The sequence below is a fragment of the Eptesicus fuscus genome, chromosome 1 (genome assembly GCF_027574615.1).
Source record: "Eptesicus fuscus isolate TK198812 chromosome 1, DD_ASM_mEF_20220401, whole genome shotgun sequence".
NCBI lineage: Eukaryota > Metazoa > Chordata > Mammalia > Chiroptera > Vespertilionidae > Eptesicus > Eptesicus fuscus.
Genome location: NC_072473.1, coordinates 112063351 through 112135439, shown reverse-complemented (window position 1 = coordinate 112135439; position 72089 = coordinate 112063351). Strand labels below are relative to the sequence as shown.

Here is a 72089-nt window from a genome sequence, read left to right as displayed (position 1 = left end):
TATACAATCATTTCTGAAACATACACTTTCTTTGTCATTTTTGTTTATTTTTATCACCAGTACTAACAATTCATTCTATTTTCCACACTAAAAATTAATAATCACAAATAAATAAAATACATTTAAATTTTAAATATCAGTTTATAAGACTGTGGTGGCAGTGCCTGGCACATATTATGTGCTCAATAAATATAGTCTAACAAATGCATGCTATTCAACAAGTAGCAAACAACAAAGGTGTGGTGAGTTGAAGCTGCTGGACATTTAGCTGGGATTACTCACTAGCCAAGAAATTGGCTCCCACAGGTCTGCATGGTAGCATGTGTGATTCTAATTTGCATCTCACTAAAATGTCAAATGACTCTAGCTAATGGGTCTTGTAGGGCCTAGGAACTGGCAGAGGGAAGTAAAATCAGAAACCCTGTCTCATCCAGCCATGATCCCGGGAACAACAATCATCAGACCCCAGCAGCCATAGCCACACCAACCTGCCACAATCAGCTTCAGGGGGTTGCTGGGCTCTGACCACAGGGTGGGAAGTATCTGAATATGAGTGTGGCAGATGTAAACCATTTTGCTTTCAGGTGTCATGTTGGCAATGGAGAAGATGGCCACTATCCCGGTTGGGATTTGGTAATCCACGGGCTCAGCATATCCCTCTTTGAACAGCATGAATATCAAATCCTGAAGCCAGCCATGACAAAGTGTATTAACATTACATCCAGGAAGAGGAGAGGTCTCAGACTGGATCCAGAAGATGGGCTTGGGCAGCTGGCCTGGAAGGAAATATCAAACTGGAATTCAGGTAGAATAAGCATAGTGCTTTCCATGGAACAGACTGGTTGGAGCCCAAGAGGAGGGGGTCGGGAGTGTTTGGATAAAGAAGGTGAAGGAAACAGCTAAAAAAAATATGTGCATAATTTGGTAAAGGCCAAAGAAGGGGGAGGTAGGAAGGGTAGAGGTGGGCAAAGAGGGTCAGGAAGGGGCACTCCTGCAATAATGTCAACATTTTAAAAATTTATAATAAAAATTAAATTAGCTTTCCTGTATGATCTTTATTTGCCATTCCTCCTTCCCCCATTTTGGGTTTCCCCTAAGTTGAGAGCTTGCCTTCTAAATCTGTTTGAGTTTGCATCCTCACTCTACATTACTTACAGAGAGTAAGCAGTTATTTACTAACTGTGGAATGCCCACATATATGTATGCAGGTAAATCAACGAAAGAATTAAACTCTGCATTGGAAAGGCAAATTTGAATCCCAGGAGTTGGAGTTTATTCTTGATTAGTTATTTCTGTCTTCTTACCTGGTGCCTCCAACTCTAAAACTTTACTGGGCTCTGACCAGCCTGTCTCCTTCCAGTAGGAGCACCTGTAAAGGCCTGTATTGGACTTAGTAAGGACACCTATGGGGAATGAAACTTGGAAGGTCTTGTAGGAAGGATGGATCCTGGTCATCTGTGTCTTATCTTTCAGCAGCAGGAACTTGCTTGAAATTCAAGAAGGGCTTTTGCAACAAAGTGTGATGTACTTCCATGGGGCTTGGGGGTAGTTGGTCTCTATCCACAGCTCTGGTTGAGTTTGTATCGCTGTCATTCCCAAAGATCACAAAGATGTGAGTAGTACAACTCTCCCATAATGTGCCCCCAATGTCCTTTAAAATTAGCCCTGACCTAGATTCTTCTTTTTGTCTTCCCTTGGGAATATGAGTGTCTGCTCCTGTGGGAGGTGGGATAGGGATCCCAGAATATTTGTTCAAGGAATCCATGTGAATTGGGAAATAAAGTTCAAGCCTGACTTCCTTTCCATCTGAGATAAAGCTCTTTGCTATTCTGTGGGAAACCAAGTCATGAAGTGATGGGCTCTTATTCTCAACCAGCTCAATCTGAGCATTTTCTTTGGGATCTCAAGGAAGGTAGTTTGGTTCACGGCCACAGAAGCAGGTATCAGGACTCACTTACCTATTGATATCCTACCCAGACTCATCCCTAAAAAGAGAGATTATGGTAAAGGAAAGCCCCCTTCAGTGTCCCCATCCACTCACAAACATCAATACTCTCCTCTCCCTCCCAAAGGTGCCCAATCATAGGGGTACTTATGACAGAGTCACTTGCCCCTCACCCTTTCCTTGTACTCACAAATGTAAAAGAGCAAGAGAGTGAATGTCTGCAGCATGGTGGCCTCCTCCCCTGGCCTGTCCAGGGTCATGGGGCCTCTGGTGCTCAATATGTGCTTCAAGGCTTAAAGGGTTTTTGCCTCTCAGCAGGTGAGGTGATCTAAAAGCAGAAATGTTTTTACTCAAAGATTTGTCCTGCTCCTTAGAGTTTAATTTGGATCACTAAAGTGCTGTTGCCAACCCTATTCCCTTCTACTCACTCACAGGCATGCAAGGGATAACAAGGTATTACAAGGTCTTACAAGGTCACTTGCTACTTCCTCTCCTTGCCCCTTTTCCCCACTTCCCTCTCCAGTCACCCAAGGTCTTAGCTGGTATCTAAGATTCAGATTTGTTGATATGTCTGTTTTTCCTTGGGATCTCAAAGGCCCAGAGATGTGACCTAATTCAGGCCAGCAGAAGAGCCGAGGGATAAAGGAAATGGGAGTTGTAGAGAGTCACCTTTTCAGAATGTGTGTGTGTGTATGTGTGTGTGTATATATATATATATATATATATATATATATATATATATATCCTACCTAATAAAAGAGTAATATGCAAATTGACCATCACTCCAACACACAAGATGGCCACCCCCATGTGGACACAAGCTGGCCACCACAAGATGGCCTGCAGTGGAGAGCAGTTGTGGGCAATCAGGCCAGCAGGGGAGGGCAGTTGGGGATGAACAGGCCAGCAAGTGAGGGCAGTTAGGGGCAACCAGGCTGGCAGGGGAGTGGTTAGGGGGTGATCACACTGGCAGGCAGAAGCGGTTAGGGGCAATCAGGCAGGCAAGCAGTTGGGAGCCAGCAGTCCTGGATTGTGAGAAGGATCTCAGATTGGAGAGGGTGCAGGCTGGGCTGAGGGACATACACACCGCCTCCCCCACTCCCCCGCCCCCGTGCACGAATTTTGTGCACCGGGCCCCTCCCCCCCCCCCCTCTCTCTCTCTCTCTCTCTCTCTCTCTATATATATATATATATATATATATATATATATATATATATATATATATATGAAGAGGCCCAGTGCACAAAATATATATATTACTTAAGTCCTCCAACAACATAGCAAAGGAGGAGTTTCTGCCATCCCCATTTTTCTGGCAAATAGACAGAGGCTTAGTGAGGATGTATAATTTGCCTAAAGTAATATATATATATATTAAATATCAGAGCTGAAATTCTAATTCATGTTGAACTCCAATACTTATGCTCTAAAACCAGCATTTAACCTCCCAGAGGCAGCCTTTTCCCCTATTCTCACCTTCCCATACCCCTCCTATTTCATCCCTTCCATGCCTTCCCTTTTGTTGAGTGCTTCAGATACAATATTATTCTCATTCTTATCTCTTACCTCCAAAACTCAAAACTCCCAAATCTAGTAGGTGTTGGGGAATCAAGCTGCTTGAGCTAATTAATATAATGTGCAAATGATTTATTGTCTGCCTGTAATTTTTAAGCCTTTTTGTCCATGTCTCTAAAGAAAAAAAGGAATTATTTGAATTTCAGGGAATATGGCAAAGATTTGAGTTCAGGGAATCCTTCTCATTTTCTGAAAATCACTATTGACCACTGACCCTGAATGTACATAATGTAGACCCCTATACTTTCCTGCCTCCCTGCACCCCATCCAGAGTATCCTTTTTGCCAAGAGGAGGTGTATCCTCACCACACAAACTTAGGCTAATCTCCTCCATATTTAGAGTCTGAAGTCCTGGCTGACCCCAGGTGTTTAATCCTTTCTTGGTAGAGTGGGGTAAAGGCAACTCCCAGAACAGAAAGGGGCTGATTTTCCTTCCCAAATCGATCCTAGTACCACTGCTTCTAACTTGCTCCAGTGCTATCACTGGGTGAATGGAATAACAGGAAAAGGGGGATTCGTTTTCAAACATCTGGGCTGTAGGAAACAGGTGGACAGTCAGAGATCCAAGAAGGCATAGTTTCCTTTTGCATTTCTTTCGTTGCATTGAAGGATGCTCAAATCACCCTCTCTAAACTTTTTTTATCTGTGAAATAGGGGAATAAAATCTACCTGAGCGTTGTTGTGTTGGATCTGAGATAAGATATGTACAGTGCCAGGCATGGTGAACATTTCTTTAAAAGAAAGTTTATTTTTCTTCTTTCCAAAGGGTACATCAACCTGGTGTAGAAGCCTAAGAATGCTCTTTCCATTTCAAGCTCTTTGCTCTATTCCTTTTAGGGTCAGGGCCAAGCCCAGGTTTGGGTGTCACCCTGTTGTTTTGTTGCCCTGAGACTTTGGGCCAGGATTTATTGGGGAAGCCAGGTTCTACTACCAAAGGAAAGGTTCAACCTGAGATTCTGCCTATGAATACCATCTGAGGTTTCATCCTTGTCACTTGGATCCCTAAACCAGAGTTTTGCCTCCTGAGGGCTTGAATGCAATCAGGGAAACTGGCTGACTCCTCCCCAATCACTAAGAAAAAAATACCATTTACATTTAGCCAAAATGATGCATTTTATGCCTAGGAAACGGACAGTAGCTGCAAGTTTCAGGTTAATTGGCCACGCCCATTTTGGCCTTTTCACACACTTCCACCCCCAACTTAAGCAATCTAGCCTTTTCATCTTCCTCTTTTACTCCACCCCAAGCACTTTCCCCACCCTTAAGCACATCTGCAGTGCTTTTGAGCATACCCAAAGCTAGAAATGTCTAAAGCCTCCACCCCCACCCTTACATAGTTTTTAGGGCTCGGCAGGGTGTCGGGTACATGCTGTGCTAAAGGTTTAGAGGGAAGACTGAAAAGATAAAGGGAAGATATCTGCAGTGTCCAGAGATTCTCAGCAAGGCAAAGCTGGGATGAGGAGGGAAGACAAAAGGAGGCGATAAAGAGGGTGGGGAACATACTAGAGAGCAGTTTGATTTAAGGGCAATTAATTACAGCGGGAGACTATTTCAGAGTTTTCTTTAGGAGCCAGTATTTAATCTTCAGTCACCGGACTATGCGTTCATTTTCAGGTACTTACGGTAATTGAAGGCAGGCTCTGGTGTTGGAGATTTCTCCAGTGAGCTTCTCCAGATGCAGCAAACTGCCCAGCTTGGGAAGAGCTAAGGACAGCCTCTTGGGCTCCACGCCCCGCCTCCCTCTCTACCCTGCTAGATCCCTGGCCAGCTCCAACCTCCCCCCTCCCACCACCAAGCTCTGGGAGTTCACCTACACTAACTCTGCCTGACACCTTCAGACCTAGGACAGCCAGGATTTCTATGCCCCTCCCAGCTGTCAGTCTCTCTCCTGTCTCCCTGCAGAGGTGGTTGGAGCCAAATTCAGGCCCCTGCCACCTCACCTGTTCTTCAGAGTTTCACTAGGTCGCAGTATTCTGGAGGGGAGAAAGCCAACTCTTAAGACTGCCAAAGCTGTAGATTCTTCCTCTGCAGCTCCCAAATGCCTTTAAAGGTATCTCAGATCTTCCTCTGCTCATTTAATGTACCACAATGCACAAACATTGCCTCCATGGTTTGTAGGTTTAAATGCGTGCTATGTGCCTCTGATCCCTGGGCATCTACTATTTCTAATTTTCATAGCAACCCTACAAGGTGTGTTACTTCCCTCAGTTTTACAGATGAGGAAACTGAAGCTCAGAGAGAGTTAAATAACATGGACAGCCTTTAAATTCCAGCTTAGGATAAAAAAACTCAGGCTCTAGAGACATATAAATTTGGATTTCAGTTCAGGTTCCATTATTCAATAGTTGAGTGACCCCAAGTGATTTAAACTCTCTGAGTCTCAGTTCCCTATCTATAAAATAAAGAAAAACAACAAAAGCTATTCCAAAAGGCTTCGATGGGATAGTGCAAGTAAAACTTATGGCATACTAAGCTGGGTACATGATTGGTGCTTAATAATTAGTAGCTGCTGCTACTACCACCAGTGATATAGACAATTGTTCACAAATTTAGTTGACCATGAAAGAATTTTTGAAATGATAATGAGTGAATAAGATATTCAACAAATTTATTCTTGTGTATGGTGAATTTTGGTGGTCTAGTTTCATTTTTTTGCATGTATCTGTCCAATTTTCCCAATACCATTTATTGAAGACACTGTCTTTACTCTTTTGTATGCTTTTGCCTCCATTGTCAAAATTAATTGTCCATAATGGTGTGGGTCAATTTCTAGCATCTCTGTTCTGTTCCATTTATCTATATGCCTGTTCTTGTACCAGTACCAGATTGTTTTGATTACAATGGCTTCATAGTATAGCTTGAAAAGTTACACAATGGCATGCTATGTGGCTGTAAAAAAAAAAAAAAAAGGATCTCTTACTCTTTGCAACAGCATGGATGGAAACAGACTATTATGCTGAGTGAAATAACCCAGTCAGAGAAAGACAAATATCACATGATCTCACTTATATGTGAAATCTAATGAAGAAAATAAAGTGACAAATAAAATAGGTCCAGAGGCATGGATTCATGGTTGAACACAGTAGTGATAGTCAGGAATAAAATATGCATGCTGATTTTCAAACTTTTATATAATAAACATTATGATAGTACCAGACACCATAAATACTAACTCATTGTGTTCCCATAACAATATGAGATAGCTGTCATTTTCAGTCACATTTTACAGATGAAGAAAGTGAAACATAAAGCCATCAAGCAAATTGCCTGACGGCTACACAGCCAGCAAGAGGCAAAGCTAGGATTCACAGAGCTAGGATTCACATACAGACAGTTTGTATATACAGTCTTAAGTTTTATTTTTACTTAAACCACTTTATTGATTTTACTTTATATCTGAATAGGTCTTATACAGAATATATTTCTGAAGCTTTTTATGCTAAGTAACTGAACAACTTCCTAATTGAACAACTTCTTAGCCCTTTCATTCTTTTTATAAAAACTGAGATATAATGGACACATAACATTATATTTTATATAATGTTTCTTTCAGGTGTACAATATAATGATTCAATATTTGTATATATTGTGAAATGCAGTCCCATTTTCTTAACCACTACCCTATGCTGTCTCTGCATTGGATGCTTGTAATGATAAAAATAAATATTTAAAAAATTTAAAAAGATGTGAAAATAGTAAAATAGAAAAGCACTAATCAAATGCATTGTTATTAATGTAGAAAAAAGGCAATGATAGTATTGCCCTGCTCTCTGAAAGTCCTTGGGCTGAGGCTTTTGTTCTTGAAACAACATCCTGAATCTACAGCCCAGAATCCCCTCTAATTGGCCATGGATGCCTTAAAAAGGTCCTGGGACTGTGTAGGTGAGAACACCACACACACTGAACTTTTGGGTCACTATGGAATCTTAAAGGGATTTGTTATTCAGGCTTCATAGAAGCCCCTCATTCAAACTATGGCTGGCAATTGAGATGCTAGAAGTTCCATCTCTAGGCTACCTCTGTGGGTCTTAAACCTTGCAGCCTGCCTGCAGGTGGAGAAACAATTTCTGACCAACCTCTCCAGGAAAAATTGAGTGGCCCACTATTATAAAACAGGGTCTGGGACTGTGACATAATTGAGATGGAGTTCTTTATGTTGGTTCTGCTGGCCTTTCCCCATGAATTAAATCAATAGTCCAGCATGTTTTTGACTCTGTGACTCTGAATCTTATTCTCTCTCTCTCTCTCTCTCTCTCTCTCTCTCTCTCCAAGAAGAGCCTGGTATTCTCTCCTTGTCTGAAAGTTGGCTAATATTAAACAACTCCTCTTTCAGGAAATGCTTTGAGAATGACCAGTCTTATTCCTAGTGGCCAGGTCCCCTCTAACTCTCCATTCCCTCAAACTAGTGGGATGGATAGGAGGGTGCTGGTTTGGGAGCTCTCATTCTCACTGCTCTGGAAAGCAGTGATACTAGAAAATATTCCTGAATCACACCCCTTTTCACACTCATACCTTGAGCATGTTGGCTAGGTTCCCCCTGTGAAAGCTTCAGAATCAACTTTTATGGATTGTAAGACAACTGTTAGACATAGAGTTTATTAAGTATATACTATATACAATGGAGTAGGTGATGTGGTGGAGTGTACAGGCAGGACTAATGTGATTTGTAAGACAGGGTTTCTGAGCTCCAAAGACTCTCAGCATTGACAGAAGAAAAGAGCAATTATTTTACAAAAGCTGTAATGGGGACCAGAGGAGTACTAGAAAAGCTTCAAGAAGATGGAACTCAAAGGAGGTGAGGCAACAAGGGCCATGTACATGCACAGGGTGGTCTGGAGAGCCTCTTTTTATAACTGAGTCCAGAGTAGGATGATATGATTTTTTAAAACTAAATCTGCCTTATAGTCCAAACAAGAGAAGCACAGAGCAAATGTGGCCTCTTCCTAGTGATATGCTGGAGCTGGCTAGCACTGGCGCAGGAGAGATTAATGTCTTATCTCAACCCAGCATTCAGTAATATCATGTTGGTAGCTTAAAATTAGCCATGGTTAGAGAATTTACATCACTGAATAAGTAAATGCTATGAACTTCCCCCGCCCCCTCCCCCAGCAGAAAGTTGTTACTTAAACATATACTAACAAACAATTTTCCCCCAGTTTTATGTTGTAGGATAGTGATTCTCACTGGTAAATAGGAACTACCAGGAATTCTAATAATTTTCTTACACTCTCAAGAGAGTGATAAGCATTGTGATTCACTCCCCCTCTATATACTTCAATGCTGTGGTAAGCCATCTAAGAACTGTCAGATCAGTTTATTTGGTGCATTCAAAAGTTGCTAATATGTTTTAGCACCCCTCCCCACTCCTCAGTAAGTCTAAGCCAATATCCTCTTCTGCAGTGGAGAGGATATGTGGAGCAGACAAATAAGGAACTAAGGTGGGACTGGGCAATTAGTGTTCAGGGACAGTGAGGAGGCCCAACCAGACAGATTAGGTTTCAACATAAAGATCTGGTGGAAGTTTGAACTTTGGATGTGGGAAGTACCTTCCTTTAACAGTGGAAAAGGAAGCCCGTGCCCACCCACAGAGTTTGAGTTTCAACTTATTCTTTGTCAAGCATTTTAATAATTAAGGGCTCAGCTTGGGGCACTAAGTAACTTCCAGAAGCTATAAAGGAGAGTATTTTCTGGATTGTGAAATTGAATAAATCAAACACAAGTGATGAACCAAACTAAAACTTATTTGATCAAGACACCAATTATTAGCTATAAGGCATTATGAGCCATAGGCATAAAGTCCTGCATGATCAGACTTTTGGATGCCTGTCACAAAGCAAACCCAGAGTGGGATTATCTAGGTAAATTTAACTTAAGGTTAATGAGTGGATGGAGAAAATGAGGCTTTCTTTTGCTCCAATCTAGACTGGCCACAGATTCTGCATGACCCACATACCATTTTCCCAAAAGGTAAACTATTGGTCCACTGTTCCCAAATAATAATCCTCATAGCATCACAAGATGCCTGTCATGAGGAACAGTAATAAGATATGAATGTGCTTACATGTTGTGTGCATCTGAGTACATGGGGGTGGGAGTTCAGGGGGTAGACTTATAAAATGAAGGAGGGCTTTAAGGGTGGGCCACAAAGTGTTTCAGTGTCCCCCTTTCCTTTGTTAGGTAAATTTGATAGCCCCAGTAGAAAAAGTGTAGGCTCAGCCCTACGACCTGAGGTGGGCAGGGAGAGTGGCCCTTATGAGCAGTTTAGAATGGCTCCTATAACATAGGCAGGATGCCTTAAAGTGCCTGTGCCCAGAAAGCTTTTTTTCTGCATCACAGTTTGACTTGCCTTCAGTGTATCCAAATTGTTGGCATTTTGATGGGCTTGGAGAGCATGGAGATGAGAGGGGGAGGAAATACCTTTTGGGAACTTTTTAAAAAATATATTTGTATTGATTTCAGAGAAGAAGAGAGAGGGAGAGAGAAAGAGAAATGACAATGATGAGAGGGAATCATGGATTGGCTGCCGCCCCTCCGCACACCCCTCACTGGAGATCAAGCCAGAAACCTGGATACGTGCCCTGACTGGGGATTGAACCATAGGTCGACACTCAACCACTGAGCCACACCAGCTGGGCTCCTTTGGGAACTTTTAATCACTTGTACAAAACAAAGTATAGAAGTCAACAACTGTATTCTTTTATTCCAATTTATTGTTGATTAACCAATTATATAATTAAAGTTAAATGGAGATGTCTAAACTGCAAGAGCAAAACAAATTAGCAATGTAAAAACACATCACTGCAAACATCACCCATTGTTTACAATGTTTCTAAAAATACCAATTTATAAGAAATCTTTTCAATGTACATGCATCTCTTCGACTTCTACTTGTTATGTGCTGGAAGATATGGTGAAATTTTCTAAAAGATCCAAGTGCCCTTGACAGAGGGTAAGGGAAATTTTTACCTACACTAGCATGTTAATTTCATATAATTTATTGCTTTCATATTAACAATAAAAAAATATTTTTTCTCATTTTACCTATCATATTCCAATGTCTACCTATTCCACCCACCCTTAATTATCATCATGCTGTATTCATATCCTCTTTCCCATTTATCCTTCCCTCATCCCTTCTCATTTTTTAAATCTTTTTTATTGAGGTATTATATATGTACATATCATACCATTGTCCCCCCACCCCACTCCCATACATGCCCTCACCCCCCAGAGTTTTGTGTCCATTGGTTATGCTTATATGTATGCATACAAGTCCTTCGGTTGATCTCTTATCTCTCTCACCTCTCCCTAACCTTCCCGCTGTAATTTGACGTTCTGTTTGATGCTTTACTGTCTCTGTATCTATCTTTTTGTTCAACAGGTTATAATTTTCTTTATTATCCATAAATGAGTGAGATCATGTGGTATTTTTCCTTCATTGACTGGCTTATTTCACTTAGCATAAGGTTCTCCAATTCCATCCAGGTTGCTGCAAATGGTAAGAATTCCTTCTTTTTTATGTCAGCATAGTATTCCGTTGGGGAGATGTACCATAGTTTTCTGATCTAGTCATTTGCTGACGGGCACCTAGGCTGTTTCCAAATATTAGCTATTGTAAATTGTGCTGCTATGAACGTAGTGGTGCATATATCCTTTCTTATTGGTGTTTCCAGTTTCTTAGGATATATTCCTAGGAGTGGGATTACTGGGTCAAATGGGAGTTCCATTTTCAGTTTCTTGAGGAAACTCCATACTGTTCTCCACAGTGGCTGCACCAGTCTGCATTCCCACCAGCAGTGCACAAGGGTTCCTTTTTCTCCGCATCCTCGCCAACACTTGTCGTTTGCTGATTTGTTGATGATAGCCATTCTGACAGGTGTGAGATGGTACTGCATTGTCGTTTTGATTTGCATCTCTCGGATAACTAGTGACTTTGAGCATGTTTTCATGTGTCTCTTGGCCTTCCTTCTGTCTTCTTTTGAAAAGATTCTATTTAGGTCCGTTGCCCATTTTTTTATTGGATCATTTATCTTCCTTTTACTCAGTTTTATATGCTGCCTTTAGATGTTGGAGATTAAACCTTTATTAGTAATAACATTGCAAATATGTTCTCCCATACAGTGGGATTTCTTGTTGTTTTGTTGATAGTTTCTTTTGCTGTAAAAAAGCTTTTTATTTTGATGTAGTCCCATTTGTTTATTTTCTCTTTAGCTTCCATTGCCCTAGGGGCAGTATCAGTGAAGAAGTTCTTTTGGCATATGTCTGAGATTTTGCTGCCTGTGGATTCTTCTAGTATTTTTATGGTTTCCCATCTTATGTTTAAGTCCTGTATTCATTTTGAGTTTATTTTTGTGTATGGTGTAAGTTGGTGATCTAGTTTCATTTTTTTGCATGTATCTGTCCAATTTTCCCAACACCATTTATTGAAGAGACTGTCTTGACTCCATTGTATGTTCTAGCCTCCTTTGTCAAATATTAATTGAGCATAGTGGTTTGGGTCAATATCTGGTTTCTCTATTCTATTCCATTGATCTATATGTCTGTTCTTGTGCCAGTACCATGCTGTTTTGAGAACCGTGGCTTTGTAATTAAGCTTGAAATCTGGTATTGAGATCACTCCTACTTTATTCTTCTTTCTCAGGATTGCTGTGCTTATTTGGGGTCTTTTTTTATTCCAGATGAATTTTTGAAGAGTTCTTTCTAGGTCTGTGAAATATCTGTTGGTATTTTAATGGGGAGTGCATTGAATCTATAGATTGCTTTGGGTAGCATGGACATTTTAATGATGGTGATTCTACCAATCCAAGAACATGGTATGTTCTTCCATCTGTTTATATCTTCCTCTATCTCTTTTTACAGTGTCCTGTAGTTTTCCACGTACAGGTCTTTTACCTCCTTAGTTAAGTTTATTCCTAGGTATCTTAATTTTTTTGATGTGATGGTAAATGGGATTGCTTCTTTAGTCTCTCTTTCTGTAAGTTCACTACTGGTGTATAGAAAGGCCATAGATTTCTTGACATTAATTTTGTATCCTGCTACATTGCCAAATTCATTTATTTAGTCTATTAGTTTTTTATGGAGTCTTTCGGGGTTTTATGTACAATATAATGTCATCTGCAAATAAGGACAGCTTCACTTCTTCTTTTCCAATTTGGATGCCTTTTATTTCTTCTTCTTGTCTAATTGCAATGGCTAATACTTCCAGTACTATGTCAAACAGGAGTGGTGAGAGTGGGCATCCCTGTCTTGTTCCTGTTCTTAGGGGAAATGGTTTTAGTTTTTGCCCATTGAGTATGATGTTTGCTGTGGGTTTATCATATATAGCTTTTATTATGTTGAGGTATGATCCTTCTATTCCCACCTTGTTGAGAGTTTTTATCAAGAAAGGGTGTTGGATTTTGTCAAATGCTTTTTCTGCATCAATTGATATGACTATGTGATTTTTATCTCTCAATTTGTTTATGTGATGTATCATGTTTATTGATTTGCGGATACTGTACCTTCCTTGCATTCCTGGGATAAATCCTACTTGGTCATGGTGTATGATCTTTCTGATGTACTGCTGGAGCCGATTTGGTAGAATTTTGTAGGATTTTGGCATCTATGTTCATGAAGGATATTGGCCTGTAATTCTCTTTCATTGTGTTTTCTTTATCTCGTTTTGGTGTTAGGGTGATGCTGGCTTCATAAAGAAGCTTGGAAGTCTTCCTTCCTCTTGAATTTTTTGTAATAGTCTGAGGAGGATAGGTTTCAGTTTTTCCTTGAATGTTTGGTAAAACTCCCCTGTGAAGCCGTCTTACCCCGGGCTTTTGTTTGCCAGAAGTTTTTTGATGACTGCTTCAATTTCTTCCATAGTTACTGGCCTATTGAGCTGTTTAGATTCTCCCTGATTGAGTTTTGGAAGGTTATATTTTTCTAGGAATATGTCCATTTCCTCAAGTTTGTCCTGTTTGTTTGAATAGAGTTGTTGGTAGTATTTTGAAACAATCCTTTGTATTTCATCGGGGTCTGTTGTTATGTCACCTCTTTCATTTTTTATTTTGTTTATTTGGGTCCTCTCTCTTTGCTTCTTGGTGAGCCTGGCTAGAGGTTCATCAATCTTGTTTATCCTTTCAAAGAGCCAGCTCTTGGTTTTGTTGATCTTTTGTATTGTTTCTTTGGTCTCTATGTCGTTTATCTCTATTATAATCTTTATTATTTCCTTCCTTCTGCTTACACTGGGCTTTTCTTGTTGCTCTCTTTCTAATTCTTTGAGTTGTAGGGTTAGGTAATTCATTACCATTGTTTCTTGTTTTTTGCTGTAGGCTTGTAGAGCTATGAACTTCCCTTTCAAGACTGCTTTCGCTGTGTCCAATAGATTTTGGATTGTTGTGTTTTCATTGTCATTTGTTGCCATGATTTTTTTGATTTTTTTCTTGATCTCTCTGGTAACCCAGTCATTGTTTAATAGCATGCTGTTTAGTCTCCATGTGTTTGATTTCTTTGGATTGTTTTTATTTTTGTTGATTTCCAGTTTTATGCCACTGTGATCTGAGAAGATGCTTGATATGATTTCTATCTTCTTGAATCTGGAGAGACTTTGCCTATGTCCCAACATATGGTCTATCTTTAAAATGACCCATGTGCACTTGAGAAGAATGTATATTCTGTGGCTTTGGAGTGAAATGTTCGGAAGATGTCAATTCATTCCATCTGGTCTAGTGAGTCATTTAGGATTGATGTTTCTTTGCTGATTTTTTGTTTAAAGGATCTGTCCAATGGTGATAGTGGGGTATTAAAGTCTCCTACTATGATTGTATTGCTGTTAATCTCTCCCTTGCTATCCTCCAGGAGTTTTTTTTATGTATTTGGTTGCTCCTGTATTCGGTGAGTATATGTTTACCAGAGTTATTTCTTACTGTTGAATTGCTCCCTTTAGTATTATGAAGTGGCCTTCATTGTCTCTTGTTATGTCCTTCATTTTGAGATCTAGTTTATCAGATATAAGTATTGCTACCCCAGCTTTTTTTTTCCATTCCCATTCGCCTGAAAAAAGCTTTTTTCATCCCTTCACCCTCATTCTGTGTGTGTCTTCTTTTCTGAGGTGGGTTTCTTGAAGACAGCAGATATATGTGTCTTGTTTTCTTATCCACTCTGTTACCCTATGTCTTTTGATTGGGGCATTTAACCCATTTACATTTAATGTTATTATTGATAGGTACTTATTTGTGGCCATTTTTATTCTATACCCCTGTGTTACTTTTTTGCTTCCTCTTTCTTTCTTTCTTTCTTTCTTTCTTTCTTTCTTTCTTTCTTTCTTTCTTTCTTTCTTTCTTTCTTTTTCAGCAGACCCTTTAGTATTTCCTGCATTGCTGGTTTGGTGGTGATAAATTCCCTTAGTCCTTTTTTGTCTGTGAAGTTCCTGATTTCACCCTCAATTTTGATTGATAGCCTTGCTGGGTACAGTGTTCTTGGATTGAGACCCTTCCTTTGCATGACTTTGTATATTTCATTCCATTCCCTTCTGGCATGATGAGTTTCTGTTGAGAAATCAGTTGATGGGGGTTCCTTTGTATGTAACTTTCTTTCTCTCTCTGGCTGCTTTTAAGATTCTTACTTTGTTGTTGGTGTTTGCCAATTTAATTATAATGTGCTTTGTCATCGGTCTTTTGGAATTCATTTTGCTTGGGACTCTGTGAGCTTCTTGGATTTGTGTGGGTTTTTTCTTCCCTATATCTGAAAAGTTTTCTGTCATTATTTCTTCAAACAGGTTTTCTATTCCTTGCTCAGTTTCCTGTCCTTCTGGAACCCCTATTATGCAAATGTTGTTTTGTTTTGTGTTGTCCCAAAGTTCCCTTAGGCTCTCCTCCTGCTTTTTAATTTTTTTTTTCTAGAAGCTGCTCTATTTTGGTATTTTTTTCTATCTTGTCTTCTAGCTCACTGATGCGGTCCTCTGCTTCTTCTAGTCTACTCTTCATGCTTTCTATTGAATTCTTTACAGCAGGGATGTAATTTTTCATTTCTTCTTGGTTCTTCTTCATTTCCTCTTGGATCTTACTCATATTGTCGAATTTGCCTTCCATTCTTTTCAGCCACCTTATGACCATTTCTCTGAATTCTTTCTCTGATAGGTTGCTGGCCTCTAATTCGTTTACTTCTTTTTTCTGGTGATGCCTGCTTTTCTTTCCTATGCAAACTGTTTCTTTGTCTCCCCATGGTCTCTCTTCTCTGGATGTCTGGTTATGTAGTTCTCTCTCTTCTGCATTGATTTAAAGGCACAAAATACAACACAACCAGGTACAACAAACAAGGCACTGAACAGCGATGTATTTATGATATTGATGACCTTCAATAAAGGTGACAACCAGAGAAAGGCAAATTAGGGGATAGGAGAGAAAGATGAGTAAAAAAAAAGAAAGAAATGAAAAAAAAAGGGGTGTGTCAAAATGAAATTGGGAAAAGGGGAAAAAATAAGAGAGACTAGAACGAGACTAAGAGAAAAGAGGAACAAACTATATATATGGGGAGAAGACTCCAATAGAACAACCACCAATCACAGCAAATGCCAGCAACAAGTACCTGGAGATTAATACAACCTATAACACCAACTAATATCAAGGGAGGCAAGGGAAAACAGAAGTAAAAAACAAACAAAAACACAGCAGACAAAAACAAACAAACAAAAAAAGAATAAGCAAAACAATCTCACAAAAAAGCATAAAAATTCGATATAATCAACATTCAAGCGAACAACAACAAAAGGGCAGAGAGAAAAACCATGTTGTTGTTTTTTTTTTTGATAGTTAATACAGCAAAGAGAGAGGTGTGTATGGACTTGGAGCAGGGGATTGGAAATGACATATATAAGTAGGGTGAAATTTTAGCAGGGGGTAAACAGAAAGAATAGGAAAAATCTAAAGCAGGAAAGGGTTAAGATAAACAGGACACCAAAAGGGGAAAGGTTAGGAAGAGAGTGATGGCATAAAGATAGAATACAACGATGGTGAAGGGAAGATTAAAATAGACTGTAGAACATTAATCCAGAACTAAAAAAAAGTGAAGAGAAAATAAAATGGCACTTTAAAAAAAGTAATAACAAATAAAAAAAAATAAATAAAAGAAAAAAGGTAAACTAGTAGTAGTAATAATGCTGATTGCAAATAAAAATGTAATAATTAAAAAGGTAAAATCAAGTGAGGAAAAAAGAAAAAAAATAGTTTCTTAAGTAAATGATGCAAAAAATGAAAATTAAAAAAAAATTAAAAAATTAAAAAAATAATTTAAAAAAATGTCCAGTAATGAAGGTCATTCACTTCCTCTATTGTTCTGTTTGGCATGCCTGTTTCCAAGTCCAGACAGTATTGCAGTTCCCTGCGTTTTACTGCTCCTCAGTGTTGTAATACAGTCCTGATTTTTAAGCAGGCGGTGTCTTAACTTCTGGTACTTTTTAGTTTTGATTTTCCTCAATTTGTAATTCAGCCTCTGGGTGGCAGTGTTTCTAGGTTGACTTCCAGGACTCTAATGCCTCTCTAGCCCTTTTTTCTCTGTGGCACCCAATACCAGTTTGAGGAGGCTGACGGGGAAGTTCAAGTGGACTGCACACCCCTGAAACTCCCAGGCTATCCCTCCACAACAGATCAAAACAGGTTGCTCTTAAGAAATCTCCTCTCTTAGCACCCCTTCCACAATCATGGATCACACTGGCCCCAAGATCTGCGGATCTCTCCAAGCACAGACCTCCCTGGTCCTCCAGCTCCCGCTGTGCATGCGCGTTTTTCTCTCTTGCAGGACTATAGACCTCACCCCTTCCCCTGGCGAAATCTGACCTTTCTGTGGTGGAGTGAAGAACTCCTTTGAGTCCAAACATTAGTGCCACCTGGGACCGGTGTTTTGGGGCTCACAGCTGTTCGGCGGTGGTCGCCGCAATTGTTGATTTTCAGGCCTCCGACAAGATCCACTTTTCCTTTCAAAATGGCGAGATTTCCCTGTCCGAGCCTGTAGCTCCGGGAAGGGACCTGGCTGCCATTAGGGCTGCCCTGTCAGGGGAACCCCATCCAGCACTCCCCCACCTTCTCCTGGGGTTCAGCTGTCCCTTAGCTTGCTAACAAACACTGCCCATGCGACCATCACCTGTTCTTTCTTTCTGCTCCAGGAGCAGACTGGGAATATGTCTGTCTATTCAGCCGCCATTTTCTTCTCCATCCCTTCTCATTTTGTTTTTAATTTTTCTCTTCTTTTTTCATGTAAGATGGATGGATGGATAGAAATATATATATATATATATATATATATATATATATATATATATCAACAAATCAGTCAACATTCTATTTTTACTTCACTTTCACTAATTACCCTGATAAATATGCAATTAATCATAAAACTAAGATCTACATTCTATCAAGAAAGTTGGCTTTTCATGCCAATTTAGTCACTTGTCTCCAGGAGCACCCTCTCCCTGGGGTGCAGCTATTTGTGTAAAGCCAGTAGTTTTGGAGTTTTGCTGACAAATGCCTTGAAGTCATCTCTCTTCTTCTAATAGAAAAGATAGATTTCCTGAATGGTGCACTCAGGGCTACAGATCCAGGAACTTGAATTGATAGTAGATCTTGTTCTAATTTTATCACTTCCACTGATAAGTATGGCATTGTCAGGTGTCAGTCCTGTCCTCACATTTTTGAAAAGCAGTTCTTTTTTTTTTCCTGAGCAGCTTGTAAGATGATGTCTTTCTTTTGTTATTGTACCTATCATATTCCTATGTTTGCCTATCCTACCCACCCTTAATTATTAATTATATCTAAAGTTTAAGAACTGTACAATTATGTGTCTGAGACTTTCATTTTGAGAGGTATATTTGAGTGGGTGGGTACCTGTAAATTCTCTCCGTATGTTAGTTGAGATCTATGTTTAGCTTTGGAAAAATATTTTAATAATTTCCTTAAAATTGTTTCAAGATTATTCTCATTTCCTGCACCGTTAGGGGTAGCACATACACAAATATTTTACCTCCTTGATGTGTTTTCAAGATCCATCATGTTTTCTTGTACTGTGAAGAGCTGTTTACTTAAATTTTTTATCTTTTGAGACTGAAGCTCAATTTCATTCTAATTGTACTGATTCTCTTTTCCATGATATTTATTTGGTAATTATACTTTCTCAGCGTTTCTTTCAATCCTTTTATCTCATTCATCAGTGTCCCATAGTCTTTGGTGAACTTTTTTTATGTGTTTTTAAAAATGTCCAAATGGTCCTGTATCATTTTCATGGTGGAAAACATAAACTCCCTCATGTTGGCCCCTTCTCTGGGTTCTGCCTGCTGCTCTTCTAGTTCAGCTAAATCTCTTGAAATCTCTGAGATCCCTAGTTTCTCTGCAGCATCACAGTACTTATTGCTTGCTCCTAAGGTTCTTTTCATCATTTTCTCATTGTCTTTTAGGCTTAGGTAATTTTTGTTTTCCTTATTCATCCTCTGGTAGCTGAGGCTTCTCTTGGTTTCAAGTTCTTTTGAAAGCTCAGCAATTTGGTTCTGCACACAGCTGCTCTCTGTCCTCTTCTCTAGAAACCAAAGAGCTGGGGTCTTTTAATCAAAATTCAACACCTATTTTAAGCTGAAATTCTCAGAAACACCATAGGAAATTAAGATATAATTAACTGATGTGCTTTCCTCTAATAGCATTGGCTGTAACAACTTCATAGCCCTACATGTAAGATAAACAAATATATAAATGCATAAGTAAAAAAAATAAACACATAAATACATAATACAATAAATAACTGAGTACATAAATATATTCAAACACAAAAGTAATGCAAATTAAGGCGCAAACACATAAACATGGATATCAATATGTATATAAAGTGAGCCTCATGTGTTCAGAATATTTAGTTTCTTCCTGGTTGAAGGTACGCATAATATTTCTGATTAAGCAACTTGGTGCATTAGAATTATAAGGTAGAAAGTGAGAAGAGTTCATCTAAATGTTTCAGTGTTTGTAAAAAGAGATTTTGACTTTCTGTCAGGGGGCTTGAATTTCAGTCCTGGCAGAGCCACTTACTAACTGTGTAATCGTGTGACATTTGGCAAGCCACTGAAAGTTATTTGAGTCACCATCTCCTCATCAGTCAAATGAGTATTCAATAACTGTGAGTTAAATCTGAATATAGAACTCTCTGTTAGCCTCAGCTTAATCATATTTTTAAAAATATCTCTTTACAGTGATACCTGGGATTTAGATTGTTGATGATGGTGGAGGTGGAGACAGGACAGTGATAGGTAGGGGGAAATTTGACTAGAACTCAAGTGGATACTCTTGAGTCCCATAATATCACCTCTCTTAAAAAGTATGTATGCAAATATGCATAACCCATGGACACAGACAATAGTGTTGTGAAGGTCTAGAGCGGTGTGGATACAGGGTAGAGAGGGTTAGGGTCAATAGAGATAAAAAAGGGACATCTGCAATACTTTCAACAATAAGAATAAATTTTTTTAAAAAAATATATGTATTCAGCTTGATTATATCCAAAGTATTATAGAAAGTGATGAGATTAGAAAATAAACTCTGCCTTCAAGATTATGCTCTGGTGGGATATTTACCAATATTCACAGCTAAGTATAATATACAGAGGACATGATAAGATATGAAAGCAAGAGTATCAGAGCATTATAGGAACATAAAAGAGAAAAATATTTAATTATAATTTGTAGTACTTAGGAGGTTATTCAAGTTCCCCAGACGCAAGCATCCCTATAATTAGGTATGGTGAGGGCACCTATAAGGCTTCCTACTCCAAACATCTGCCTCACATACTTAATGTGTCCCTGACACCTCACCATTTAATGCACTTTTTAAAAAACACAGAGCAAAGAAGTGCAAAATACAGCAGCACAAGGCATGGTGAGAGTGGTTGAAAATGAGGCTAGAGGCATGGGAAGGAGCCATATCATTAATACCCATATATGCCCCATAGCATTTTTTTCAGTAAAATCTCTTATTTGTGCAAAATTGAAAGGCCAGGTCATGATCCAAGTCCATAGGGAGGGCTTCCACCAACCAAGCAGAAAATGACCTGCTCTAGCTCCTAGTGCTCCCTAATGTTATTCTATCCTGGGCACAGATCCGTAGGGACAGGCTCAGAGGCCACTTCTTGAACTGAAAGTCCACCTGTCCCTCTAATTCAGGCTCCTAGTAGTTCAGGTTTCTGTTTCAAAATAAAACAAAAACTGGAGATAGGGTAGTTTGCAATTAGTTATGCATATGAAATACCCATATATGAAGGTCAGTGACTGTGTTTTATTAATCTTTTAGCTGCCAACATATGTGCAGGAGGTTGGCTCTTTTCAGAGGCCTGGTAATTTTTTCAAATCAGGGTCTGTCTTTGAGTATAATGTGTAAAAGCAGATAATTTTTAATGAGGTTTGGAGAAGGACAGTTTAGTGTGAAATACGGTGTATAAGAAATAGAAAATCAAAATTAGGTGCATTACATTCAAATGCAAAAGCTGATTTCATCTGAATTCTCAGAGGTACTCAAAATTGCTGTAGGAAATTAGCATAAACACATGATGTGGTTAACCTAATAAAAATTAAAACAGCTGTTTGGTACCTCTACATTTCGAACAACTAAAAAATTGTCTTAGTGCTCAGAGTGCTTAGGTACTATGAGATCTTAGGCAACTGGAATTTATACATTTGTGCTTTTATTTTTAAATATATTCATTGTATATCTACTTTATATGGGTAAATACATATTTCTAATGCTTGAATATAAAAAGATATTTTCTTATAACTTCATTGTTACTAAAGACAAAAAACTGAATTTTGCTGCAAACTTTGGCAACTGAATTTTTGGGTGTCATTTAGTAGTGTCTGGGATTGCATGGGCTATGAATGACTCTGAGGAGATTTTTGGATGGTCCCTTCAAATATCCTTTCCCTGAATCCCTTTATTCAGAATCAAGTTAACAGGTGAGGGGGGAAGGGTAGGAGTGTAAGAGAAAGATTACGGAAAGACTTTTACATGTTTAGAAAGGAGTAGAGGAAAAGGTTTGGCTGCTTAGAATTAAATATTTTTTTTTATTAACTATGTGAGCTTTGCCTACAGAAGATTTTTTTCTTAATATTTTAACAAGACCTCCAGAAATTTAGGATGGCATAATCCAGGAGGGAAATTGCAGTGCCAAAGAAATCTGGACTACAATTGTCTTTAGGCACTACGATGTTAAAAATATATATTAACTAATGGAAATAGTGCTGGACACTAATTAAAGTATCCAAATGACTTGTCATTATTAATAACTCTGTACTTCAACAAGGAGCACTTGCTGTGGAAGTTCTGTGACTATCCTGGGCACAGCATGACAATATTTTAAAAATATGTACACCATAAAAATCCCACTTGAAATAGCTGTAAGATGGTGCCAAAAAGTTACCAAGTGGAACTTAGCACAAATTTAAAATGAAGTGGAAATTTGTTCTTATGACTTCAGGAAGTAGTTTAAATTTTATACTTTTTGAAAGTACGTGAGACATAACTTAATGATATATGGTTCCTTGAACTTCAAATGGTTAACTTCAATCTTACTCATTTAACCAACCTTTATTGAGTGCCCACTATAAATAAGAAACTCTCAAATATTTAGTGGAATAAGATGGGTGAAATATGAAAGTAAGGAAGGACAAAAGAATGTAAAACCTCCTGCACATATGTTGGCAGCTAAAAGATTAATCAAACACAGTCACTGACCTTCTAATAGCTAAAAGTTTAGAAGTGGAGCAAAGCCACGTAAAGAAAAAGAAAAATACAATGTACTAAAGTTTAATAAGAAAGCTCAGGAAAAAATGATCATGTATGTTCAATAAAAGGCAATAATCTTAATATTCTTTCCAGCTGCGGGAATCAGTGAAAGCTGTATGTATAAGGTCGCATTTGAACTGAACTCTGAAATATGGTCAGATTAATCTGGCAACTATAAACACTAATGGTTAGTTCTCCAAGAGTAGAGAGGGCGACTTACTCATCTGTGTATCTCCTATTCCTAATACAGAAATCACACTAATGATTGCTACTATTTCTTACATGCTTACTATTTGCCAGGCACATGCTAAGAATTTTTCATACATTGTCACATTTACCTTCACAATACTCTTGTGGAGTGCTTATAACAGCAGCAGCAGCAGCAACAACAGCAACAATATTTGTTGAATGCTCACTCTGATCCAGGCTCTGCTTTAATAACTATATGTCGCTGTTAGCATTCCTTTCTAACATGTAAGAAATTGAAGTTCAGAAAGTTTAGGCAAGTTTCCCAAGATCACCAAGTTAGTCAGAAGTAGAGTTGCAATTAAAATCAAAGTCATCTGACTTTAAAACATGTTTTATAATAGTTTGGTACCTGTTACTTGGAAAGGAGTTAGGAATTTTGAATAAATAAGTGAATGAAGATTGAGGAAAGAAGAGAGATATTGTGAAGATAGAAACCACTGAATCTGTAAACTGGGGGTAAAAAGGTAGGAGACAAAACTGTCATGTTTTTTTAAGCATAAACTAAAAAATGTAAATATTTGCTACCATGATAAGCTACCATGTACCGACTTTTAAAAAATATATTTATATGAAGCCTTTGAAAAATATTATGATGTGTTTTACATATACACAGTGATATCCCATGAAGGTTACATAGAAAACAAAGTGTTCATGCGGATTATTTTTTATATGGTGAACAGTTATTGGTGATGCTGTTCTTTTTTCTTCATCTCTATTTTCTACTGTGACAACTAATTTCTGATTTAAAAAACTTTTACATGGTTGTGTAATATTTTAAGGAAGATTTAAAGCATAGTCAGAATTCCTTGTTGTTAGGAAATATACAAATCTAAATATTTAGGGATGATGTGGATATTATATTTTCTTTTGTGCGTTTAATTTTTATTGATGAAAGTATTATAGAAGTAAATTTTATTGATTTTGAGAGAGAGAGAGAGAGAGAGAGAGAGAGAGAGAGAGAAACATTGATCCGTTGCCTCCCACACATGCCTGGACCGGGAATCAAACCTCACAACCTGGGTTTGTACCCAGACTGGAATCAAACCTGCCACCTTTTGGTGTTTGGGAGGGACGATGCTCCAACCAATTGAGCCACACTCGTAGGACTATTTATACTTTTATAAATGTATATACACACATATATTGGTAGTATTATACTACAATAATATATATAAAGAAAAATATATATGGGGAGAGCACACAAATATATTAAAATGTCAAAATTTAGAGAATGTGAGAGAAAAGTATTATCTGGGAATTTTTTATACTAATCTTACATTTTTTTTAAGTCTAAATTTATGTTAAAAGCAGAAAAAAACACTAGTATGAATAAATAAAGCAAAAAAAACACACAAGAGAAAATGTGTGTGTATAGCATGTATATAGTTTATAGTGTATATATAAAACAATTTAGATTTAATAAAGAAAATAAACTTTAGAATCATAAAATTTGTACTCTTCCTATAACACTTATTTCTTTTGATTTTCTATCTTTTGGCCCTTTCAACCCATCCTTTCAAAAGTTGCCATTTGTGCCAGAAGAAACCCATTCCTAGTTTGCACAATTAGGCATGTTACCTGCAGTACTTTTTTATTGAGCTTATTGGGGTGACATTGGTTAAAAAAAAAACACATATAGGTTTTAAGTGTACTACTTAACAAAACATCATCTGCACATTGCATTATATGCCAACCATTCTATCCCCATTTGGTTATGTCCCCATTTTGTTCTGTTCCCATCCATCCCAACCCCATGCTTTGCCCACCTCCACCTCCACCTCCACCTCCACCGCCCCTTTCCCCCTGGCTATTTCCACACTGTTGTCTGTGTCAATTTGTGTCGTGTGTGTGTGTGTGTGTGTGTGTGTGTGTGTGCTTAATCCCTTCAGCTTTTGTCATCCAGTCCCCCAATGTTCTCCCTTCTGACAGCTGTCAGCCTCTTCCATGTATCTATGCCTCTGTTTCTATTTTGTTCATCAGTTTATTTTGTTCATTAGATTCCACATATGGATAATATCATGTAATACTCAATCTTTCACTGACTGGCTTATTTCATTAGCATAAGAATTTCCAGATTCATCCATATTGTCCCAAAAAGTAAGATTTCATTCCTTTTGTTTTAATTTACCTTTATTGTTGAAATTATTACAGATGTCCCACCATTTTTTTCATTCTTTTAAATGACTGAGTAAGATTCCATTGTGTATGTGTCCACTACTTTTTATTCAATCATCCATTGATGGGCACTTAGGATGTTTCCAAAGCTTGGCTATTGTAAATAACACTGCAATGAACATAGGAGTGCATATATTCTTTTGAATTAGTGCTTTGAGTTTCTTTGGATATATAACCAGAAGAGGAAATACTGGATCATAAGCCAGTTCCATTTTAAATTTTTTGAGGAACCTCCATACTGTTTTCCATAGTGGCTGCACCAGTCTGCATTCCCACCAATAGTGCACGAGGGTTCCATTTTCTCCACATTCTTGCCAGCATTTGTTGTTTATTGATTTATTGGTGACAGCCATTCTGACAGGTGTGAGGTGATGTCTCATTGTGGTTTTAATTTGCATCTCTCTGATGATTAGTACCTTGAGCATCTTTTCATATGTCTATTGGCCATTTGTATGTCCTCTTTGGAGAAGTGTCTATTTGGGTCCTTTGCCCATTTTTAATTGGGTTGTTTGTCTTCCTGGTGTTGAATTGTATAGTTCTTTATATATTTCGCAAATTAACCTTTTATCATACGTATCATTGGCAAATTATGTCCTCCCATTCAGTGGGTTATATTTTCATTTTATTGATGGTTTCCTTTGCTGTGCAAAAGCTTTTTAGTCTGATATAGTCCCATTTAATTTTTTTTTACCTTTGTTTCCCTTACCAAAGGAGATATGTAGGCAAAAAATAAAACTCAAAATGGTTAAAAGATTTAAATTTAAGCCACAAAACCATAAAAATCCTAGAAGAAAACATAGGCAGTAAAATCTGCGACATCTCTTGTACTTATAGTATTATTTTAAAGGCTAACTTTTGTTCAACTCCATTAAAATTATCTTAAGATAGTCAATGCATTTTCACCATTTTACTAATATAACTAGTTTGTTTAGTTGAATTTACTTGGATATTTGTTTAAATAGACAGTTGGTAGGAGGCTTTTGAAAAGTGAGGTGGAGAGAAAAGTTGGAGAAATTGAGCAATTAATACAAATGGTGAGCCTTTTACACAAATACAGATTGACTTGGAAACAAAAATACAAAACAAACAAGAGTAAAAACTAAAAAAGAAGGTAGCTATGAAAGGTTTGTGAAATTGTTTTAAGTTCTGCTGTTTAATTTCCATTAGGTCTGATCTGACAACTATTATTATTTTTATTATAATTCTTTATCTTTGTATAACACCATTGTTCTTTTCCCACAAAGTGCTCATAGTTCCATTTTGTTAATTTACCTTCACAACAATGGTGCTAAGTAGAGCCTATGTACATGGGGCCAGTGCTTATTTTCTTAGTTAGCCTAGTATACAGAAAAACTAATCTGTTTAGAGGCAATGGTATCTTTGGACTAAATGGTGATATGCCATATATAATATCACTATTATAATTGATAATGGATATAACAAAGTATAATATGTTTGAAAGATGTTCCTAAATATTATTCTTAGCAGATATAAAGGACTAGCCATAAAAGGAGCAGCATTGGAGATATATTAATTGAAATATACTAAATATACTACTTGAAAAAAGTTTTCTTTGAATTTGTGTTCTCTCAGAGTTCAGGAAGTGAAATAAAAGCCCACAATTTGAGTTTTCTCTTAAAATGAGATTGTGCTGTGATTTTATAAATTCATCACCTTATAATTTAATGTCATCTGCTGGAAATCATTTGAAAAGAAAACATTAACATGTTTTTCTAAGGTTCATGCTTATCAAAAGGTAATAAGGTTAGATTGTGTTCTTTTAATGTAATTTTAATTTTGGTTCTAAATAACTTGTGTCTCTTCCAAGATTAAAAACACAGAAAGTACACATAAACACTAAGTGATATCTAAACATTTTCTGAAATACATTAACCATCTCATTTATATAACAAATAACTTGTTTATTTGTGGTCATCTCAACATTAAGCTAGATAAGTAGAATAAAAAAATGAAAGGAATTTGATTTTTGACCTATCCATTGTCCAGCAATGAGGGACTATGATTGTTTTTGCAGTATTGCACCATGTTAGGAGGCTGGGGGCAGTCTAGGCATATGCTAGTTGTTGCTTTTTTCCACCGAAGGCTGAAACAGACAACAAAATGAAGAATTTAAATCTATTATTTGTTAACAGGTTAAATTTGAGGATATTTACATTTTAAAGATGAATTTTGAAAATTTAAATGCCCTTGAAAGCTTAATTATCTGTGCTTTTACTCTGAAAGTTAATTCTGAGAAAACAGAAAAAAATAGGACATTTACTTGATTGCAAAATTGATGAGAGTTATTTTTCAAACCTCTGAATTAAGCTTAATAATACATGCATCAAGAATAATTTTTAAATGTTCATAATCTATGGAACACAGCATTTGAGTCCAAAACAAGCAGATGCACAAGCAAAGAATGAGATGTGGCTAAGTAGCAACACACCTAAAAAAAGATTTAGGGGTTTTCAAGGACCATAAGCTCAATATTATTCAGTTGTGTGTTGTGGCTGTATAGAAAGCAAAATCCATCTTCATCTGCATTAATGGAAAGATAGAGTTGGAAGCCAGAGAGTGAATAGTGTAACCTAGCTCTGTGCTTGGCAGACCTGTACTAGAAGTGTTTGATGAAAACAGCAGCATGGGGTAAGACATTTGGGTAGCAGCCACAAGCTAAAATGAATCTAGAAGGGAGAGAGAAGGATGATGAAGAATCTGAAACTATTCTGATGAAGGACTGCTGAGAGACTTGGGCTTCATTAGATTGAAGACCAAAGTTGTCTTTCCTCTCTCCTTTGCTCCTTCTCTCCCCCTCCCTAAATCTATATTCCAAGACAGTGATGTTCCAATTTGGTTCTTTGACACTCATCTTATTTCCCTGTATACCCTATACACCACACTTTCCTGCAGTACCTTTTCACTTGCCCCTTGTTTTTGCGCTTCCCTGTTCACAGCTACCAGGACTGGACCACAGTAAGCCCCCACCTTTACATTGTATTTTTAGGAAGGACTTCATGACCTTGGGAAAGGAAACAGAATATGAGTTAATTAGCACAGACTCTTAAACCCAGGCCATGTGAAAAAGTGCCTGGGTACAAAAGGAGCAATTCTAATAAAGCTACAAAATGAACTTCTTTAGTCTACCTAATGCTCACTGGTATTAGACATGGGAATCTGAGCGCAGATGGTCATGGGTGGGCCTGAAAGTGCACCTGTAATACTAATCTAGGATGCTTAAATATCAGGTTCCCATTTAACAAGAAAAAGAAAAGAGTTTGTTAATACAAAAGTTTGAACATAGAACACCACCTGAATGATTAAACCTATTTCAAGGGCTGAGATACTAATGACTCCAATTTGTCAAAACAGGAGTTTTAATGGGGGGCAGGAAGGGCTGGCAGTGGTATTCAGCATAGGAATCAACAACTGCATGCTTTAAAGCAAAACATAAAAGGTCTATCAAGCTGAAATTCTCAGAACCACTATAGGAAATTAGGTGTAATTGACTGATATTATCTTATGTAATAGAAATGAGTGCTTAGTATACTCACAATTAAAGCAAGTAAATTAAAGGACTTGGCAGCAAAAAATGTTATGATTCATGTAAATTGGCTACATCCATAATTTAAACATCTTGTAAATATAAATTTTTATGCTAGAAGATGATAGGGGAGAATAGAGGAAATGGAGGAAAAAAGAGAAATAAGATAATAAGGAAAGGGAAGGACAAATTGAAAAAACAGGGAAATGAGTAAAGAGAAGGAATAGGAAAAGGTATGTACAGAAATAGAGGGAAAATAAATAGGGAAATAGGAAGGGAGAAAGAGAGAAGATGCAAATATGTGTAACCACAATGTATTTATATTTATAAAACACTTTCATTGAGAAGAAATCACTGTTTGTTTGTTTTTTCAACATATGGTCACCAATTAAAAAAAAAAAACACCCTTATAATAGTGCTAATGAATTAGACTCCGTGGAGAGGGAGAGGAGTATAAGTCCTGATTGGTTCTTGTTCCAACAGCCTTTTCCAGGACCCATTTATCTCTTGTCAGTCACCCTTGCTCTGAGTTGAGGGGCTAGGCAAAGTACATAACTGTAACTTGAATATTGACAGCAATTTTATTCATAATAGCCCCAAATGATACACATTCTGAATGCCCATCAACTGGTGAACAGATAAATAAATTTTACTACATCCAAACTCAAGAATACTACTCGGCAAAAAAGGAAAACATATTATTGATACATGTAACCAAAATAGATAAAACATAAAGATATTTTATGCTAAGTGAAAGAAACCAGGCCTAAAAGGTTGTATATTATATGATGCCATTTATATGGCATTCTAGAAAAGGCAAACTACTGGTATGGCAAACAGATCAGTGGTTGCTAGGAACTGTGGTTTGGAGTATGAGATTTTTGAGAAGGGTAATGAGGGACTTTTGGAAGTGAAGGAAACGTTCTTTATTTTGTTTGTGGTTGAGGTTACATGTTTATATACATTTGTCACAGTTCATAGGGCTGTATCCTTATAATTGGTGAATTCTAATTATGCCTCAATAATGGCTAATAAAAACAAACAAAAAAGTTTGTCCAATGTCAATCTAGTAATCTGTGGTGTTGCCCTTGCTTTTATCCCCTTATACTTCAAGGAGAAGCAGTGTTTAGGAAGCAGATATTTGGGGGCCCAAAGCAGAGATTTAAATAGGTTTTCAGAATTTCTTATAGCCTTATTCATCAAATTGAAATTCTTCACTCTGGAATTCAAGGTCCTCCATATTCTGACTCCATTCTTCTTTTACAGCTTTGACTGTCACATTGAATGTACACTCTTGACTACCATCAGGCAGCTCTGCTCACTTCATGCAACGTGCCCTCCCTGTTTACTCGCCTAGAATACATGCACCATGCTTTTTAAAATCAGTTTGTCTTTACTTATCCTGGTTTTCCTCCATGTTCTTGTATGCCTTACTCTCATTTATTCATCTCATTATTGAGTCCCTACTAGGCTCCAAGTAAAGTGTTAATAACTGGCTATTCATTATCAAGCTGTCTTCACACAGCTCACAGGCTAATGGAATATGGAGATAAGTAAGCAGGTCATTACACCATAGTATGAAAAGGACCATATGATAGTGAAAAATAAAGAAAACACATAAGCCATTAAATGGTTACCAGCTGGATGTCAAAGGCTTGGTGTCAGAGTGACTGGAGGTGAGGGTGTTTGAAGGTGGCAGAAACTTAAATGGTAGCCAAAGACATTATGAGTACTGTACAATATTCAATTATTACCAAGCTACTGCAATGTGGAGGATGATTGCCCTATCTTGAGAAATAAGTTATTTCATGGCTCAAAAAATGGGTGGAATTATTGAGATGGCATTGAGTTGGTAACATATTCAAGAAGATAAAATAGGACTAGAGTAAGCATATAAGAAAGCAATGGTTGGTTTGTTTGTATCACTATCAGGGTCTGAACAATGTGTCTCAGAGTCCTCAAAAAAGGTCACCAGAAAAATTACAAAGACAAAGAATTCTAAAAAGTTTCATGACACTTGCCACATTTGCCTTTTTCTTTTCTTTATTTTATTTTATTTTTATTGTCTAAAATTTTACGTATGTCTCCTTATCTCCCAATTGACACCCTCCCCCATCCTTTCCCAGCCTGGGCAAGCCCTCACCACCCCAGTGTCTGTGTCCATTGGTTATGCTAATATGCATGCATATAAGTCCTTTGGTTGCTCTCTAACCCTCCCTCCCCTACCATTTGTCTCTAGATCAATCTATTCTTGTTCATCAAATTATGTTGATCATTATATCACACATATCAGTGAGATCATGTGATATTTATCTTTCTCCAACTGGCTTATTTCCCTTAGCATAATGCTCTCCAGTTCCATCCATGCTGTTGCAAATGGTAAGAGTTCCTTCTTTGTAATAGCAGCTTAGTATTCAATTGTGTAACTGTACCACAGTTTTTTAATCCACTCATCTGCTGATGGGCACTTAGGCTGTTTCCAAATCTTAACTATAGTGAATTGTGCTGCTATGAACATAGGGGTGCATATATCTTTTCTGATTGGTGTTTCTGGTTACTTGGGATATAGTCATCAAAGTGGGATTATTGGGTCAAATGGGAGTTTCATTTTTAACTTTTTGAGGAAACTCCATATTCTCCACAGTGGCTGCACTAGTGTGCATTCCCACCAGCAGTGAAGGGGGGTTCCTTTTTCTCCGAATACTTGCTAGCACTTGTAGTTTGTTGATTTGTTGATGATAGCCATTCTGACAGGTATGAGATGGTACCTCATTGTTGTTTTGATTTGCATTTCTCAGATGATTAGTGACTTTGAGCATGTTTTCATATGTCTTTTGGCCTTCCTTCTGTCTTCTTTCGAAAGTGTCTATTTAGGTCCTTTGGCCATTTTTTAATTGGATTGTTTATCTTCCTTTTGTTAAGTTGTATGAGTTCTCTGTAAATTTTGGAGATTAAACCCTTATCAGAAATAACATTGGCAAATATGTTCTCCCATGCAGTGGGCTTTCTTTTTGTTTTGTTGATGGTTTCTTTTACTGTGCAGAAACTTTTTATTTTGATGTAGTCCTAATTGTTTATTTTCTCCTTAGTCTCCATTGCCCTAGAAGCTGTGTCTGTAAAGATATTGCTAGGACATATGTCTGCTATTTTGCTGCCTATGGAGACTTATGGGATTTTTATGGGTTCCCATCTTACATTCAAGTCCTTTAGCCATTTTGAGTTTATTTTTGTGTATGGTGTACCTTGGTCTAGTTTCATTTTTTTTGCATGTATCTGTCCAAATTTCCTGGCACCATTTATTAAAGAGACTGTTTTGACTCCATTGTGTGCTGTTGCCTCCTTTGCCAAATATTAATTGTGCATACTGGCTTGTCTCGATATCTGGGTTCTCTGTTCTATTCCATTGGTCTATATGTCCGTTCTTGTGCCAGTACCAGGCAGTTTTGAGAACCGTGGCTTTGTAATATAGCTTGGTATCTGGTAATGTGATCCCTCCAACTTTGTTCTTCTTTCTCAGGATTGCTATGGCTATCAGGGGGTCTTTTTTGTTTTTATTCCAGATGTATTTTTGGAGAATTTGTTCTAGATCTTTGAAATATGCCATTGGGCCCTAACCAGTTTGGCTCAGTGGATAGAGCATCGGCCTGCGGAATGAACCTTGGTTGTGGGCACATCCCTAGTAGGAGGTGTGCAGGAGGCAGCTGATCGATGTTTCTCTCTCATCGATGTTTCTACCTCTCTATCCCTTTCCCTTCCTCTCTGTAAAAAAATCAATAAAATATATTTTTAAAAAAAGGAATATGCCATTGGTATTTTAATGGAGATTGCATTGAATCTGTAGATTGCTTTGGGTAGTATGCGCATTTTAATGATGTTGATTCTACCAATCCATGAACATAGTATGTTCTTCCATTTGTTTATGTCTTCCTCTATCACTTTTTTCAATGTCCTGAAGTTTTCTGAGTACAGGTCTTTTACGTCCTTAGTTAAGTTTATTCCAAGGTATCTTAATTTTTTTGGTGTTATGGTAAACTGGATTGTTTTTTTCGTTTCTCTTTCTTTGGGTTAATTATTGGTGTATAAAAAGGCCACAAAGTTTAGGGTGTTAATTTTGTATCCTGCTATATTGGCAACTTCATTTATTAGGTCTAGTAGTTTTTTGATGGAGTCTTTGGGGTTTTCCATGTATAGTATCATATCATGTGCGAATAAGGACAGCTTTACTTCTTTTTTTCCAATTTGGATGCCTTTTTTAAAAAATTTTTATTGATTAAGGTGTTATATATATGTGTCCTTATTCATCCATTACCGTCCATCACTCCACTCATGCCCACACCCCCCCTGTTGTTTGTGTCTATTGGTTAGGCTTATATGCATGCATACAAGTCCTTTGGTTGATCTCCCCCCTTACCCCTCGCCTCCCCTATCTTCCCTCTGAGGTTTGATGGTCTGATCAATGTTTCTCTGTCTTTGGATCTGTTTTTGATCTCCTTCTTGTCTGATCACTTTGGCTAGCACTTCCAGTACTATATCAAACAGGAGTGGTGAAAGTGGGCATCCTTGTCTTGTTCCTGTTCTTAGGGGAAATGAGTTTAGATTTGGCCATTGAGTATGATGTTGGCTGTAGGCTTATCATATAAGGCTTTTGTTATGTTGAGGTATGATCCCTCTATTCCCACTTTGCTGAGAGTTTTTATCAAGAAAGGGTGTTGGATTTTGTCAAATGCTTTTTCTGCATCAATTGATATGATAATGTGATTTTTGTCTCTCAGTTTATTTATGTGATGTATCACATTAATTGGTTTGCAGATATTGTACCATCCTTGCATCCCTGGAATAAATCCCACTTGGTCATGGAGTATGATCTTTCTAATGCAATGCTGAAACCAATTTGCTAGAATTTTGTTGAGAATTTTGGCATCTATGTTCATCAAGGATATTGGCATGTAGTTCTCTTTTTTTTGAGGTGTCTTTATCTGGTTTTGGGATTAGGGTAATGATGGCTTCATAAGAAAGAGCTTGGAAGTGTGCCTTCCTCTTGAATTTTTTGGAATAGGCTGAGGAGTATAGGTTTTAGTTCTTCTTTGAATGCTTGGTAGAACTCCCCTGTAAAGCCTTCCAGACCAGGGCTTTTGTTAGCTGGAAGGGTTTTGATCTCTGCTTCAATTTCTTCAGTAGTTATCGGCCTATTTGTGTGTGTTTTTATTATTATTATTATTCTTGATTGAGTTTTGGGAGCTTGTATTTTTCTGAGAATATGTCCATATCATCTAGTTTGTCCATTTTGTTGGAATAGAGTTGTTCATAGTATTTTTTCATAATCATTTGTATTTCTGTGGGATCAGCTGTTACTTTCCCTCTTTCATTTCTGATTTTGTTTATTTGGGTCCTCTCTCTTTGCTTCTTGGTGAGCCTGGCTAGAGGTTCATCCATCTTGTTTATCCTTTTAAAGAATGAACTCTTGGTTTTGTTTATCTTTTGTATTGTATTTTTGGTCTCAATATCACTTATCTCCTTTCTGATTTTTATTATTTCCTTCCTTCTACTTACGCTGGGCTTTTCTTGTTGCTCTCTTTCTAACTCTTTGAATTGTAGGGTTTGATAATTCATTACCATTGTTTCTTGTTTTTTTGATAGGCCAGTAGAGCTATAAACTTCCCTTTCATGATTGCTTTCAATGTGTCCCATAGATTTCGGATTGTTGTGTTTTCATTGTCATTTGTTGCCATGATGCTTTTTATTTCTTCTTTGATTTCTTTGGTAACCCAATCATTGTTTAATAGCATGCTATTTAGCTTTTGCGAGTGTACCCCTCAAGTCCTGCGTGGTTCAGGGTTCGGGCTCGGGAGGAGGCCGCACACACACGAAAGACTAGACAAGAAAATATTAATTTGAGAATTGGGGGCCAGGTGGAAGCCCAAGAGAGGACTCTGCTTTGCTCTGGCCTTGTGATCCCTTTTATTCAGGTTTGGGATCCACCTATAGCCCTTAGGCAGGCAATTTCCAGTAACAGGCAAACTATCTTATCAGTAAGGATTTACATAAGACTGAAAGGTGGAAGTTGCTTCAGCTACCTTTGTCTCAACTAGACAGTGGGTGTATGGTTCTGTCCCTTGCCAGAGCCTCAAGGGTGACCAGCCATCCGGGTTCCTTGTTCACCCCTTTCTGCTAGTGAAGGCAATGGGCAGCTTCCAACAAGCCACCAGGTGTTTGATATTTTTTATTGTTTTTATTGTGGTTGATTTCTAGTTTTATGCCATTGTGAACTGAGAAGATGCTTGATATGATTTTTATCTTCTTGATTGAAGAGACTTGCCTGTGTCCCAATATGTGGTCTATCTTTGAGAATGAGCCATGTGCACTTGAGAAGAATGTACATTCTGTGGCTTTGGGGTGAAATGTTCTGAAGATGTCAATTAATTCCATCTGATCTAGTGAGTCATTTAGGATTGCTGATTCTTTGCTGATTTTTTGTTTAGAGGATTTGTCCAGTGGTGTTAGTGGGCTGTTAAAGTCCCCTACTATGACTGTATTGCTGTTAATCTCTCCTTTGATATCCTCCAGAAGTTTTTTGATGTATTTGGGTGCTCCTGTATTGAGTGCATATATGTTTACCAGAGTTATACATCTTCTTGTTGATTTACTCCCTTTAGTATTATGAAGTGGCCTTTCTTATCTCTTGTTATGGCCTTAACTTTGAGGTCTAATTTGTCAGATATAAGTATTGCTACCCCACCTTTTTTTTCTTTTCCATTTGCCTGAAAAACCTTTTTCCATCCCTTCACCATCAGTCTGTGTGAGCCCTTTGTTCTGAGGTGGGTTTCCTGTAGACAGCAGATATATGGGTCATGTTCTCTTCTCCACTCAGCTACTCTTACTCTATGTCTTTTGATTGGGGCATTTAATCCATTTACATTTAAAGTTATTATTGATCGGTACTTGTTTGTCGCCATTTTTATTCTTTATCCCTGTGTTTCTTCTTCACTTCCTATTTCTTCTTTTTACAGCAGACCCTTTAGCATTTCTTGCATTGCTGGTTTGGTGGTAACAAGCTCCCTTAGTCCTTTTTTTTTTGTTTCTGAAGCTCTTGATTTCACTCTCAATTTTGATTGATAGCCTTGCTGGGTACAGTATTCTTGGACTCAGACACTTCCTTTGCATGACTTTGTATGTTTCATTCCATTCCCTTATGGCCTGATGTGTGTCTGTTGAGAAATCAGTCGGTAGTCTGATGGGGGATCCTTTGTAGGTAACTTTCTGTCTCTCTCTGGCAGCCATTAAGATTCTTACTTTTCATTGGTGTTTGCCAATTTAACTATAATGTGTCTTGGTGTCAGTTTTTTGGGGTTCATCTTGTTTGGGACTCTGTGAGCTTTTTGGACTTGTGTGAATTTTTTCTTCCTTATATCAGGGAAGTTTTCTGTCATTATTTCTTCATATAGGTTTTCTATTCCTTGTCAGTTTCCTCTCCTTCTGGAACCGCTATTATGCAGATGTTGTTTCGTTTCATGTTGTCCCAAAGTTTCCTTAGGCTCTCCTCCTTTTTTTTTTTTTCTAGATGCTGCTCTGCTTGGATATTTTTTCCTACCTTGTCTTCTAGCTCACTGATGCAATCCTCCACTTCTTCTTGTCTACTGTTGATGCTTTCTATTGTTTTCTTTATTGCAGCAATGTACTTTTTCATTTCTTCTTGGTTCTTCTTCATTTCCTCTTGGTTCTTACACATATTATTGAATTTGTCTTCCATTCTTTTCAGCAACCTTATGACCATTTCTCTGAATTCTTTCTCTGACATTTTGCTTGCCTCCATTTCATTTACTTCCTTTTCTAGTGATGCCTCCTTTTCTTTTGTATGCAGGCTGTTTCTTTGTCTCCCCATGATCACTCCTGTCTGGATGTCTAGTTTGTAGTTCTCTCTCTCCTGTGTTGACTCTCCCTAGGCCAGGCGTTCTCAAACTATAGCTCGTGGGCCACATGCGGGTGTTTTTGCCATTTTGTTTTTTTACTTCAAAATAAGATATGTGCAGTGTGCATAGGAATTTGTTCATAGTTGTTTTTAAACTATAGTCTGAGGGACAGTGAACTGGCCTCCTGTTTAAAAAGTCTGAGGACCCCTGCCCTAGGCAATAGCTGACCTTTCCGTCCATGGATTTCCTCACTGTCCACGGATTTCTCACCAGCTGTGTTTAATTCACCAATTCCGGGTGAATATTAATCGATTCAGCTTTTTCTTCTCTCTGCTCTGTGAGAAGGCACAGGGGTTGTCCGCATACTCACGCCACTTTGTCTCCTCCTGGAAAGACTTTCTAGGTGCCCGTGTTTGGAGAGGCTGGAGTCTTGGTATTCCTGGGCTCACAGCTGAGGTAGCTGGTTCTTGGTGGTTGTGATTATAAGGTCCTGGTAGGTATCTGAGGGTATCCATGGTTGAAGTTACGGCTGGGGCTTCAGATCACTGCCACTCTCCCCTTCAAGACGGTGCAGTCTCTTTGCAGAGCCAGCCACTCCAGGAGAGATTTCAGCAGCAGTAGAGGCTTCCTGGCCAGGGGAGCCTTGTCTGGCAGCCCCTAAAAATTCCTTGGAATATAGCTATCCCTCACTCACAAATGCATACACTCCCCGCACATCCATTCACTCTCCTTTTGTTCTCTCACACACTATTTTGCAGTCTGCCATCCTGTCAGCAGCCATCTTAGAATCCTCATTTGCCTTTTTCTTACTATTGGATGTGCACTAGAGTACTGGCTCTTAATTAAGTTCCATCCATTAGGATGTATTTGGGAAATTGTGGGGACATTTTGTTTGCCAAAATGCTTGGGAAGTTCTACAGACATTCAGTAGATGGAGGCCAGTGGTACTAGTTGTTCTGAAGTGCATGGGATAATCTTCTATAATAAAGAGTTATCCTGTAGCCCACACAGTTTTCAAATATTCCAGTGAACCTTAATAATATAGGTAAGAAAAACTGTCTACTGTCTATAATTATATGAATCCTGTCTTACCTCAACAGTAGCTTTTATCTTACTATTTTCCTATATCTCTGTGTTTTATGTTTTCCTTTTTTATATGTAATGGCTCCCAATACTCTTACTTTTCTTAAATATAAACTTATTCATGTTAAGTTGGTTCAATCATGTATTTTATTATGTTGTTTGATATAGTCATGCTCTTGAATTTATATATTGAAATAAATGTCATATTATTATAAATTACTTTCCTTTCATTTCTCATTTAAATTTCAGTTAGGTCACTATATTGATTTTTGTGAAATTATGAATGTAGGTATGTTATAATATCTATGAACTTTATTTCAGAATAGTGAAGGAGAATCACAAAATATTTGTTATTAAGAGGGAATATGAAAACAACAATGAGGTATCACCTCACACCTGTCAAAATGGCTATAATCAACAAATCAACAAACGACAAGTGCTGGTGAGGATTCTGAGAAAAAGGAACCCTCCTTCACTGCTGGTGGGAATGCAGACTGGTGCAGCCACTGTGGAAAACAGTATGGCATTTCCTCAAAAAATTAAAAATGGAACTGCCATTTGACCCAGTAATACCACTTCTAGGAATATATCCCAAGAAACCAGAAACAACAATCAGAAAGGATATATGCACCCCTATGTTCATAGAAGCACAATTCACCATAGCTAAGATTTGGAAACAGCCTAAATGCCCATCAGCAGATGAATGGATTAAAAAATGTAGTACATTTACACAATGGAATACTACGCTGCTGTAAAAAAGAAGGAATTCTTACCATTTGCAGCAGCATGGATGGAACTGGAGAACATTATTCTAAGTGAAATAAGCCAGTCAGTGAAAGAAAAATACCACATGATCTCACTCATTTATGGATAATAAACATTATAAACTGATGAACAAAAATAGATACAGAGGCAGAGAAGCATTGAACAGACTGTCAAATGACAGTGGGAAGGCTGGGGAGGGTTGGGGAAGGGGGGAGGTAAGAGATCAACCAAAAGACTTGTATGCATGCATATAAGCATAACCAATGGACGCAAGACACTGGAAGGGGGGTGAGGGCATGTGCCAGGGGGTACAGGAGGCTGGGGGAAGCTCAATTGGGAAAAAAGGAGACATATGTACTACTATTTGTAATACTTTAAACAATAAAAAAATAAAAAAGAGCGAGTATGAAGTCTAAAAGAAATGAGAACTACTTATGTAGAGCTAAGAATAAAAGCTTAATATGTATAAGAAATAGGTTTTCCATTGTTGAAATCCTGGCTCATTATTACCAAAGTAGGAGGAACAAATCATCAGTGTGAGTGAGCCACTGGGCAGAAAGTTTCTGTCTAAGAATCTTTAATAGTGTGGGTCAGGCCCTTTTCATTAGCTTGTCATTTCATCCTCACAACAACCCTGTAAGATAACTTCTACTATTATTCCAATTTTTTGGATGAGGTCATTGGACCTCAGAAAGATAAAGTCAGTTGCCCAAGTTCTCCTTTTCACTGAGTGGAAGAGCGTAGAGGGAGTTCAAGTCCTCTCTTACCTAAGACACATGCTTTCTATTATCTTACTCGGGCTCTCCAAGAGCAATCTGGGGAAGAAAGTGCTAGATATCCCCATCCTTCTTCCGAAAAACCTGTCTGTAAAGATGGATGGATGGGGATCTCTCAGCATTTTTTTAAATCCTCACCTGAGAATATTTTTCCATTGATTTTTAGGGAGAGTGGAAGAGAGGGAAAGACAGAGAGAAACATCAGTGTGAGAGAAACCCATTGATTGGTTGCCTCCTGCCGGAGCCCTGACCAGGGCCCGGGCCTGGGAAGAACCTGCACCTCAGGCTAATGCCCTGTTCACTGAGCCAAACTGGCTAGACCTCTCAGCATTTTTGAGTACTTCAAGGAGTGCTAAGAGATCAGAAAAAAAGTAACACAGAAACCCCTTTCTCTCAATGAGTTTCTAATCTAATTGAATACTACATAAGATGTATAATAAATCCAAGGTTAAATTAGAGGAAGGAGAGAAAATGGTAGTAACTGGAGTAATGTTAAGTGCAGGTGTGTGTGTGTGTGTGTGTGTGTGTGTGTGTGTGTGTGTGTGTGATTGTATCCCATGTGTGTCTTGAAGGAAATTTGCACAAGGATTTACAGAGTGCCTACTATGTGCATGGCAAAAAGCAGAGAAAGAGATGAAAGACAGTGAAATACTGGGGCAAGAAACCTGTCCTTGAGGAGGTAGAAGGACATACCTATTTGTCAGAGGTCAGAGGCTCACAGAAGAGGAAGACTGCATTATTAAGAAAAGTTGGGGAGACTTGTATGCATGCATATAAGCATAATCAATGGACGCAAGACACTGGGAGGGGGGTGAGGGCATGTGCTGGGGGGTAGGGGAGGCTGGGGGAAGCTCAATTGGGAAAAAGGAAACATATGTACTACTATTTGTAATACTTTAAACAATAAAAAAAAAAGTTCGGGGAGTAGGGACTGGGATGATGAGGGTAAAGGGGGAGAAAGGGGATATATCTGTAACACTATCAACAATAAAAAGTATATTTAAAAAAAGACAATTTGGGAGGCAGAGCAGGGGGTCATTAGCTGTGCAAGGCAAGAGAAGAGGGGGTAAGTTGAGAGGCCAAGAATACAAGAAAAGCTTTGAGACGTGCTGTGGGGAATGAATAAGGCCAAAGAATCAACAATAAATGAATAAAAGATTGTAGAGCTCCTGCAGGGTTCTGGTGAAGCTAAGCAGCAGGGTTGTATGCATTTGTTGATTATCCACTTTGTGTGCTACACATAGTAAATATTCAATGCCAGGCAGCTGCCTTTGCAACTTCTGCACTCTTGGTCCCCCAGAGAATGTTCTATCTCATTCTTTCCTAAATCGTGAGAAATCTGAGCAACAAATTCTGAAGACAGGGCATACACATATAGGGTTTGCTGTAATAATCAGAATTTACAACACAATCTGACACGTATTTAATGATATGCATAACTGTTATTGTGCTTGGTGGCAATTAGGCATAAATTGTAAACAGTGCACATAAATGCCTGTAATTTGAATTACTCCCACACAGTTAAACCAAATTCTTAGTTTCTTTCCTGAGTTTGTCAGCTCTTGTATATCCCTCATCTGCATTCACATCAGCAGTGCAGATACTGGGCTGGTATTAATCATTACATTCATCAAGTATTTGTTATTTTTAGAGAATAAAATATGGGTCTTCTGGGCCAGTAATTATCTCTGGCCACCACCCATATGGCTCTTTCATCTGAAGTGCCCATCAAGAACCAATCCTCTCTCATAAGGTCTTCTTTGAGCCTCAGAGGGTGATTCCTGCCCCTTTCCAAGGGATTGTAGTTGGGGACAGAGGAGATAACTTTGGCTAGTGGTGGCATCATAGGGGAAAAAAGAATCTCATCTGGAACTCCAGGGTCAAGTGGATCACAGGGTAAGGTAATATGACTAATTTAGCCACCCACCCTTATCACTGCCTCTGATCCTATGAAGTGACTAATACAGTCATCTTCATAGCTGCCCTTAAGGGGATCAATTCATACTAAAACGAAAACCATGCTCCAACCTAACCCTTGAAACATCTCTCACTTCGTTAAATGAAACAATTGCCTGAAATGCCTTTAAATTCCAGATATGTGTTGTTTTACTTTTGTTATTAAAAGAAAGTGGTTTTAAACCAAAGAATTTATATGCCCATATGCATAACCCATGGACACAAACAATAGTGTGTTGAAGGCCTGAGGAGGGGGGTAGGAATGAAGAGGAGGGGGTCAAAGGGGGGAAAGAGGGGCATCTGTAATACTTTCAATATTTAAGATACATTTAAAAATAAAATAAAATTCTCTAGATTAAAAAAGAGAAAATGGTTTTAAAAATCACAAAGAACCAGCATATTGATGGGTATACTTGTCAGTAGATTAAGCTTTGGAGTCAGACCTGAATGCTACAACTTGCTAGCAGTGAAATTTTTATATCTACCCTTTCTAAACCTCAAGTTCCTCATCTGTAAAATGATGATAATAATAGTGTCTATTTCATATGACTGTTGTGAATATTTTGTGGTATCATTTATGTAAAATATTAGTTCACTGACTAGAGCATAGTAAATTTTTAGTAACTGTTAGTTGCATTTATTATTATTGTGATTATTGTTACCTTTAGCTATAGTTTTGGATTCCTCATTATTGTGACCATCCCTCAATGTGTTTATTTTTGTATGAAGCAGAACTGCAGGAAATGAATGTATGAAATGCTAGTGATAAATCTGGGTGTTAAAGCCACAGATGACCTTAAATCAAACAGAAGAGAACAGATGGCTCAGACCCTCATCTATATTCCAATTTTGTTAGAGGGAGGTTGGTGCTGACCTGATACACAGTGAAACCTGACATTTAGAGAAGACTGAAGCTAGCCCAAATTAAAATGATTATTATAAATTCATTTAACCACCAAAAATATATTAACTGAACCCTCAGTGCAAAGCACTGAGGAGACAGACATGATATAGACAAGATATTTAAGGAGAGGAGAGAGAACATGTACAACAGTATAACAAGGACACTAACAGAGGGGCATCTTTGACACAATGGTAGTACCTAGGATGGAAAAAATATTCCTCTTTGCTTTAGAGGAGCAGTAAAGCTTCTCTTCAGAAAAACAGGTCTTCAAGTGAGTGAAGAAATGTATTCAATGATATAGTTTACATATTTTAAATCTAATGGGTAAAGCTGCATTTTCCCATATAGCTGAATTTACTTTTCACTTCCTAAAATGACATGAATTACATGGCCACTATTCTAATTACCATTTCTCTATAACAAAGCACACAAGAAATAGTGGAATAAAACAATTGAATTATGCTTATTAATTCTGTGGGCAGGAATTTGGACATATCACAGCAAAGATGACTTGTCCTCATGTTGAAAAACTTCATGACTAGAGGCAACCAGACAGATAGGAAATATAAATATCTAGAGCAGCAATTTTAAACCTTTTAAATCTCATGGCACACATAAACTAATTACTAAAATTCTGTGACACATCAAAAAATATTATCTTTTTTGATATTACAAAAATAGGTATAATTTTTATTCATTCCCACCAGACAGCTATTGTTATGTTGGCATTTTAAAAATATATTTTTAATTGATTTTTAGAGAGAAAGAAAGGGAGAGGGAGAGAAACATAGATGTGAAAGTGAAATATTGATTAGCTGCCTGCTGCATGCCCACTACCAGGGATAGAGCCTGCAACCTGGGCATGTGCCCTGACTGGGAATCAAACTGATAATCTTTTGGTGCATTGGATGATGCCAAACCAACTGAACCACACTGGTCAGGGCATGAAGAGCATGCTAAGCAGAGAAAATATCATATGCAAATATTCTGAGACAGAAAAAAAATTACATATATAGTAAATTGAAAATGGATCCCAAGACAATAAGGTTAAGGCCTGGGAAGGAGGTGGGAGTGGGGTGGAGGGGGTTAATGTGGGGGGAGGGGGACATCTGTAATACTTTAAACAATAAAGATCATTTTTTAAAAATAATAAAAAATAAAAAGGTAAAAAATAAAATACAATATAGTTTCAATGAGCTCTTTAAAAATGAGAGAGAGAGAGAAAGAGAGATCCCATATGTGGCCAGAGAACATAGAGAGAATAATAGTATGTGATAAAATTGGAATCAAACTGTTTAATAGGTCCATTTCCACTTTCACTGTATTTTATTCCTATTAGGCAGCCCTTATTTCCCTTCACATTACTTGTCAGAAGGATTTTGGTAAGAGAAATATGGCAATTAAGTAAAAAGAGAAGGAAATATGGCTCTTGCAGAATGAATAAGGTAGATCCAGTCTGGTCTTATTGTTTGGATTGCCGTTAAAAGTCAGATATTGGACAGCAGGGTGAAAAGTTTCCAAAAGTTGCTCAATCAACAAACATATGAAATATCTTGGTGCCTAGCTTGTATATTGCTTGTCAAAGATGATAGTAACCTGAAGCCCTAGCCAAACTGAGAAACCTCAGAAGCTTGGCCTCTATCTTCTACTTTCAGCAGTCAGACTACTGCATAGTTTTTTGGATACCTACTTGGTTAATATTTCTTTACTATATCAAGGCAAGAAAGGGTTCAAGGACATTCAATAATGATGATAAAGATGTTTATAATGATGATAACTACTAAATTAATAACATGTATTAAATATCTCTTATGTGACAAGGATTTTACATACTTTATCTCTTTTAATCCTCATAAAACCTAGTAAGGTAAGGTAAATATTAGTATTTACATTTTACACAAGTTAGTCTGGCTGAATGGCGAGCCCACTCTTTTAAGTATGATAGAATACTATTCTTCCAGATAGCAAAACATACAAATAAGCACCTGATACTTTGTACATGGAATGCCTCTCAAGCTAAATATTTACCGGAATATTTCACTTTCATCCAGATGCCTGGCTTCATATAGGCCAAGTTTAACTTCAGCCTAGGCAAAAAGTTCTATCCTTTTTTTGAGACATTGCCTTCACATTCTAATTCAGGTATTTTCTCAAAGGATTTCTTCTTTGCATTCTGGTTTAAGAAACAAGTCCTTAAACTGATGAACAAAAACAGATTCAGAGACAGAGAAACATGGATCAGACCATCAAACCTCAGAGGGAAGGTAGGGGAGGGTGGGGGTAAGGGGGAGAGATCAACCAAAGGACTTGTATGCATGCATATAAGCCTAACCAATAGACACAGACAACAGGGGGGTGAGGGCATGAGTAGGGGGTTGGGGGGTAATGGGGGGATAAGGACACATATGTAATACCTTAATCAATAAAGAAATTAAGAAAAAGAAACAAGTCCTTAAACTTACACAAACCACCATTTTGAGCTTCAATTATCCTTGGGGAGCATGGCATGTAATCAGCCTCCTTAAGTACTTTGAATTAAGTGATATTCAGAGAATAGCTTGCCTTTAATAGATCTCCTTACCTGATTTCAATGGGGCCCTGTCTCAGGTATTAAAAAAAAGAAATCCAATTAGCTCTAATTGCTGCTCTCCATAAATGTGTTGCATTCTCATTGGCAGATGGCAGCTGGTATTGAGGAGGCAATGGCTCTTAAATTTTTCAGGTAGAGATATCATCCCCATTTTTCTTTACCACATTTTACCCACTCTCCTTGACCCAATGCATTCTTCAACCACCATATCTCTAAGATCTACAACTCCAGATCTAGGAATATGGTTATTAGAAATTGATGATCTTTCCAACAGAGGCCGGTCCCATTCCCAGAAATTCAGGCCATTCAATTTTCCCTTGGCTTGGTTTATTTAGTTGAACAAACATTTACTGGTTGCAGTCTTTATGTTTGGTACTATGTAGGTGGTCTATTGGTTAAACTAAAGAGTTTTCAAGGTAAATTCACATGAACATTATTCTTTTTGTTCCCAGAATAATGTTATATAGATAGTGGGTGTTTATATTTAAATTTATATTTAACATATTTTTATGTTAATTTTATATTTAATGGCCATGTTAAAAACATGGATGTATGAATGACTGAATGGATAATTTAGGCTGCCTTTCTAAGGGCTCAAGATAATGCTCGTCTCTGACCCAAACAGAAAATGCTCAAGATTTTTCACTCCTTACTAAAAATTTCATTGTCAAATTTGCTCCAAGATCAATCTCAGACTTTGAGAATTAGAAGCACTCTTAAGACATTATACAGTATAGTTAAGCCTTTACTTCAGGCAGGCAAACAACTACCCTGCAGGATAAATAGCAGCATTATATAATACAATAACAATTGATTAAGAGTCAAATAGAGGTCTGACCCACCCACTAACTAATTGTGTGACTTTAATCAAGTCAACTAATACTTGTATTTATTTTTAAATGTTTATTGTTTATTACATGTCATGCTCTCCAAGGATAATTGAAGCTCAAAATGGTGGTTTGTGTAAGTTTAAGGCCCCATTCTAGGTGCTGAGAAGAATTGGAGGTGAAAGTGAGATAGAGACAGAAATGAGTAAGACATGTTTTTGTATTTAAGGAACTTATTATTAAGTGGAGAGACAGACACACATGTAAAAATAATCACTGTATAATTTCATCAATACTCACATAGAAATATATTAAAAGTGCTTTAGTAATATAGGAGGGAAAATATAACTTTAGAGGGGTAGTAAAGAATGAGGGGATATTTCACAGAATTTGTGACATTTGACATTTGATATTTGACTTGGGCTTTGAAGGACAAAAAGTTAACCCAGAAGAGGTGAGGCAGAGGTAAAAGTGGAAATAGTATGTTTATAGTCATGGAGTCATAAATATTATAAGACCTTTATTCTATTCTTAACTGATGATCTTTTTGTCAAAGGTTGGTTAAACACAAGAGGGATGTGAACAAATTTCCATTGCAGGAAGATCACTCTGGTGACAGTGTAAGGAAGAGCCTAGGAAACCATTCTCACTTCATGCCCATCCCCTTGACAGCCTTTATATTTGTACTGCCATAGTGGACTGAGAAAAACATCAGATATGCAGCTAATATTTTTCTTCATTGGGTTTTCTATTCTAGAAATAGTAACTCATCATGTTGTTAGGTATTGTTATGCTCACTGAATGTTGAACTCTTCTATCTTGGATAATAGTAACAAATGCTAAATTAAATATATATGCTGTGTACATTTTTTGTATTAGTGTACAGTGGTGATAATACACACTGTACCTTGTTTTTATACTTATAATATATCATAGAGATCTTTCATATCAACACATGCATAGTTGACCCACTATTTTATGTTGTTTTTGTTTGTTTATGGATACATTATATTTTTCTGCATGGATTAATTTAATATATTTTACCAGTCAAGTTGATTTTAATCTTTTGTTTTAATAAATAATCCTGCCCTGACTGGTTTGGCTCAGTGGATAGAGCATCAGCCTGTAGACTGAAGGGTCCCAGGTTCGATTCTGGTCAAGGGAATGTACCATTGTTGCAGGCACATCCCCAGTAGGGGGTGTGCAGGAGGCAGCTGATCGATATTTCTCTCTCATCGATGTTTCTAACTCTCTATCCCTCTCCCTTCCTCTCTGTAAAAAATCAATAAAATATATTTTAAAATAAATAAATAAATAAATAATCCTAAAATGAAAAACTAAAACAAATTTTAATCTCATGACATTTTTATCTCATACATTTTTATATCATGCATTTTTATCTAGACTTTAGTTGGGGAAAGGGGACAGGCTGGGATTTAGATTGCATTACATTACTTTTATCCTTCTCAACTCACATCTAACTCATGTTCCCCTAAGAAAAGTCATCTGCAGTGATGTCTTCCATGATCTAAGAAAACAATTTTTGACACTCCAAGATTCTGGGCTCCCCTTGGTTATTTATAAGATCATAGATTTTGCGTTAAGCAAACCTTGGGCTCAAATTCACATTCTGGCTTCATTTCTGCCTGGCTGCATGGTCTTGAGCAAGTAAATTAAACTCTGGGACTCATTTGTGATATCTGTAAAATGGGGATCATACCAGTAGATAGCTCACAGTGTTTCTGTAAGGATTTAGCACAATAATCAATGCAAAGAACTAAGCATAGCTTTTGGAATCTACAAAATGCTTAGCAAACAAAAGCTTAACACATTTTCTGTTTATTAATGTGGAGAACATTGATGGGACAAAGGAAAACCCATCAATTTCACTGTAACTATTCATTAACACTAAAAAAAATTGCCACTTCATTGAGGTTTTCAGAAAGTGCCAAGAATCATTACAAAAATCAAACTTTTATTTGATAATGTATACATTCCTCATTGCACCAATTTTCTCAGAGCTACCTTTGCATACTTGTTCCTTAGGGTGTAAATGATAAGGTTTAGGGCAGGGATAAGTACTGTATACTAAAGAGAAAGAAACTTTAATAAGCCTTCATACTGAGGTCCTGATGGGAAGCTATAGGCAATGCTCAGTGTCCCATAATACAGACTGACCACTGTCAGATAGGAGGAACAATTGGAGAAGTCCCTCCGTTTCACTGTGGTAGAAGAAAACCTCAAAAAATGTGGAGATAATGAACTCTAGTAAGTATGTAAGTATAAGAATTCAGTTAGCAGGAAGGGGTTAATGTTAAATAAAGAGGTGCATATAAAAAAGGTAATCTCAGCTACTTGAGTATCAGTGCATTCCAGTTTCATGATGGGCTTCCAATCACAGAAGAAGTGGTTAATCTCGTTGGAAGTACAGACTATTAACTGAAAAATGAGAACCAGGAGAAGAATGGGTGCCAGAAATCCAGCCACCCAAGAGACAACAGCTAACTGTAAGCAATCTCAGTAGTCCACCATGCTGGAGTTATGCAATGGGTTACAGATGGCCATGTAGCAATCATAAAACATGACAACCAGGAAGAAACATTCTGTAACCACCAAGGCAGCAAAATAGTAAAATTGGCAAACACAACCTGAGAAGGAAAAAGGCACATGAGCTGATAACAATGTCTTCAGTATCACAGGCTCAATGGTAGTGTTGTACCCGATATCTAGGAAGGAGAAGTAGCCAAGAAAGAAATCTAGGGGTGTGTGAAAGGAGCAATCAGCTGACACCACAGTTAAAATTACAATGTTGCCAATGAGAATCACCACATAGATAACCATATATACCCAAAAAGAAGAAATTGAAGACCATGGAGATCCCCCAAACCCAAAAGGATGAATTCTGAAATTTGAGTTATATTTTCTTCATTGTGAGCCATGACTTAGATATAAATAAAATGAATATTAAGAATGACCATTGATTAAATGTTATATTTAGAAAAAATCAAACTGCTTAGCAGCATCATACATATCAAGCATAATTGGCTTCCTTCTGGATGTTCAGAATTCTTAATTAATACATTTGACTACAATCTTCCAGATGTCATTTGGAAAGATAATCTATGGCTTCAGTTACCCCATCATATATATAACACATGAGCCCTAGAAACAGTGAACTATGACACAAAAATATGCACATTTTTTCCTGACATTTATTTTGAAAAAATAGAAGGAAAATGTCCTATCTTTGGAGATCTTGCTCTGCTCTGTTTTTTTCTACTGCTACTATTGGTATTATCAATAACAATGAATATTATGAATCACTTATGTATAAATTATATAAGGTCTGTGATCAAATGTGTTTCCTGTTTGAGAAATTTTATAACAATTAAATTATATTAATTTAATTTCGTTATGTTTAAGGTTATATAATCCTTAAAGCTTATTTGATAACAAGCTTTCTAAGCATTAGTGGAGGAGGCATAGTGGAGTGAGGATGAACTAGTCATGATAAGGAGATGGTACAGCATAGTGGAAAGAGACATATCTGAATATAAATTCCAGCTTGCCACTTAATATCTGTGTGTCTTTGAGTAAGTCACATCACTTGTCTGACAGTTCCCTCAGCTATATAATAACATGTTTTCTGCAATCACCAGGCCATATGAACCATTTAATGAATTCTTTCATCTATCCATTTAACCATATTTTTGAGTGCCTAATATGTGGCAAAGTCTTTGAAAAGGTGTTTAGAATAAAATAGTGAAATAGTTAAGAATTTTTGAAGTCAGAAATACATCATCTCATGGAGTTCATATTTTAGTTGAAAATGAAAACTAAAAACAAGGAGAGATCCATAAAATAATTTTTGAGTTGTGTACTATGAATATGAAATACAAGGAGTCAAAATAAGAAATATGCTGTATGTATATATGTTTGGGAGGGGAGTATTTTGTTGGTATGGGTAAGAAAAACAAAAAAAAAATTGAAACCTAAAAAAGTGGGAAGGATATAGTTAGACAAGACTTGAGAATGTGGGTGGGGGAGATTATTCTAGGCAGATCTTAAGGAAAACATAATTAAAGTGTTAGAAAAACTGACAAAGTGAAAAAAATATAAAGTGGAGTAGGGAATTGGAGAGAGAGAGAGAGAGAGAGAGAGAGAGAGAGAGAGAGAGAGAGAGAGAAAGTGAAAAAATATTAAGTGGAGTGGGGAGTTGTAGAGAGAGAGAAATAGGGATGAAGAAGAGAGGAGTGAAAAATAGGAGGGCAAGATTGTCCAGGTTCTTGTCGGCCATGGTATGCAATGTAGATTTTAAATACGGTAGAAATTCATTAGAGGTTGTTAAGCATGGCTGTGATCAAATTTACAGTGAAAAATAACTTTGGATACTGTATAATACATGAATTGGAGGGAGAACTTCATGGACAGAATGAGACAGTTAAGACACTATTTTAGTGAACGAAGTGAGATATGATAGTAAAACTGAATAAAGTGTTTGTAAAAAAAGATGAAGAGGATATAGATTCAAGATACATTTTGGAGGTAGAAATGCCGGGACTTACTAATAAATTGGATGTGAGGCGTGATGAAAAGTTAACTATCAAAGATAACTCCTGGGTTTCTGGTTTGAGTAACTAATAACATTTATTTAAATGGTGATAGTGCAGAGGGAAAGTTTAGGAAAAACACAACTTCAATTTGGAAGTATTAAGCTGAAGATGTTTATGAGAATTCTGAGTAGAGAGGAGAGGCTGACAGGTGGATTTCACCATATGTATCCCATAGAAGAAGGCTGGAATGGGATATAAATTTAGGATTCATCAGAATATAGATAATATTCAAAGCCATTAGAATGGATAAGATGAACTACAGAGAGACTGTGAATATAGAATAATGGCCTACCCTGAGCTTTAATGCCCTCTTTGTCTTAGGCCTGACAGAGGAGAAGATATAAAAAAATGAAGATTTAAAAGAAGGAGTCAGTGAGGTAGGATGCAAACCAGGAGGAAATAGAATATAGAAGCCATGTTTCAAGAGAATTGCTGATTGTGTTAAAAGCTGTTGTAGTCTGGCTGGTGTGGTTCAGTGGTTGAGCGTCAACCTGTGAACCAAGAGGTCACCGGTTAGATTCCCAGTCAGGGCACATACCCGGGTTGTGGGCTTGATCCCCAGGAGGGGGTTTCAGGAGGCAGTTGATTGATGTTTCTCCCTCATTGATGTTTTTATCTCTCTATTCCTCACCCTCCTGTCTTTTAAAAAATATCAATAAAAGTGTTTGTTAAAAAGCTATTGTAATGTTAAGATAAAGACACAAAATGGTCTCTCATATATGGTTATATAGACAATAGATTCAGTAAAGTAGTGGAGACTGAAGGGAAACAGAGAAATTGGGTGATAACTCTAGGGAAATGAGCACTGACCCTACTTTTTGTATGCTGATGAAAATGATCCAGCAAAGAGGGAATATTAATGATGAGTAAGTAAGTGAGGAGCTAATTTTGGAAGTAAAATCTTTTAGAAATGAGGGGGGATGGCATACAGACCACAAGTAGAGGGGTTAATGTTTGGTAAAGGCAGGGACACTTCCTACTTTTAACAAGAAGAAGGGTAGAGAAAAGAGATACAATTGTAGCTAAATTGCTATATTTGATCTTAGGAAGATGATGGAGTTGCTTCTAATGGTTTCTGTTTTCTCAATGAAGTTGGGAGAAGATCATCATATAAAAGTGAAGGTAGACGAGGAAATATGGGAGGTTTGAGGGCAGAGGAAAAACTGTAAAATAGTCATATCTGGAAATGGGAAAGCTGTCCTACTAGAACAAATACTACAATTTCCAGATAGTATTGGATGACAATTTAATCTTTGAGATTATACATTTAATACAGTGAATCCAGACTGTGTTCTTGCATGATTTTCTCTTGCAATGCTTAGCTACCAGAGTTGAATAGGAAACTAGTTTGGTTTCAATCAGGTTTGGAATTTGCCGAATGAAAAAATGGAAGAAAAGAGGGGCAAGTGAGTTGGGCGATATTTAGAAATTAAGATTATATGATGTGTTAAGTCTCTCCCACTTACTTCCACAAGTATTAAAGACAGGAAGTACTTTAAATATCATTTGACCAATCCTTTAATTTTGTAACAGGAAAAAGATGATTTAGGCAGGTAAAGTGTCTTCCTTAGGATTTCAGATCTAGTCAGTAACAGAGCACGAACTGACACCCAGGTTGCATTTTCTAGTTCTTGCTCCTTTCATTATACCATGCTTGTATACTTCTTGCTGTCTTTTATTCTCTCTTCATTACCCTCCCTTAATGTGTAATATGCAAATACTCAAAGAAAAACTTACCTTCAATTTAGTAATTTACATGTCAAGAGTTTAATATCTTTCAAATAACTTTCAGATCTGTTATTATTTTTAATCTTCTCAACTATCTTGTTAGGTATTTTGGAATAGGTCTTTGACTTGTCTCATCTGACTTTTCAGATGAGAAAACTAAGAATGATGATTACTACACTACCACATTGTACTTGCATTTCAATTATAACTCTTTCTACTGGAGATTAAAAGTTAACCTTATGCATGTTGATGTAAATGTAAATTTACAATATGATAATTTTATTATGATCCAGGAATTTTTGTCAGGTAATTGGATAATAGAAACAATATGGAGATCATCACCATCTGAGCTGAACAACAAATATAAGAAAAATTGAGGTAGGCAATGGAAACTAAAGAGAAAATAAACAAATGGGACTACATCAAAATAAAAAGCTTTTGCACAGCAAAAGAAACCATCAACAAAACAACAAGAAAGCCCACTCTATGGAAGAACATATTTGCAAATGTTATCACTAATAAAGGTTTAATCTCCAACATCTACAGGGAACTTATACAACTTAATAAAAGGAAGATAAATGATCCAATAAAAAATGGGCAACTGACCTAAATAGAATCTTTTCGAAAGAAGACAGAAGGAAGGCCAACAGACATATGAAAACATGCTCAAAGTCACTAATTATCTGAGAGATGCAAATCAAAAGGACAATGTGGTACCATCTCACACCTGTCAGAATGGCAATCATCAACAAATCAACAAACGACAAGTGCTGGCGAGGATGCGGAGAAAAAGGAACCCTTGTGCACTGCTGGTGGGAATGCAGACTGGTGCAGCCACTGTGGAGAACGGTATGGAGTTTCCTCAAAAAACTAAAAATATAACTCCCATTTGACCCAGTAATCCCACTTCTAGGAATATATTCCAAGAAACTAGAAACACCAATCAGAAAGGATATATGCACCCCTATGTTCATAGCAGCACAATTCACCATAGTTAAGATTTGGAAACAGCCTAAATGCCCATCAGCAGATGAGTGGATTAAAAAGCTGTGGTACATCTACACAATGGAATACTATGCTGCTATAAAAAAAGGAATTCTTACCATTTGCAGCAGCATGGATGGAACTGAAGAGCATTATGCAAGGTGAAATAAGCCAGTCAATGAAAGAAAAATACCACATGATCTCGCTCATTTATGGAAAATAAAGAACATTATAACCTGATGAACAAAAAGATAAATACAGAGGCAGTAAAGCACCGAACAGATCGTCTAATTACAGAGGGAAGGCTGGGGAATGTTGGGGAGCCGGGGGGGAGAGATCAACCAAAGGACTTGTATGCATGCATATGAGCACAACCAATGGACACAAGACTCTGGGGGGATGGGATGAGGGCATGCAACAGGGGATAGGGGAGGCTGGGGGAAGGTCAATGGGAAAAAAAGAGATATATGTACTACTATATGTAATACTTTAAACAATATATATATATATATATATATATATATATATATATATAATAAAAAATAAAAAAATTGTCATAAAAATTGAGGTAGATTTCAATGATGGAGATATAACAAAAACTTACTTTAGGAAAAAGGGGTTTGAAGCGCAGAATGAAGTAAACTGTTTCAGAGCTATGGTGGGTGTCCATCAAATATAGTACCTTCTTATGAGAGGAAGAGAGAGAATGCATTCCAAGCAGAGGGAATAATGTGAGAAAAGGTCCAGTAACCAGAGGACCATGTTGCCCATTGATTTTGAAAAGATTTAGCAAAATGAGTAAGGGGCTGAAGATGGAAATGGGGGAAGCATATACATTTTTGGATAAGGGGAAATTATTGCAATTTTAAAAATGGGTCCAGGGAAGAAAGGAGCCATCAGAATTATTACTAAGGAAGGCACAATGGATATTGGAGTACTGGAGCAAGTATCCTGACTGCATGGAAGTGGGTAGGTGAAAAGTAAAAGCAACAAATGTGAGTTACCATTTCAAGAAGACTATTAGTGAGGTAAAGGAGAAGGAGAGAGAGAAAAAAAAATTAGAGGTAGAAAGTTGGACTGAGATAAGATATTCTTGTTTATTCTAGTTTTTGCTTTTTAGTAAAAGAGAAATTTGAAGAAGATTCTAAATCCAGAGAGGAGGAAATATGAAAGATATGCAAAGGGATGAGTGGTGGAACAAGGAGGATCTCAGAGGAAGTTAGAGGGGATAGAATGGGGAAAATTCACAAGTGGAGGCATTATCTTCAGGCATGAAAGAAAGATAATTTTTTAGAAGAAAAGGGGGTAAATAAGGGTGTGGATAGTGATTATCAAGATAATTACCTTATATTTTTCCTTCCATTTGAATTTGAAAACTTAAGCCATCCTTAGATGGCTACGATGAGCCCATGGAAGAGATGTTCACTTTGCTTCCTCAGAGCCTGTCTTCTTGCTCCATCTGTATATGTGGAACCCCAAATACTTAGTGGAGACCAAAGTAGGTTGCTAAGACTGATAGCTGGTTTGCTGTATCACTACTGTGCTGTTTGACCAGTCGTAGATCCAGCAACAGCATGACAAGCACACTATTACATGTCCTTTAAAAAGATCCAATAGAATTTTAAGAATAATAGCTTTCCAATTTTTCCTTTTATATCTGCACAATTATACTTTTCTCCTGAACTTCCCTGGAGCCCACCAGACTTCCAAAAAGCAGAACTAAGAAAACATCATCTAAAGACACTTAGTTTTCAGGTAGTGTGCCCAAAGCATGTTTAGCTCCTGCAGTGACCTCCTTTTAGTTTAGAAAGAGCATACTTGCCAGTGTATCTTCTCTTTTAAACACTCCTACAGCCTTCTCTGCAAGCAAGGACTGGTAGATACAGTTCAAACAAGAAAACCAATTATCTTTAAGTTTGGCTCCCAAGGGAGCTTTGCTTTTTTAATTGAGAGATCAATGTTGGACTCTCATCACATCCTGAACTTCCATTCAGTGCGTGCTGACTAATGGTGTGAAATTGGATATTGGAGTATCTGATATGTCACATGGGTTAGGGCCCTGATTTTCTAGGCTAACCTCCGGAGGCTGCAGAAAGCACCAAGCAATATTTTGGGGAGGATACAAAGTGAAATTAATGATAGAAAATCTATGTTCTAGAACTGAATATCCCACTGCACTTGCTGTCTGGTACATAACTTGTCTTTACTGAATCCCAGTTTTTTTCTACTTTGAATAATTCCTGCCATGCTGACTTCACAGGTTTGTGGAACTCAAATAAAATAATGTGTGGGAATTCTTGACCAACTACAAACTACATGCTCCCTGCTAATATCATATTTGAGGAGTGTGCTAATGATGTTTCTGGTCATAAATGTTTAGAATAGTTTTGTCTTTAAGTTCAAAGATAACTGGGCTCCTAAAACTGGAACTAAAACTCTTGTTTTTTACCTCATTAAACATAGCCTGAAAACATCTAATTTACCTTCCCCCAAAGCCTTCAGTCAACTTTAAGTGAATTCTACATTTTAATTAAAATCACAACTGTTAAAGCTTAATTTTTATAATCAAATTAAAAGTCCTCTTACACAAGCTGTCAGAGGTAGTTTTTTAAACCAGTTACGTTGTCATTTTTTTTATCCTTGGTGGACAGATTGTATCTGGCCTCCTGAGTAAGTTTCTTTAATGCTGGTTTAAAATGTTTTATGTGTTTCCCAGGCTGTTCAGAAAAGAGTTGGTTGGGGATAGTAAAATCATTTATATAACACTTAGTGAGGCCTCTCCCCTGTTTTTTTGTTTTGTTTTGTTTTGTTTTTTATGGCTGTGTAAACATCCTATAATGCTATGTGAGCATAATATAAAACAAAACACTTGCTGAAATAAGATCATTGAATCTGTTAACAAGCTATCATTATTGTCACTATTTGGTTATACTTTGTCAGGCAGTACTCTAAATGTTAGAGATAAAAAGATGAAGGAAGGCTGGGAGGCTGAATCTATTACTTAAGAGGTCAATGAGCAGTGGAAGTGACAGACATGTAAACAAAAGAGTGGAATAGTAACATAATAAATGCAACAATATGACTCTGTACAATATGTAAATGTAGTACAGAGAAAGAAGTTTGCAGGGGAAGTAAACTATTGGAGGTGCTGAGATCTTGTTGGGATGCTTATTATTATTATTATTATTATTATTATTATTATTATTATTAATTATTGTTAATCCTCACCTGAGGTTATTTTATCCATTGCTTTTTTAGAGAGAGTAGAGGGAGAGAAGGGAAAGTGAGAGAAACATAGATATTAGGTCTTGGGGTCGGGCTGGCACCGAGGCCGCAGGGATACCACGATACTCCCAGTTCTGAAGTAAGAGCAAAATTTTTCTTAAGAGTTTTCATATAAAGAAGACACTACTACAGGGTGTGCAAAACATTCAGGATGAATTTAATTCAGCTTGTATGTGACCACTGGGTACATATACTTGTCCCTATGGGATTTGTCGTTGGATGTTATCTAGACAGAAAGAGTGATGAAAAGCTAACTGCCTTCCGGAACAAGAGTTTGTTTTTTAAAAGAGAACTGAGACCCAATGAAGAAGTCACCTGGAAGTGAAGGCTGTGGCTGAATTGCAGAATGGTCACATTTTTTAAATTATCAGAAAAATAAAAAAACTGAACAATTTGGAAAAAAAAAAAAGAAACATAGATATTAGAAGGACACATCAGTTGATTGCCTCCCACACTCGCCCCAACCAGGGGTGGGGATCAAACCTACAACCCAGGTACGTGCCCATGGCCAGCATTCAAACTTGAGACCCCTTGGTAAGCAGGATGATGCTCTAACCACTTAGCATGTTGATAAGTCTGGGTTGGGATATTTTGTTTTTGTTTTTCCAAAGTACTTTTCCATGTATTATTTCACTAAACTTTATAATGCATTGAATTCTGAAAGATGAATAAAAATCTTTCAAGCCATTAAGGAGGTGGAAAGTGTTTTCATCAGAGGGAATAGCATGTGCTACTAAGGGAGTGACAGGAGAGGAACTGGAGATATAGACACCCACAGAAGATGGATCCTGTACACCATCCTAAGGAGTGTGGACTTTATCCTAAGGTTAAAGAGAAGTCATTAAAGGATTTTTAAATAGGGAAGTGGCATAGTCATGTTTGTGTCTTAGACAACTATACACTTCGGGTGGCTATGCAAATGACAAGTTAGAGGTAAAGAAAAAGACTTGAGGCAGGAAGTCCAGTGAGGAGACTGTTACTTCAATTCAAGAAAGAATGGTGGTCATTGGAAAAGGAGAGGAGGCAATGACTTTAGGCACTAATAAATGCTGTCATTGTCACTAAGACCATATTTTCCCTTCATCATCATTCAACTTTATCAAAAGTAATTTGTGGAGAGAACCAAGATGGCAGTGTAGGTAAATGCCAGTACTCACATCCTCCCACAATCACATCAAAATTACAACTAAAATACAGAACAGCCATAATTCAGAACCACCTAAAATCTGGCTGAATGGAAGTCTTACAACTAGAGAATTAAAGAAGAAAGCACATTGAGACTAGTAGGAGGGATGGAGGTAGAAATGGGCTGGTCCGGAATTCACATGTGGCATGTTTTTTATTGGAAGGGATGTCTTGGCTGAGGAGGTTTCCTGTGAGGAGCAAGGGGTCCCAACCCCACACCAGACCCCTCAGTTTGGGGTTCCAGTGCTGGGAAGAGAAGTCCTCATAACATTGGTCTGTAAAAAGCAGCAGGGGTTGAGGCTGAATGATACAGAGGAGCCAGAGACCCAGACAGTTTCTCTTAAAGGACCCACACATGGACTTACTTGGACTCCCTCCCTCTAAACTCCAGTGCTGGGGCAGCAGCTTGAAAGGATCCAGGGCCATATGGTGAGGAACTAAATTGTTTGGGGTCATGGCAAGAACTCAAAGGCAGCTTTCTCCCAGACAAAAGTGCTGGGACCTCCCCATCACAGAGCTGACTGGCAAATGTTATATCTGAGTATCAACCTGGTTCATACTGTTTGCCTACCTTGGTGATTCCGAGAGATCCCACACCACTCAATTTGCAGCCTCATCCAAGCTGTTTGCAGTGTCTTTTCTATATGAATGGCCTGCTCTGGCCCAGGCTTCAGACTTTCCTAAAATCTCTCAAATAAGTAGCAGCTGGACTCAGTGTGCCCCATACCTCTTAATAAATGGCCCTTGGCCTGGCACAAGTAGCAGCTTGCCAAGATTCACATCTTAGCATCTCCTGGGCACACCTAAGCTCAACACATGTAGCAGCCATCTGAAGATCACCCTATAGGTCATGCCAAGTGATCCCTGGCAGAGCACAAGCAGTGTCTGACTTTGAACCTCCTGGAAGGCCCCAGTGCCCGTTCACCCAGTAGACAGCTTTAGACCATGCCAGATTGCAACTTTACCACATCCACAAGTGACACACTCAAGGGGCAGATTCTGTGAGTACCAAAGTCCCACTGAAGCAAGCCCTGCTCCATAGGGGTGCCTCCTGCACAGCAGATCTGCTGCTGCTGCCACAGTTGGCCCTCAAAGCCAATTAGCCTGGGGTCAATTCCTCCCAGTGATACCAACAGCAATTAAGGCTCAACTACAACAGGACAGTGCACACAGACCACACAGGGGCACACCGAGAGGACCCAGCTCAGGTGACTAAGGAGGATGAACCACTGAGCTTACAGGACACTTACTACACAAGGTTAATCTACAAATTCCAGGACACATAGCAGCTCTATGTAATACATGTAAACAAACAAATGGAAGCAGTCAAAATGCAGAAACAAAGAAATATGTCACAAAAGAAAGAACAGAAGAAATCTCCAGAAAAAGAACTAAATGAAATGGAAGCAAGCAAACTACTAGATACAGAGTTCAAAACAATGGGTATAAGGATGCTCAAGGAACTTAATGAGAGCTTCAAGGAGCCTAGTGAGAAGTTCAAGGAAATTAGTGAGAACATCAAAGATATGAAAAAGGACTAGTCAGAAATGAAGGATACACTAACTGAAATGAAGAATAATTTACAGGTAATTAACAGTAGAGTAGAGGACACTGAGAATCAAATCAGTGATTTGTAATATGAGGAAGCAGAAAGCACTTAAACTGGAAGAACAAAAAGAAAAAGGAATAAAAAATATGAAGATACTAGTAGTGTAAGGAGACTCTGGGACAACTTCAAACATACCAACATTTGCATCATGGGGGTGCCAGAAGGAGAAGAGTTGGAGCCAGAAATTGAAAATCTATTTGAAAAAAAAAATAATATAAAACTTCGTCTACCTGATGAAGAAAACAGACATACAAGTCCAGGAAGCTCAGAGAGTTCCAAACAAGGTGAATCCAAAGAGGCCGACGCCAAGACACATAATTAAAATGCCAAAGTTTAAAGAGAAACAGAGAATCTTAAAAGCAACAAGAGAAAAAAAAGCAGCAAGAGAAAAGGAATTAGTTACCTACAAGGGAGTACCCATATGACTGTCTGCTGATTTTTCAACAGCAAAGACCTACAACCAAGATTAATCTACCCAGCAAAGCCATCATTTAGAATTGAAGGTCAAATAAAAGCTTCCCAGACAAGAAAAAGCTAAATGAGTTCCTCACCACCAAACCAGTATTACATGAAATGTTGAAGGGTCTTCTTTAAGAAGAAGAAGAAGAAGAAGGAAAAAAGACCAAAGATATGAACAATAACATGGCAATAAATACATATCTATTAACAATTGAATCCTATTTTATAATAGACAAATATGCAAATTGACCATACCTCCGTCACACCCACAAGACACGCCCACAAGACACGCCCACAAGACACGCCCACCATCCAATCAGAACGAGTATGCAAATTAACCCAAACCAAGATGGCTACAGCCACAGAGAGCAAGGTTTCCTAGGTAACGGAGGAAGCCAAGCTTTCTGCCAGCCGTTGCAGGCCTAAGCCTCCACTCAAGCTACAAAGTTTCAATTATAGAAGGTAACAAATTCAAACAAATGGAGGCAGAATGGAGCTTGAGAGAGCAGGCCAGGGTTGCCGCTGGCAACAGGGGAAGCAAAGCTTTCTGCACACCCTGGCCGGGCCCACCCGCTTAAGGCAACAAAGTTTCAATTATAATCCCAACACAAATGGCTGTGGGCCTCGGAAGGAGCCCCAGGCTTGGCTTTGCTCCAGGCTACAAAGTTTCAATTGTAGAAGGAAAATAAATTCCAGATACCAGGGCCTCTGCTTGCGTTGCCAGGGTGCGTGACAGGCCTGCAAACCACCACAGGCCCCTTGCTCAGGCCGCCCCACGCCCCAAGGGAACCCCACCTGATCCTGAACACCCTTCAGGGCAAACCAGCTGGCCCCCACCCCTGTACCAGGCCTCTATCCTATCTAATCAAAGAGTACTATGCAGATTGATCATCACTGCAACACACAATAAAGCTGCCCCCATGTGGTCAAAGATCCTGCCCCCATGTGGACACAAGATGGCCACCACAAGATGGCCAGCAGGAGAGGGCAGTTGGGAGGCACCCGGCCTGCAAGGGAGGGCAGTTGAGAGGGACCAGGCCGGCAAGGGAGGGCAGTTGGAGGTGATCAACCCTGCAGGAGAGGGCAGTTAGGGGTGACCAGGCCGGCAGAGGAGGGAAGTTGGGGGCAAATGGGCTGGCAGCAGAGTGGTTAGGGGGTGATCAGGCTGGCAGGCAGAAGCGGTTAGGGGCAATCAGGAAGGCAGGCAGGCAAGCAGTTGGGAGCCAGCAGTCCTGGATTGTGAGAGGGATGTCCGACTGCCCGTTTAGGCCCGATCAGGCCTAAACGGCAGTCGGACATCCCTTGAGGGGTCCCAGATTGGAGAGGGTACAGGCTGGGCTGAGGGACAACCCCCTTCCGTGCACGAATTTCGTGCACCGGGCCTCTAGTTTAAAAATAAAAATAAACAAGGAATCTTAGGAACAAAATAAACTGATGAATGAAATAGAACCAGAGGCATGGAAACTTGGAACAGATTGACGAATCTTGGAAGGAAGGGGTGGGGGAGGGCGGAAATAGATTAACTAAAGGACTTATATACATATATGCATTACCCATGAACACAGACAATAGAGTGGTGAAGGCCTGGGGTAGGATGCGATCAGGGTAGAGGAGAGCAGTGGGGGAGGGTGGGAGAAGGGAAGAACATCTGTAATACTCTCAACAATAAAAATATTTTTAAGAATTAATTTGTGGAAGAAAATAATTTTTTTCTGAGTATTTGCAATCATGAATGAATAATAACTCTGATGTTTATATATGACTTGGTTATTTGATGTCAAGCCACATTTCCCAAACTTCTGGTCATCCAGAGAAATCCCTTTAAAGTAAAAGTACTTGAAAAGCTTTATGTTTGCAGTAAAATATAGTTGTTCTCGAATAACATTTGTTGCATGAATAACTAAATGAACAAATGAAGGAATAAATGTATGAATATAATTGGCTAACACAGGTAAGAGTCTGTACTAGGTTTGGTAGATGCAAACCTAGGATGCAAAGACGTCACAGATATAGCTCTTGGCTTTGAGACAAATGAAAAAAATCTTTCTGCTGGACAGCTCACCAAGTGACATCTCCTCTCTAATTGCCAGTTTGCTCGTCACTAAGGCTCAGCAGGAAGATTTATTAATAGAAAATCCAATAAATGTTATGTAATCTTCAATACACAAAGAACACTAACCTGAAGATTATACAAGTTATAGGGTTTTATTTTAAGTTCATGGATTTTTCAAAAACTACATTTAATGAGCAATGCATAATTTGTACATGGTGAATGATTAAAACCTATAAATAATCCACCCTCCAACCCCAGACCACCAATCCCTCTCCCTCTTTTTGTGGGTGGTTCAAGAAATTTTATATGTCTATACCAGCATTTAGCTATATTTAAATTTTTTCATATTTACACAGAAGTGATTACACAGTACATAATTTTTCAAAACTTTTACATTTAATATATCTTGGAACTCTTTCTGTATCTGTACACATAGATCCATTTTAACACTTGCATAATGCTCTGGCATGTTGATAAGCTATTGTTTATTTTTGTTACAGAGCTGGTTTTCTAAGAAATAAAACATTACAGGTATAGTGAAAATTCCTTTGGTCCTACCTCCATTTCTCTTGAGCTCCAGAGACATCCACTATCCCAAAGTTGAAGTTTGTCCTCCATGTTCAAGTTTTTATCCTTCTACTATATATGTATGTATCCATAAGCAAAAATGGTAACATTTTGTATGTTTTAAATTTTGCACAAATGGCATCAGAACTCTTCAACTTTCTCTCTCCCCCTACTTCACACTTGTTTTATTAGACTTATGTCTATGGATACATGTAGTTCTCATTAATTAATTGCTGATTTATCTTACTCTTCCTTATACTGAATACTATGGGTTGCTTGGTTTGTATTTCTTCATAGCTTACTTGCTAAGAATAAGAATCCTGCAATTAAAATTATTTTCTTTAGATATTTGCTTTGAGTTTGCACTGTGTGCATTAATAAAAAGATTGATGATGCTTACAAATTGACCACATGAATTTTTTTGGTCTAGAAAAGGATGGATATTTATGTTAATACGTTTTAGCCATTACACAGTGTTGCAATAAATGTCCTTGATTTTGTTTATCATATTTCTTTAAGGTAAATAGGAGTTGAATTGCTGGCTTGAAGTATATTCATACTAGTATTTTTATATTTACTAGGTATTACCTAATTGCTCTCTAAAATGGATGTACAAACATACATTTCCACAAGTAGTGTATAACAATATCCGTTTTCTCACATTCTGGCTGGCATTTGGTATTAACAGGGTTTTTTTGTTTGTAGAAATTTGATTGCTATGCAATAGTAATAGTGCTAATTTAATTTGTACTTCCCTGATTATTAGTGGGAACAAAAGCAAGCTTTCATCTATTCAATGGTCATTCAAGTTTTCTCTTCTCTGAATTTTCCAATAATATTTTGACTATCCCTAATTTGGAATTATTTTATTAAATGTAGTCCTTTATGTAGTCTATTATCTGTATTATATATTTGTTGCAAATGCCTTTTCCAAGTGTGTCACTTGACTTTTAACTTTGCTTATTATAATATCTTAAAACATAGAAGGCTAGAGGGACATTTTCCTTGATGTGGCCAAATTTATCAATCATTTATAATTTTTGCTTTTCATGTCTTATTCAACAAATCATTTCCTACCCTGACATCATAAGTATACTATTTTAAATTTCTTTTAAAATTTAAAAGTTTCAAAAATACTTATTTATTAAACCCATCTGGAATTTATTTATGTATATGATGCAATGTAGGAAACTACTTTTACTTGTCCCAGTATGAATAAACAATTGTTCCTATATCATTTATTGCATAATTAATCCTTTTCTCTCATGATCTACAATGTCATTTCTGTCATATGCCAAGGTTTGTTATATTCTCAGATTTATGACTGGGTCTGTCTTTTCTCCAATGATTTGTTGCTTTTCTCTACACAAATACTACACTCTTTTAATTACTATGGTTTTCTAAGTTTTTATATCTATGGGGAAATTTCTTCCTATTTGTTCTTCATAATTGTTTTGGATATTCTTGGTTCCTTAATTTTTCATATGAATTTTAAAATCAGCTTGTTAAGTTATATGAAAAATCCTATTGGAACTTTAGAATTTCATTGAATGCATACATTAAATTTTGGGACTATGAGCATCTATAAGACAATATGTTTTCCTGTATGTAAAAATGATACATTTCCCTTTATTAAAATATTTTATATCCTTCAATATCCTTACAATATTTCCCATCAAGAGTAAGGGCATTGTTTAGATTTATACTTAGGTTTTTAATTTTGTTGCTTATTATTGTGAATGATAGATGTAGTTTAACTAGCTTTATTGAAGTATAATTTACAAACAATAAAATTCACCAATTATAATGAGATGAGTTTTGACAAATGTATATCGTTATGTAATTATCACTACAATCAAGATGTAGAACAATTCCATCACTCAAAAAGTTCCCTCATGCCCCTTGAATTATCTTCCACTCACACCAGCTCCTTTACAATTACTGATGTTTCTTTTTTTTTTTTAATATATTTTATTGATTTTTTACAGAGAGGAAGGGAGAGGGATAGAGAGTTAGAAACATCGATGAGAGAGAGATGAGAGAGAAACATAGATCAGCTGCCTCCTGCACATCCCCTACTGGGGATGTGCCCGCAACCAAGGTACATGCCCTTAACCGGAATCGAACCTGGGACCTTTCAGTCCCCAGGCTGACGCTCTATCCACTGAGCCAAACCGGTTTCGGCCAATTACTGACGTTTCTTGTCACATCATAAAATTCTAGTTTACTTTATAGAATTTCATATAAATGGAATTGTGTATTATGTAGTCTTTTGTGTTTTTTGAGTTTATTATATAGGTGTATCACAGTTGTCTGTCCATTCACCAGCTCATGGTTGTGTCCAGGTTTTGGGTAAATTCCTACAATAGGATTGTTGCATTATATGGTAAGTGTATGTTTAACTTTATTTTTAAAATACCAATCAGTTTTATAAAGTGGCTATAACATTTTGCATTCCCTCTATCAATGTATGAAAGATCAAGAAGTTGTCCCACATCGTCAATAACACTAAATATTATCAGTTGTGTTTTTTTTAAAGTTTAGGCAGTGAATGGTAAATTTTTACAACTTATATTTTCCAGTTACTTTTGTTACTATATAGGATTTTTTTTAAATTTCTTTATTGATTAAGGTATCATTTATTTGTCCTCGTCCCCCCATTTCCATCCCACCCCCCTCCCCACACATGCCCCCACCCCCCTGTTGTCCTTAACCGCTGGTTGGGCTCATATGTCTGCACACAAGTCCTTTGGTTGATCTCTCCCTTTATCCCCACCCTTCCCTACCCTCCCCCCGAGGCCCGACAGTCTGATCCATGCTTCCTTGTTTCTGGGTCTGTTCTTGTTCATCAGTCTATGTTGTTCATTATTTCCCCTAGATGAGTGAGATCATGTGCTATTAGAAATACACTTATAAGAACCGAAAATGAGACAAGCAATAATGGTTATGGTGACAGGCAAATGAATCAGTCTGTAGTGAGTTTCTTTCTGGGCCAACAGTTCTTTTGAGACCCAATTTCAATGTTCAACAGTTCCTTATATGTACATGTCGGCACTGACATTTCAGTTATGGATGGTGGACAACTGGTGGTAATGCAGGTCTGACTCTGTCTGGTTTGGTCCTGGGCAATCTGCAGTGATGCACAGCTGCTAACTGCTAGTATGGGAAGGCCACATCAGCGTCTTCTGTCTCTGGACTGCTTCTCTTCTGTCTTCATGGCTGGAGTAGTCCTGTCGATTCTTCTCTTGCTAGAATCCACATGGTCTCGTAGTTGTTTTCTGAAAATATACAAACATATTCTCGACCAAAAGTTAATAAAGGAATATTTTCTATAAATTTGACTGGGGATCCTTTTTCAATTTTTGCCCAAATGATTTTCCTCTGGCTTGTTTTATCACCTTGTGTGTTTTTCATGGGTGTCTTGCTTTTAGCCTTACAATTAATTTTCTAAAGTATTAATTTTCTAGATGTAATTTACTTACAGGATATTTTTCCTTACATGATATTCCTTTACTATCCCCTCCTTTTTTGATTCAAATGTTAGGAGGCTTTTGAAAATTTTATAATGTAGTCTTGATGGCTTTTAAATTTTAATTTTTTGTACTTTAATATTACTGTTTTAGGTTCATTACATGGTGCACAATTTTATCGTGAGATGAAGTACCAATAAAAATTTTAGTTGACACTTTAGGAACACCTTTTTGTCCAGTACAATTATTTTTTCTAGAATATTCACTTGTTTCAACTGGCCAATTTAAATTTGCCTGAAAACCTCACTACTATTTTACTGTCAAATTTATTACTCTAACAATAATCCTGTTTTACCCTGTAAATATTGGTGGAAGGGATTATTTGCCTTCTTGAGTAGGTCCTGAGCATTCCTGGTGGTAGGCTGGATTTAGACATCATAAACCCACTTCCCCACAACATGGGTACAAGACAACTCAAACAATTCTTGTTGGAGTGAGAGGGCAGCTGCTGTCGGCCAAGTCTCTGTCGGTCACCTGGGTCCTGATCTGAGCTGGGCATGGGAAGCACGAAGCAGCCATGGGGGCAGGAAACCTCCCTCAGAAGGGGCTAGGATTCAGGCCCCTGCAATGTTGGGGGGGGTGAGGATCTGTGCCCCACCTCAGTTGATCCCCAAATTCTCTCCTGATGGCCCCTCTGTGACTGTGCCTGTCTTAGGTTGTTCCTTCCTTGAGGAATCTTACCCATCTCTGGCTAACCAGCCATCCTCCGGGGCCAAGCAGGGTGACGTGAGGTTCAGTTTTGTCTCCTTGGTAGCCTATGCCCCCGTGGCCTCCATGCCCAGCTCCTGTCTTGGGATCCCCTCGCCTGCTGGCAGGGCCCCAGCACGATCACATATCTTTTGGAACCCAGGTTTCTTCTCCAGGGGGGGCTCAGTTCGCCCTACTGGGTGAGAGACAGATCCATGGCACCAGCCATAACGAGACTTCAACCTCGACATGAACAGAGAGCTCATGCAATAGCTGTGAGCAATTGAATTGTGTCAAGAAGGTCTCTCTTGGCCTAAAGGGTAAGAGGGACCAATATAGAGTGCTCAGGTGCCCTCCCAGGAGGCCCTCCACACAACGAAAAGGGTTAAATCCTTACATGTCCTTTTTAAATTGCTGCCAGACATTCCAAGAATTAGTTTGTACGTTTGCTTGGGATAATTGTATATTATGCTGTAGTAATTCTAAAGTATCAAGAGATGTATTAAGTTTGTCTCCAAGCACCAAACAGATGACTTTTTTTTTTTTTTTATTCCCAAGGGTGCGAGGAACTATTATAAGTATTGGGGGTGATCCAAATCTGGGAATAAATTTTAATGATAGTGTAGAATAATATCATGTAAGGATATTCTTTGTTCTCATCCATGGGAATTCCCTTTCAAACTGGCTGTCCATTTCTTTTTATGTAGACAAGGTCTTAGTTACATTTTTTGCACCTCTACCGGGGGCACGTAGTGATAGTAGTGACACCCTTTCTTTGGTATCCACACAAGCCAGAAACCTCTCTTTAATTGTACACACAAAGGGACATTGTTTTGATTTTGTGTCCTACAAAAGGGAAGCTGGGTGGAGACCCCTGTGTATTTATACTTTCTTGCCTCACCCATGGACCTCCTATATGTCCAGGGTGTTTCGTATTATTGGTAACTACCTATATAGGATTATTATTGACTAGAGACCCGGTGCATGAAATTCGTGCACAGGGGGTATGTCCCTCAATTCAGCCCGCACCCTCTCCTATCTGGGACGCTTTGGTGGGATCAGGCCTAAATGGGCAGTCGGACATCCCTCTCACAATCCAGGACTGCTGGCTTCTAACCGCTCACCTGCCTGCCTGATTGCCCCTAATTGCTTCTGCCTTCCAGCTTGATCACCCCTGAACCACTCCCCTGCCAGCCTGATCCACGCCTAACTACTCCCCTGCAGTCCTGGTCCCCCCCAACTGCCCTCCCCTGCAGGCCTGGTCCCCCCCAACTGCTCTCCTCTGCAGGCCTGGGTCCCACCCAACTGCCCTCCCCTGCCATCCTAGTCCCCTCCAATTGCCCTCTCCTGCAGGCCTGGTACCCCCAACTGCCCTCTCCTGCTGGCCTGATCACCCACAACTGCCCTCCCCTGAACGCCATCTTGTGGTGGCCATCTTGTGTCCACATGGGGGTTGCCATCTTTGACCAAATGGGGGCGGCCATCTTGTGTGTTGGAGTGATGGTCAATTTGCATATTAGCTCTTTATTATATAGGATTTTTAAAGAACGTATTCTATATATCGACAGTAATGAATTCCTTAAACAGTTAAGATAGTTTGTCTAAAACTTCTCTTTAGTTTTCTATGTAGCCAATCAGATAGTCCATGAATAATGACACCTTCTTCCTTTTCTTTTTTGTTTAAAATATATTTTATTGATTTTTTTACAGAGAGGAAGGGAGAGGGATAGAGAGTTAGAAACATCGATGAGAGAGAAACATCAATCAGCTGCCTCCTGCACACCTCCTACTGGGGATGTGCCTGCAACCAAGGTACATGCCCTTGACTGGAATTGAACCTGGGACCCTTGAGTCTGCAAGCCAATGCTCTATCTACTGAGCCAAACTGGTTAGGGCATGACACCTTCTTCCTTTTCAATACCTAATCTATTTCTATTCCTTGTCTTACTGAATTGACAATGATCTCTTCAATGTAATATGAAACAGCAATTTGGAAAGCAGGTATAATCTTCTCCATAATTCTAATAAAAATGTTTCTAAAGTCTTACGTCTTATCTAATAAAAGAGCAATATGCAAATTGGCCATCACTCCAACACACAAGATGGCCTCCCCCATGTGGTCAAAGATGGCTGCCCCATGTGGACACAAGATGGCCACCACAAGATGGCTGGCAGGGGAGAGCAGTTGGGGGCGATCAGGCCTTCAGGGGAGGCCAGTTGGGGGAGACCAAACCTGCAGGATAAGGGAGTTAGGGGAGACCAGGCCAGCATGGGGGGCAGTTAGGGGTGACTGGGCTGGCAGAGGAGGGCTGTTGGGGGCAACCAGGCTGGCAGGGGAGGGCAGTTTTGGGTGGACCAGGCCTGCAGGGGAGGGCAGTTAGGGGGACCAGGCCTATAGGGGAGGGCAGTTGGGGGCAACCAGGCCTGCAGGGGAGGGCAGTTGGGGGTGACCATGCCTGCAAGGAAGGACAGTTAGGGGTGACCAGGCCTGCAGGGGAGAGCATTGGAGTAACCAGGCTGGCAGGGGAGGGCAGTTAGGGGTGACCAGGCTGGCAAGGGAGGGCAGTTAGGGGCAATCGGGCCGGCAGGGGAGCAGTTAGGCGTCAATCAGTCTGGCAGGGGAGTGGTTAGCAGGTGATCAGGCTGGCAGGCAGAAGCGGTTAGGGGCAATCAGGCAAGAAGGCAAGTGAGTGGTTTGGAGCCAGCAGTCCTGGATTGTGAGAGGGCAGTCGGGTGGGATCAGGCCTAAACAGGCAGTTGGACATCCCTCGAGGGGTCCCAGGTTGGAGAGGGTGCAGGCTGGGCTGAGGGACACACACCCCCATGCATGAATTCCATGCACCCAGCCTCTAGTCTATAATAATAAAAGGGTAATATGCTAATTAGACCAGGTGTCTTTCGGGCCTACCTTCTGTATGAAGCCAGGGCTACAAGGGAAGCCCAGGTCCCGGGTGCCAGAGGGAAGCTGGTGCCAGCAGTTGGGAGAAGGATGGCCTACTCTTGCACGAATTTCGTGCATCGGGCATCTAGTTAATTATAATTTTATTGTAGGTTTTTGGTAGATATCCTTTATCAGATTAAACTTTTTTCCCTTACTCTTGATTCATTTAGAGTATTTTTTTTTCTATAGAGGTATGGAATTTTCTTTAAATTTCGAATCTATTGAGATGGGCACATATTGCTTTTTTTCTTTAATCAGCTTAAGTGGTAACTTGTAGTAATGGATTTCCTAAAGTTAGACTATCCTTAAATTACTGTAATCCAGCCCATTTGATCATATAGCATTATATTTATATTTTTGTTCAACCAACTAATATTTTAATTAAGACTTTGAGACTTTTATAAAAAATAAGATTGCCATATAATTTCAGTCATTATAACATGCTTGTCTGATTTTGGTATCAAGGTTTACTAAATTCATAAAATGAATTAGGCAGCCTTTCTTCTTTTTCTGTTGTCTGGAATATTTCATATGATGTAGAGATTGTCTGTTTTTCGAAAGCCTGATAGTTTAAACTTGTTTGTTAAAGAATATAGGACTGGTACCCTTGGTAGCAGAGGGATTGGCTGCTGATTGAATTTGTTCAGTGTCTAATGGCCTATTCATGTTTTCAATTTCTTCTTGAATAAAATTGTGTTGATTTGTAATTTTCTACAGAATTGTCTATTCCATCAAAGTTTTCATGTTTATTAGCATAAAATATTTCATAGCACACACTTATTATTTTAAAATATGAAGTATTTATTTAGTAATATTCCCATTTTTATTGCTAAGAATGGGTATTTTAATCTTGATTTTTTTACTTATTCAATCTTATCAGAATATTGCCTATTTTATTTTTTCCTATTTAATTAATCTGTTTTGATATTTATTCCCCCTCTTTTACTTTATTCTGGTAATTTTCATGGTTCTTTTCTATCTTCTTGAGTTGAATGCTTAACATATTAATATTCAGTTATTTTGTTTCATATTGCATGCATTTTCTTATGAGTATCACATTAGTTACATGCTATAATTTGTTGTCATTCAGTAATAACTATAATTAATTTTTTATTCCCTTTAGAAATTTTTTTTCTTCAAATGTCTGACAGTTCCTTAGATATTAAATATTAACTTCTATTTTATTGAATTTTTAAGAGAATGTTATTAGTATGATATTAATTATTTGGAATTTATTGTGACTTCCTTTGATACTCGACTTGTGCTTTAGTTTAGAATGTGATTGAAAATAATGTATACCCTATATTTTTTGGGTCCAGAATGTGATGTGTATGTGTGTGTGTGTATTAACTCAAACTTCATATTGTGTTGTTTAATAATATATATCCTTACATATCTGCTTTAACAATTTCTGAGAAGGATGTGGTAACATTTCCCTTTCAGTAGTAAGAATTTATCAATGTTATTCTTTTTTATTATACATTTTTATTGATTTCAGAAAGGAAGGGAGAGAGAGAAAGAGAGAGATAAAAACATAAATGATGAGAGAGAATCATTGATCAGCTGCCTCCTACACATCTGCACTGGGGATCAAGCCTGCAACTTGGGAATATGACCTGACAGGGAATTGAACTGTGACCTCCTGGTTCATAGGTCAACATTCAACCACTGAGCCATGCAGTCTGGGCTGTCAATGTTTTTTTTGTTCTTGTGTCAAATTCATCTTTCAGAGCCTTGGGTTATTATTGTTGTTATTTTTGTCTGTAAAATGAAATGAGAAATTATGTGTAAAACAACAGGTACTGGGATCATAGGCATTCATTCAGCCAAAGATGCTCTTGTTTGGTTGTTATTACTGTTATACATAATATTATTAAATCCAAGCCCTGTATTCTCAAGGTGCTCTCAAGATGGCTTAGTTTTGGAGTGTGAGGCATATCAGCCAGAATGGAGCCCAAGCAAGAAAGAGTAAATCGAGTTGACTAGTTCATATCACCTAAGAAGAGACAGTGACAATTAGGAGTTACACCATTCACCAGGTAAAACAGTTGCTTCTAAAATACACATGCCTTGTGAGCTTTCTTCAGGTCACCTAAGGGATAACCTAGAGTCAGACCTCAGATAATCTTGGACCTTTTATAAATCTGCCCCCATCTTTAACCTGAAGGAAACCAACCCAATACACAGATTGGCTCCTCCCATGCACATCTAGGCCCAGTAGACTCAGCCACAATCTGTTAATAGCGTAGCTCCATATAGGTAGCCCAGATGAGTTACATACTATGTTTGACATCAACTTGTACCTGAACTATGTTCAAGTGAACCCAGCATCAACACAACCAGTGGTGGAATTCAGACCACATGAGAGCTCAACCCAACTAGACACACAAGTGTCATGCCCAAAAGGGGATTCCAGCGGGCGCCAGACCCTGATGGAAACAACTCTGCCTCTGGGGGCAGCTCCTGCACAGTGACTCATGCATGATTATAAAGGTTTATCCTTATAGTCAGCAAGGCTGAAAGGTTAATTCTACCCAGAAAAGGGTCAACAGCATACAAGACTCAACTACAATAGGAGGGTGCACATAATCCACAAGAAGCATTCCTGGAGTATCAAGCTCAGGTGATCTCAAAGATTATGCCATTAAGCCCAACAAGATACCTACATCATAAAGCCATCATAACAAGTTTTGGAGTCATAGCAAATCTGCCCAATGCACAGGGACAAAATGGGGAGACAAAAAATATACCCCAAATGAAAGAACAAGAGAAATCCTCAGAAAAAAAAAGTAAAGTGAAATGGAAACAACCAAGATATCAGGCACAGAGTTTAAAACAATGGTTATAAGGATGCTAAAATACCTTAGAGGAAGAATGGATGCTCTCAGTGAGAACTTACAAAGAGGTAGTAAGCATTCAAAAGACATAGAAACCAAAAAAAGAACCAGTCAGAAATGAAGAATACAATATCTGAAATGAAGAATACATGAGAAGAATCAAGAGCAGGTTAGGTGACACTAAGGACTGAATCAGCAAATTAGAGGACAAGATAACAGTAAACACCCAAGCAGAGCACTAAAAAGAAAAGAGATTTTAAAAAATATATTGTTGCTTTACCTTTTTTTAAAATATATTTTTGTTGATTTCAGAGAGGAAGGGAGAAGAAGAGAGTGATAGAAACATCAATGATGAAAGAGAATCATTGATCGGCTGCCTCCTGCGTGCCCCACACTGGGGATCTGGCCTGCAACCCAGGCATGTGCCCTTGACCAGAATCGAAGCCAGGACCTTTCAGTCCACTGAGCCAAGCCAGTTAGGGCAGAAAAGAGAACTTTAAAAATGAGGAAAGTCTAAAGGAACTCTGGGACAACATAA

At 38.1% G+C, this 72089-nt stretch overlaps 2 protein-coding genes across 2 annotated transcripts in view; one reads left to right on the top strand and one right to left on the bottom strand.

Moving 5' to 3' along the window:
• IGSF1 (immunoglobulin superfamily member 1) overlaps positions 1-2205 on the bottom strand; it is a 14156-nt gene extending 11951 nt beyond the window's left edge. Inside the window, 4 exon segments of the mRNA XM_008153882.3 lie at positions 489-776; positions 1305-1586; positions 1959-1985; positions 2136-2205. Coding sequence (XP_008152104.3) covers positions 489-776; positions 1305-1586; positions 1959-1985; positions 2136-2205 — 667 coding nt within the window.
• Positions 2206-55744: 53539 nt separating this feature from the next.
• On the top strand, positions 55745-56077 carry LOC114227177 (NADH dehydrogenase [ubiquinone] 1 beta subcomplex subunit 1). The gene has a single exon (XM_028128816.2). The coding sequence runs from the start codon at positions 55835-55837 to the stop codon at positions 56006-56008; it is 174 nt and encodes a 57-aa protein (XP_027984617.1). The 5' UTR covers positions 55745-55834; the 3' UTR covers positions 56009-56077.
• The last annotated feature ends 16012 nt before the right edge of the window (positions 56078-72089 follow it).

Bases quoted from the DNA above. Each gene is read 5' to 3' on its own strand.
- LOC114227177 (XM_028128816.2), top strand. From the start codon at position 55,835: ATGAATTTAATTCAGCTTGTATGTGACCACTGGGTACATATACTTGTC.